Source organism: Pinus tabuliformis, chromosome 7 (genome assembly GCF_031772625.1).
Source record: "Pinus tabuliformis cultivar Carrire ecotype Pingquan chromosome 7, CPIR1, whole genome shotgun sequence".
Taxonomy (NCBI): domain Eukaryota; kingdom Viridiplantae; phylum Streptophyta; class Pinopsida; order Pinales; family Pinaceae; genus Pinus; species Pinus tabuliformis.
The window spans coordinates 917,840,732-917,912,820 of NC_142293.1; the positions used below are offsets into that span (position 1 = coordinate 917,840,732).

At 37.3% G+C, this 72,089-nt stretch overlaps 1 protein-coding gene across 1 annotated transcript; it reads right to left on the reverse strand.

The window, feature by feature from the left end:
* Window positions 1-14,739: 14,739 nt before the first annotated feature.
* Window positions 14,740-48,245, reverse strand: LOC149250652 (protein OBERON 4-like). The gene is made up of 2 exons (XM_089459165.1): window positions 45,872-48,245; window positions 14,740-15,864 (listed from the first exon to the last, which is right to left on the reverse strand). Exons 1-2 carry the CDS (start codon window positions 48,243-48,245, stop codon window positions 15,296-15,298), a joined length of 2,943 nt encoding a protein of 980 aa, XP_089315291.1. The 3' UTR covers window positions 14,740-15,295.
* Between the last annotated feature and the right edge of the window lie 23,844 nt (window positions 48,246-72,089).

Sequence of the window (72,089 nt, forward strand, 5' to 3'; positions counted from 1 at the left end):
TTAGCACCAGTGAACAATGTAACAGATGAAGCATGTGTATTCATGGTAACTCCTGCAAATAAAAATTGAAATATCTATAAGCTCATAACTAACGCGATTCAGATGTAGACATAATAGTATAATATAGCACTCCTTTGGGTAGATACTATCTTATACTTAACATAATTAAATACCAAAACATAAGCAGGTAATAAATATATTCAATCAAATAGAACTGACATCTTTGGATGATCAATATTTATTTAATCAAAATATCTATTAAACCTCATCATGTCAACTAGTTATAGAACAAGACTTTCCTTTGGGTAAGTTCTCAGGTTCTATCATTAGTGACGCCAGTTTTAATTGGTATTTTTATAACTGGCAATTTCTATCAATAATCATTATGTCACTTATGCACTAAATGATTATTCTGATTTTGACCACTTTGGTGATCAACAAAATCATAAATCTCATGTGCATAAATTATTTATAACACATACTTGATGCGAAACAATCAGTCACAGAACAATTACTATAGAGATCCATCATTATATGGATCCATCATTATATGGCAAAACAATCAAACGTCAATAATTTCTATTATCAACGCAATTACTTTGTGAAAAAATAAATTTCCAACACATTATTCTATAGAGCATGTTCTTGTACAAAATATATAATGGATTATATCAAGATATTTATATGCTGTTATTGATTTCATTATGGGCCAAAATCTTACGCCTCAAGCTAGCAGCAACCAAAACCTTGATTTTTACCACTCAACCACCACGGAACAACTTAGAGTTTCGCAGATTCTATTACAGCAAATACAAAATGATGAAAAATCACAATACGGGAAATTGGAGACAATTGAGCACGGTTGAAACAGGACGGCAAGTAATAACGATGGTCACGATGAATTTATGTGACATGCAATAGGATTGTGACGACCGAACAATAATACAGTTCCAAGGATGAGTTTTCCTTCGAGGCGATGATTGCCTAATCCAATCGAAACTGTAACTTTCCATAATGTGATATTAAACTTTTCGACTCACATGCAGCCCAACAATCTTTTGTAATTCTTCGCATCATATTGACGTTTACAGATTCTCAAGATAACTTATATTCATTGCTTTTTAATACATTCATTCCAACATACACAGCTTCCCAATTTAACAGCAAAACGTAAACTAGAAAAACGTAAAAACATATTTCTTCACAACATATATCATATCATTGAGTATTTATTCTACGAGTTCCTTTCATATGTATGTAAAACTAAGCCTATGACTCTACGACAATATCTCTCGCAAGAGACATTCCACAAAAGCTTTAATGCAAATTAGTTTTACCTCATTATATGAATAGTTTTAATCAATAAACGCCAAAACAATTACTGGGTCTGAACATATGGAGGCCTAAACATAAACTAAAGAACCTCCTGAACCTTTAGCGAGAAGCTATATTTTCCAAAACGTTTAATAAATGGACTATGAAATCAAAGCTAGCACGAAAGGGTTACAGAAAACAAGAAAACTCGTCCTCTTAGCAGAGGAAAAGGATAAAACCTATGGTTCCACCATGTTAATTTAGAATACTTGCGTGCTTTGAAGAAAGAGTTTACCCACAATCTACCGTCTTCGTAACACAGAGTAACCACCCGGTTTTATCCCTTTAAATGCCTGAAAGAAATTACTTACGAGAGGCCGAAATCACCCTTTAAATGCCTGAAAGAAATTACTTATGAGAGGCCGAAATCTCCCAAATGTTTAAATGCACCCTTAAAACGAAAACCCATGAATAATAAGCATAGAATGCTCGGCGTGCAGATTGCCAGGGATTGAGATTGAGCGATTGATTTACATGCAATCATAGGAAATATTCAGTTATTGATTGTGGCTCTGATACCAAATGTAAAATCTTAACTGACAGCCCAAAGATCATCAATACCAAATATTTCACATACAGAACATGATTTTAAGATGACATACGTTGATTAACAGCGGAAGATGTAATGGCTGCCATCTTATGTCTTCTGTCTCCTGACAGCTGCTACTCTTCTTCTCAGAATTCGGTTTCTCTCCTCTTGCCCACACTTCCTTTATGTGTTTCTTGATGGAGAAGAATACAACTCTTGTGTGTGGGAGAGAGAGGACCCAATCCTTTATATATTATTTAACTCTAATCTGGTACGTCCATCATATACCAATTCAACGCTTAAGATCTAATGTTTTAGATTAGAAACTGCTTTAGGATAAAATCTAAATGCTTTAAGATTAGATCGGGTCACATTAAGATTAGAAACTGCTTTAACGTTAAAAAGCAATGAGCCTTTTGCTGTTTCTAATAGCAGTTTCTAACATAAAGCGCAGAAATATTTTGGAATTCTGCAAATAAGGATGTGGGTAAATGTATGGCCGATAGATTCATGATTAATTCTGGTAACCACATGATTTGAAGCAAAAAACAAGATTTAAGACTCAAGACAAGGACACGGAATGTATTTCATTCAAGATTAAACATTTTGCACGTACAAGCGCTATCGATCGTACCTAATACACCTGCACAGCAATGCCATCCCGACAACATAAACTGCATGAAGTTTAAGGAGATAAGTTATCCCAGAGGCGCATTCCGCAAAACCACCCATCAAAGGGATTGACGGTCCATATCAGTTCCGGCATCACCCTTCATCGTTTCCAGAAACCACCAGGGGTGGTACCGTAGATGGTTTTTACGATTTCCAAAAACCGTGTGGTTTTCCATGGCGCCGGCACCCATCTGGTCTGGTTTTAAGTTAAGAGCTCGAATTTTTAATATTTGTATTGTAATTTAAAAGGTAGGAAGTTTTGTTTGAAAAGAAGATTCCATTTAATATTATATATATAATATTAAAATGATATTTTTATTTATTTCAAAACCTTTTAAAAGGAAGAAACAATTTTCTGAACGGTTCTCAAATCAGTTTTGAAATTAAGTCTGAGCAAAAATAAAAGACTAGAAATTAGACGTGTTTGGGGTTTAGAGGTTCGGAGTGTTGGGGAATCTCAAGATTTTTTTTTACGAAAACACTATAATGGAAATTCTCTCATGAAATCAGTCATAGAACTTAGGTTGATTCCAGCAGTGGGTATGGTTGCAAGCTTTGTTTATTTTTCAATCTGTGTGATTTCATATTTGTTTTTCCTCTTTGGAATAATGGGATGGTTGTAAGCATTGTTTACTTTTCAATCTGTGTGATTTCATGTTTGTGCAAGTTGCTTCAATTTAAACTCATGAATTTACTTTTGTACTCATGTGCATTAAGTTTGAAGCCCTTAATGAGCACTCCATGTTCCAAAAATTCATTCACAATTTCCTTCTTTGTTCAGTATTCTCTCTACAACATTGAGGCCCACATTCTTTATTGCTTGTGCTGAAATCGTGTCTCATTTGCTTTCTTCTACACCACATATTTTATCGAAGGCCTCTGCAACACTCATTGTCTCTAGCCATTATGGTTTTAAGGCTAGGTTTCTTGAATTAGGTATTCATTGCAGAATTCATGCATGTCCCTCCGACCACAATTTCTAAAAGGGACTGGTTCCCCACAACCAAGAACTGTCTCTGAGAGTTACAACAGTTCTCATTAAGTCAGTAACTTTGTTTATTGACAATTGTGAATGTGTTTTCTAATGCTAAATGAATTTGTCCTCCATATGAATGATGATCAAAATTGTACGAGGACTGGGAAGCCAGAGATCTAGATTGCAATGAAGTCTGAAAGGTAGGAGTCTAATCAAAAGGGTCTGATGTACGACTTGCTTTGGCTCCCCTTGAAATTACTCAAGGGATTGTAAAATATATTTTAAGGACAATGATAACAATTGAAGAAGTCCCTGAGTACGGCATTATAATCTATGTTTATAACTAACCTATTTGTGAGATGTTACATTATGTTTAGACACAGGTCCTAAGTTTGGCTCACTGTGTATTAAAGACAACTAGGTTTTTGCAAAAATGTGTGAATGGTCATATGAAATAACATTAAGGGATCTTGGACAGTATGAGATTCTAGGAAGTTCATGATAACTCGTCTACGATCTTAAATAGCTAAATAACAATGGATATTGATGATATATGTGTACTAGTGTGTTGAATAGTTCACGAGCCAACTTATTATGGTGACAAACAATGAATTGTTGACAAAAATTCTAGGGTTTTAAAGGATCTAAGCTTTGTAAATCTTAGTGAGGATTTGAACAAGAAAATTCTAGCGTTTGTAGGCAAAACCCTAGGGGTAATCATTTTCACTAAAAGGAGAATCTCAAGCCTATATGGCATCATGTTGACGCTTAAGATGAGGATGGTGAATTTGCAAGAAGTATTGATTAAGAATGAGTTGAATCTTCTTATAAAGATAAGTATTTTATATCTCTTTGTCACTATTGTTGTTGATTGTACTAGTAGTTAGTCTCTTGTCCTTAAATTCTTTGTTTGGTTGTGATTGTTCTTCCTTGACTTCCTAATGAGGATTGACGGTACATAATGGAGGTTTCCAAAGCCTGGGAGCAGATGGAAGAACAAAGAAAAGTGGTGATAAAGAGACATTTTGTGTTGAGGGATATTGTAATGGACGAGATCTAGACTTAGAGGGAGTAGGATGCCTTTGATTTTTGTCAAAACAAAGAATGATTGGTTGGCATAAAGTACAAAGCTAAGGATTATCTCAATAAGAGGGAAAAGACTATGAAGGAACGTCTTGTCAAGTAAAATTTTGTTGAAAGTTTGTTGTATTTATGATTTTTGATCTAATGGATGCAAAGATCGTCTTCTTTGATGAGAGAAGAAGTGTACATAAAAAATACCTCAATATGGTGAAGTACATGAAGAAGTCTTATACTTGTAAGTAGAAAGAAGGCTTTGTACAGGCTCCTCTGAGTTGATGCACTTGGATTGGTGATTGATCCTACATGATTTGTTGATGGAAGCAAAACATCTCATATGTCAAAGGGAGTTGCATTGATTGGAAGATTTGCTCTAGAGGAAGAGGTCTCTCCAGGAACCCTTGCTCAACTTAAGAGGGAGTTGACCTCAAATGAAGGATCTTGACTAGGTAGCTGATAGTACCTATGACAAAAGAGAGCAAATCGAAACTGCTATGGCAGGATTTGTTTCAGTAATAATACTAAGTCAAGATAATGGATCAAGAAAATGAAGCATATCATTTTATGGTTAAGCCAAGGAATATAGCTCAACATGTTGAAGTACCAGCGCATTGAGAAATACAGCTGCAGAAATTCAAATAAGGATTAGAGTGTTGAAAATAGAGAGAGTTTGTATAACACTTTTGATTGGGCTCTGATCTCGTGGATGAGCAGGATGCAGACATTTATTGCACTCAAAGGTCAAGTATTTTGCATCTTGAAAGGCGAGCTTTGAATTAGTATGATTGCATCTTGCAGGATTGGTTAATCAGGTGCAGGTGATAGCATGATCACGAATCAAGACACCTTGAGATCTAGTATCACTACATTTGTGACATGGTTCAGAGGAGATCAATAAGGTTTGAGTATATATCCACCGATGAGCAGACAACTGATGTTCTGACAAATTCGTTGCTCAGTGACAAGTTCGTGTACTTTAGAGACAATCTGGGGCTCATGGAAATTACCCCTCTCGTTGAGAGGGAGTGTTGATATGTTTGCAGCACAGATGGACATTATCCTAGTAGGGAGAATGAGTCCAATATACCCAGAGTGCTCAACAAGAAGGGTTGAGCAAGTGTCTCTTGGAGGACGACCTTGATCTCACACCAAAGATGGTGAAGTGAGGTCTTAGACCCTGATGATACACCAAGAATGGTGGAGTAAAATCCTTCAACATCTGGACCCTGATCACACACCAGGAAGGGTGGAGTGAGGCCTTGAACCCTGATCATAAACCAAGTAGGGTGGATTGAGGTCCTTTAAGCATCTAGACCAAATCACCAACCAGGAAGGGTTTAAGTGAGGTCTTTTCCCAGAGTGCTCACCAAGAAGGGTGAGTGAGTGCTTGCTATTTGAGGATCTCAGCGTTTTGGCCAAGGAAGAGGCCATGGGATTCAAGGATCGATCACTCTAGAGGAGTGAGTCCTAATGCATTGATGACATCGCCATGGGTTTGGTACCACCCCAGATATGGCCACTAGTAGATGTTGATGGTGATGATAATGTTGATGTCAGAAATGCATACTAGTTGATGATGACAATATGTGAGATATTTCAACTAGTAGTTGATGATGTCAGACATGTTGACAAGGCTAATGATGATTTGCTATAACCTTTTCATAGAGAAATTTTGTCAACATGAGAACATCTGGATAGTCATTATGAATACCTCCCTAGTTAAGAGGGAGTGTTGATTTTTGTAACTATGGTTGATCTTCATAATGTATGTTTGAGCCACTGTGAATTTGTAAAGCATATTTAAATGCTTGGAGTTAAAAGAAAAAGTATTTTGAGTCAAAGTCACATTGTAACTTTCAAAGGAAGAAATTTGAATTTTTGAAAATTAAAATTTTGGCCCAAAATGTAAATTCAGCCTCCTCCTAGTCAAGTCAGCACATCAAAGAATTCAAGTCAACTCCATTAAAAGACACATCCGTTCAACCTAAGGAAAAACTATTTAAAGGGTCAATTTGTTCCTCCATTGTGGCCAAGAATTAGCTTGCATCTTTTGAGATAACTTTGGATGGTCTAAGGCAACAAATTTATGGTCTGTGAGCTGCAAAAAGCTTGTGATCTATGAGCTATATAGATTTTGTGATCTGTGAGCTACATAAAGTCGTTGTTATGTGGTATGCAAGCTACAAAAAGTTTGTGATTTGCGACCTATAGAAACTCTGTGATTTGCGACCTAAAGAAAGTCTATGATCTGTGAGCTACATAAATTCCTCGTTCTATGGTATGTGAGCTACAGAAAGTCATTCTTTCTTTAAGGTTTGCAAGCTATAGAAAGTCACCATTTTAGGATTTGTGAGCTATATAAAGTTGCTCTTTCTTTAAGGTCTACAAGGTACAAAAAGTCATCGTTTTGCGGTCTGTGAGCTACAAAAAATCATTTTTCTCAAAGGTTTGAAAAGAAAAGAAGGATAACTTCTAAGGCTATGAGGATGGACCAGGGACTAGGTTTGAACTAATTTTTGAATTAAATGTGTCTGTTGAATTGAAGAATTCTCTATTGAAAAAGGTTGTTGGGCTTTTCCCCATGAGGGTTTTCCCAAGGTAAATCTATGTGTTCTTTCTTCTAAGGCTATGAGGATGGACCAAGGACTAGGTTTGAACTAATTTTTGAATTAAATGTGTCTGTTGAATTGAAGAATTCTCTATTGAAAGAGATTGTTGGGTTTTCCCCATGAAGGTTTTCCCAAGGTAAATCTATGTGTTCTTTCTATGGACTGTCTCTTTATGATTTTACTATCTCATATGCTTTATGGTTGATATCTTTTGTGTAATTATTGAATGATGGAACTAATGGATAAGAATGCAAAAGATCATACTCATCAAAGATAATTATTAGTATAGAATACCATGTAAAAATCAACACATATGGGTTCTTTGGGAAGATACCCAACATTATTACCATCTTTCTAAACTCTATGATGTACTCATGTACACTCTGTCCTACTTCTACCTAAAGTAGTGCCACCAGATCCACTAGTCCTTTATATATCCAATAAAGAAAAATGGTGACTTTATGAGGGTTTTAAAGTCCTCCCACTTAATCACTGCAGGAGTTCCCTTGAAACTTAAGGTTATCGTGTGGCTTTCCCACCAGGTCAAGGCATGGCCCTCTAATTTCTACTACAAAATGAAATCTTATGTTCTTCCTCTATATGATGAACACTAAAACAAATTATAATTGTTGCAACCAGTGATTTAGCTTTAGAGCATCGCTATCACCTTGGTACGGCTTGATATCGACCTTCCTTTCCATTTTGAATAGGAATAGAGAATAGTTCACAGCACTTGAATTGGGTTGATCTTTTTTGGATCCTTTCTTTAGCTCATTCTCTATTTCTTCCCAATCTCTTGATCTCCCCTCTTACTGAACCTCTGTGTTAGAATCCATATCTTCTCTAAATAACCCAAGCTTATTGATATGGGCCTCCATGAGGAGATTCACATTATGGCTTATATCTGCAACTTGTGCTTCTAGCTACGAAAACCTCTTCTCTGCAAGATGGTTATTCACAGATTCATCTACCATGACTAAGGTTTTATGAATTTTGGCTTAGTTGATCTAGATCCCCTACAAATCTCCACAATATACCCAAAGAAACCTACTTTGATACCATTATGGATATTCCAATGGACAGTTCATTTATTTTCTCTTTAGATCTTTGGATCTATAAATTATTGTTTATTGTGTATACATGTAAATTATAATTATGCAAAAAAATTAAAAATAGCAAAATAAAAACCCACAAACCATGATGACACTAGACATATCCTAGGAAACCCTTTTGGGAAAAAACCCCAGTTGGAAGGTGAGCACGATCTCCCCTCTTTTTCTAAATAGAAAATGGTTGAGTACATGGCGATTTTATATGGCTCGGTTATAACACTACCCAATATCCTACTAGTGTTAGGTTTGACTCCTTCAACTCTTAACTAGAGTTACAATTATGGACTTTTCTAGAGTCTCCATCATGATCACGTGGCTAGCCCTCTTTTCCATGAGTAATGGGGTTGACATGGCGTCCTCTCAAATTATGGTGGAGAAAATAGGAAGGTCAATTTCCGAGGTACATCACTTTGGCATACATACTCTAATTGAGGTGATTCTCATTTCGTTGGAAAGGTCTTTGCGTATATAATGGGAGAAAAAGGTGTCACGCATCAGTGCCGATTTTACTTATGAATTAGGACTTACCCCCAAAAAACGTTGTTTGATGCCTCAAAATGATCCCGAAAGGTTTCAGGACCCAATTTGCCAAATTAGGTCTCGCTGGTAAAAATGATCATGTGAAATGATTGCTCCATTTTTTCCACTCTGAAAGCATCGAGATGGATGACAAATGATACAATGATCTAATTCGAATTAGGTTCGATCAACTTGATCATTTCTAGGTTTATCGTTGCATTTGTATTTTTCCTCGGAGGGCCATTATCCCAAGAAAAGAACCCTTGTATGTTGTAGATTTTAGTTAATGAAACAGTAGATTTGAAGGGTAGAAATCTTATGTGTGCTTGTAATTGAGATTGGTTTTTTTTTTTTTGCTTCCTTGTTATATTTTGAGTGTTAGAATCTCAGTCGTGTTTTTTAATTCACTAGATATAATTAAGTAATTAACCAGGGAGTTGGAGATAGAAGTTAACATGTTATTAGAGCATTTTCTATGAAGACCAATCTCTAAGCATTGCACACAACCAGAATCCATACAGGTTCAAAATGTACAGGAGTGGAGAATATAGGGAACATACACAATTTATATCAAAATTGGTTGTATGGCATTAATCGTGCAGTACGGTAAACTGTAAAATCATGAGGCGAAGTTGTATGTTGCAGAGATAAGGACCAAACAAATAAAAAGGGTCGAAGGTATGGTTGATTAGTGGCAAATAATAGAAACAAAGACAAAAAAAAAGGGTGGCCAATAATCCTTGCAGCATTGACGGCAATTGAGTAAAAAGTGTAGACTATTAGCTGAAACTACCAACCCAACTGTCAGCAAGGAGAACACTGCAATAGCAGTTAGCCACTACAACCAACTATCGTGGAGAAAAGCCTGCAAGAGCAACCAAAAAGAAAATGGAGTTATTGCTTCCAAGTAGTCATAGCCCCCAACACAGACAATGCACAAAGACACACTTAGACAACTCAAAGGCGAGACACCATAAGGGATTCATGACACACAACCACAAAGACAGTGTTGGTGTCCCACAAAGAAAAATATGTTTGGGTCGAGCAACTGCAGGTAGCCTAACCATTAGGTTGAGTTGCGGTCATACGAGAGTCGTAGGGCCGTATAGGCTATAACAAAGTGAACCACCAAGGACTATACAAGTGCTAAGGTGACAAGTGAGTCAGACAATGGTAGAGTTGGCAAGGTACAGAGGTAGCTTGTTAGCTTGTTACAACAGCCATATTGCAACCAAGATATACAAAGATTTCCTTTAGAGGGAGAGAGGGAGGTTGTACCAATGAAGGATCTGGTAGAAAATTATTTGTTGATATTTCAAAGGATCGAAACATGGATCCACAAGGAAATCTTTGCAAATCTATAAACCAACAACATTTATTTTTGTGACTGTTAGAAGGACTTAGCACAAGGCAAAGAAACTATCAAATCTAGATGTTAACAACTAGTTTAAGATTTGAGGATAGGTTAAATAGAACATCTAACTTCCTATCCTGAAAGGTAAGGGATACCTTATTGTTGAAAGATAATGACCTTTGGGAGATTGTTGACAAGGAAATTTAATCACCCACAGATCCAACATAGTTGGCAGCCCACGAAAAAAATGACATTAAGGCTTAACGTGTCATCATGGATGCCATGAAGAATCATTTGATCCCTTGCTTGGTAGAGAAGAAGACAGTGAAGGAGATGTTCAAAGCTCTAGTGGATCTATTCCAAAGTGACAACATGAAGAAGAAAATGATCTTGAGAAAGAAGCTCATATCCATTTATCAAGGTCTGATAACGTTACCAATTTCTTCATGAAGATCACCCAAACATGAGATCAGCTTGCAGCCATTAGGGAGAAAGTGGAAGATGTAAAGCTCATAAATGTGACACTAAATGGTTTTCCCAAGTCATGGAACTATTTTTCAAGGGGACCTACACTCAAGAGAAACTTCTCAATTGGGAGAGGCTTTGGGATGATTGCATCCAAGAAGATACTCAACCGGAGTCTAAAGCTAGCAGGTAGGGAGATGAAGAGGAGAACCTAGTCCTAGTTAGTATTGTTGAGAAGCACAAAGGGAATGGTTCCAAGGGTAACAGTGAGGATCTGTTGCACAGGGCTAAGTGTCTAGGCATGTGGAAGTCACCTAATTCACCCTTCAACTTAGGAATCACTTTAATAATTAAAAAAAAAAAAAATATATATATATATATATATATATTTTATAAGATAAAGTGAGTTAATCTAATAAAATGCAAAGGCTATTTGCACTAGTGAATGAGATTAATCTCAATCGTTGATCTAAAGTAACATTGATATTTAATTTCAACCATCAATCACTTTGGAGATTAAGGTTGTGGATTTGATTATTAACTAAAACTTGTAAAAGGAAGGCTAGGATAAGGGAGATGACACATCTTGAGCACAAGACACAGAGAATAATGATCTTGGTGATTGGGTGACGGAATTTCATCATGTGCAAGGTTCAAGGGAGTGCAAGGCATAGCAAGGAAAGGATCCAGATCAACCAGCTCATCGAGGGACAGATCAAGGGTTTGATCAACGAGATCATTTTCAGGTTTATTGTTGTATTTTTGTTTTTCCTCAGAGGCCCAATATCCCACAAAGGGAGCACTTGCATGTTCTAGACTTTAATAAATGAAACAACATATTTGAAGGGCAAAAATCTTATGTGTGCATGTGTTTGAGATTTGTGTATTGAGATCAGTTGTGTTTTCTTATTCAACAGATCTGACTTACTATGAAATAATTGACCATCTTGTTGGGATTAGAAATTGACAAGCCTTATTTCTCATCACAAATTTGTACCATCATTCAAGTTGACTTTCATATGTATATAGTGGAATGATGTTTTTAGCATGTGTATGGTGAAATGGTGTCCTTAATTGTTTTTGTTGACTTCGTATGTATATGGTGGAATAATGCTTTTAACTGTTTTTCTTAATTATAAATCAAATTAGAGCATCAAAAATTGGATCAGATTTCCAGATCAATAGAACTCTGATTTCATGTATTTCCAGATTCTAACAATAAAATAGAAGTTTTCTACAAGATTACACAGCTCCTAGACTGCAATATCTCACAGTATAGGAAATTATAACTAAAAATATCGTCTCAACAATAGTTTTTGCAAGAGTACTAATAAGATCGTAGCTATGCCTCAAGCACATTTAACAAGCTGAATGTCTTCTTCTAACACTTAACCAAGGATAAGATAGCAGCAGCAATCACACAGTATGGGTGATTGTTTATGTTGTCATTTTATTCCAGTGATATACATATATATATATATATATATATATATATATAAACAATCCACAAACCAACACAAATAGGAACTTGTAACTGGCCAGGTTTGAGATGTCATGGAGACCATCCCATCAATGATTTTTTGAGGGTCCCACTCAAGGGAGGTGCCTACCCCTCCAAACTCATCACAACAGGTCAAACACAAGCTCTAACCCCCACTGGTCTTGATCCCCTAACCTCTTAGGAGGAAACACATTTTCTTAACCTGAGGCCTACTTGAGTTGTTTTATCAAATTGGAGTCACAAGACTCTTCAATATAATCTCTCTAGGTGCAACAACGCATTCGACTACTACCTCAAGATGCCCCATGGCTTCAAGCTAGCCACCAAACTTCCAATTCATCCTGTTTCACATCTTTAGAAAATAAAATTTCAATAACTAGTCTTCAAAGGATTTCATTTTTCTCTTATGTTGAATTTGAAATAAACATTTCAAGTCTCTTTCCCTTCATAGTTGATCAATTTCATTCCAGGTATGTTGGTTGATTTTATTTTGCTTGCACTTATTATACTTGCACTGTCAGTCAACATATCAACATAGACTGCCTAGATTTGAGGTTGATTATTGAAAGTCTTCTTATACTGTATTTCATAGCTATATTTTTTATTTTATTTTTGCACTAACTCCCCCTTTTCATGAAGAGACCGTTGTGTACAGGTTTTACGAGGAATCATTCACAATATTCAATTTAGTTATCTTCAGCTAAGTAGCAATGAGTGGGGGGTATCTATTCCACAAAAGTCACCTGGAATTTGCCCGACCCCAATTGCTATTTGCTTGTATGGGATGCATTCACAAGCATGAGCACAAGCACTAGCATGTCAATTGGTAGGACAAAAACACCAGTTCAGAGTATATTAGCTAGCTGGTTTCACTATACTAGCATGTCAATTGGTGAGACTCAAACCCTAATTCAGAGTATATTTGCTACCCGGTTTCACTAAGCCAGAAAGCGACCACTGACATGATCATTGTTCTAATTAATTCTAGCAAGCTTTCATAGCTTCAAAGATACTGAACAAGGCCTTTTGAGACTCATTACTGCAAACCTCAAGTCACAAGAATATATTTGTACATTTATTTGTATCTTCCTGCCTTGATTCTGTTTGATTTACCAGGTTTTCTACCCAATTTGCCACTGTACAGTTACAGGTTGGTTAAATTGTGCTTTTCCACAAAAACACCAAAATACAAGGCTCTCCACAACATAATAGTTTTAGATTATATTTACTTTTACAGTTTGGTCTAGATTTCTAGTTTTTGCAAATACATTTTTCTCTCATATGCTATCTATTCCCTCATTCTTGAGTTTTAATGCCGACTTACCTTCGTAATTTCCTTTCCCAGACTTCAAATTGAATTTGAATTTTGCATGGGTAAATAATAAGAAATTCAGCAATGAAATGAAGTCAATTTTTCATGGCTTAATTTTTGTTATACAATATCCAATTTTTTGGATGATTTCTTACGTTAAAATTGACTTTAAAGTATAAACTCAACTTATATCCTTGCAACAATCAGGAACTACAACAAGACGTTCATTTATTCCTAAGAAACTGGGATTGTTGTATTGCAAGTAAATATCTCCATTCTTCCTATCTTTGAATTTTAAATCAATTTTAATTCATTGATAATGAGAATGTCATGATCCTGCAAGACATTTTTTTGTTTTTTTCAGCACAAGACATCATTCATTCATTCACTCCGTTGATTGTATTACTGTGATGGTGGGACATTTCACCCTTTCTAAATTTTTATTCTCAAAGCCATTTTCAAGTTTCATTTTTTTCAATAGCGTTTGTCCTAAAACAATTACTGCTGTCTCCCTCAATGTGAGACCTGGGCATAGTTCCATTATCAGGCTGTAGTCAATAATGTTTTTATACTAAAACATGTTCAATTTGTTTTGTTGTCATAATTTCAAGGCCCTGGGCATATCAAATATTTTACCCATTATGAAACTCCTTCATATATTGTTTAGTCACTGCTCATCTCGATTCCCCTGCAAACCATCCTGCTGGTCTTACTCCAACTTCACTTCAATATGTCAACTTACATTGAGTGATAATGTAATCGTTCCAATCTTATCTTCTTCTGTTTCCTGTTTTATATGCAACTCTAACTTCAACTGCCTTCGACTTGAGAATTGTTTGAACTTTATGTGAAGAATGTGATATGGTAACAAGTATACACCCGTTGTGTCCAGGATAAAGTTTTCCCATGCGTCTGATTTAATTGTGAATGCTCCAAGTGACCTGCTACATTTAATATCAACCTGTTTGAAATGCAGCCTAGCTACAAGGTCAAGGCAAAATTGTCCAACTGCCATCGCCAGAGGTTTGGGGAGTAATCAAAACCATAATTAATTCCTATAGAAAACAACAGTGTAAAAATTGTGATAAACAATAGTAAACATGAACTAGATGGATTTCATCATGAGCATCACATTCCCGTGAAAAGAAAATTCCTTGCTGCTCACATTGAGAAAGAATACAAGACCTTTCAAAATTGAGAGGAATAAGCACTTACTAGACAGTAGCAAATTGAAAATGAATGAATTGGAGCTATTTTGATTAAAGCGTAAATGTAACAGAATCAGCGCAAACTTGCACAAAACTTTATGTCCTGAATAATAATATTCAAAATGAAATGTGTTGTGTTCACCTTGGATAAGGCTGTCATGAAAGGTAAAAGCAACTGCCAATTTGACCTAGAGGATAGACCGTCTGATCGGGTTAAATACCTCTAATTAATCAATTGTAATTGCTCACTGTGAAGTCTCGGAACCCTGGAGAAATATGATTTACTAATATTTCTCAAATGTACAATTCTATACAAATATGTGGTGATGCTCCAAATAACTTCATTTGATAATAAGGCAAGAAGTGCTTACTCCTGGACTTCATTGAGCTATCTATGTTATCACAGAGAGAGAGAGGGAGAGGGAGTTCATTTTATCAAAGTTGTTTCTCCAAAGTAGTCCTACAGTAACCGTACAAGGGGTAGCATATTTCAGCCATACCTCTGTACACTAAAAGGAACAAAGAATGTGCTGTGTTTCTCATACCACAGCCAGATATGTAGCGCAACTCTGTTAATGTTTTCCCTACAAGAATTGCCGCCTTGTCATTTCCATCTTTCTTATCAACTCTTTAATGTCTGTCTCCATCCTTATTTTCATATTATAGTAGTCACGCTGGGCATTTTCTATAATCTTCAACTCGTCAAGCTTTTGTCTCCTCCGCTCTTCTGCTTCAGTCAGACATAGCATTGCAAGTTTGCCTGTATATTCTTCTTCTATTTTATCGTTTTTTGCAAGTGCAATACGTTTAAGCCCATCTGCCTCTCTGCGAGCATCATCTGCACGGGCTTGAAACATCTTAGCCTCAGCTTGCTTGATTCTCACAATACTTTCCAGATCATCTATCTCTACATTGTTTCTTCCCATGCCATAGTGTGATTCCATGGCCTCTGCCTTCTTCCCTGCATGTACATCGCTGGTTTGAGGAACTGTTGGAGTCTTAGTGGCAACTCTTTCACTGGAGATAGGGTTTATCTTATATATAGACTCTCGAACTGCAACAGCAAATTGATCACAAGCATCTTCTTTTCTATCATGTTGAACGGGCTCCTTTCCAGAAAAGGAATTTGTTCCATGGAAATTAAAATCACATTCTGCATATAAGAAAGCACATCAGTTCCATATAAACACAATGGCAGATATAATAGAATGTTATAAGAGGTAAATAAGAAAGTACAGTTTACAGTGCATATCTACATGACAGATTGAACAAACAATAAACATAAGCAATAAGAATGCATACGCATTTACCTACTATCTAAACCCCAAATCCATTAACCACTGAGAAGGATAAAAAAACCTAGATGCAAACCTTTGGACACTTGAAAAAGATCCAGGGTCAAAATGGATCTATGTTACTTTTGCTTTCATTTAATGCCAGCTCTTTATTTCTCTCTCTTTTATTCTGTTAAACATCAGACGCCAATTTTTTCATTTTAGTTTACTAGCATTACTCACATCATCACATGTTCATGAGACAAATCTCATCCATCCCAGGATGTTGAGTGCAACTCGCTTCTCTCAGTGCAAAGATGGATACATGATCACAAGGGCCTCATTTTCATATTTAAAAATATTCCAAACTTAATGTGTCCTTTTTCGATGTACAGTTGGCCAATAGGAGAAAAATGGAGAATGTTACATGCACATATCTCCAAAATTAAAAATTAAGGGGGAAAAGGCTATGCAAGTTCTTCATTTAAAACAGAGTTCATAGTACAGGCCCCGGCTATATTTATGATTCTAGGAAATGTAAGGATGGATTATTTTTTCTCTGGATAGATGTCCTTGTTCTGGAAAATGACATTAACGAAGATCACCAAAACTTTTGGATTTGGAAATATATTGTATACGAATGAGATGGAGTTTGCAAAGGAGCAGCACTAGCTGTTCAAACAGGATTGTGCAGTCTTTCCTAATTGATTGGAAGATCAAGACCAGGGAAATTTTTACCCTTATCTGTCACCCTTTGGCAAAGGGTATTCAAGTTCGCTAAATTAAGTTCTGCGAGAAGAGGATTTTCAAGAAGACCTGGGCACTAATCACCTTGCTAAAGTCTTGCTTTCAGCCCTTTGGCGCCCAGAAAACTTTTTCTCTAAGATGAGAAGAAAGGTAAATCTTTGGCTCAGTTATCATCTGAAAAGGTTCTAGAAAAACAGAAAGCTTCATTGATTTTCAGATTAATGGCTATTGCCTAAGTAGGCTGGTCCTCTCTGATTGGACAGCATGTTGACTATATTGTTAAAAGGTCTATTACTGCGTACCTATATCAAGAGGTTTTTTATTAATTACTATAATGATTTGAACGATAGAAGAGTGTTTGAAGATCCATGGTTCTGGAGTGAGCTGGATTATTTTAACTTAAGGCACCAAATTATTCTGATACAACATTATGTCCTGGATCCAAATGACTGGAGCTCTGTTAGCAAATACCTTGGGTATTAGATTTACCTGCACTCTTCGGACGTGCATATCAGAGTTAATGAGCAAGATATCAGAATTAATGCTGAACGTAAATAGAGATATAATGCACATGCAGGATTCTTGAGTATAAAAGTAAGATGAGAGACATACTCGTAAAATATATCATTTTATTATGATGGAGTCATTTAATACAATGGGAGTTCTTTCCTTTTATATCATTCTTGGGCTGTTGCCCTACCCACACATCTAACTTCCTCTTATTAACAAATTTATTAAAGGCCATCATAATAATACAACAAAAAGACTCCATGTTATTGTGTGTTATTCTAAAATCTCCCTCAACGCAAAATACATTTTCTTTAAAATTTCTCATGAATATAAGATCAAAAAACTTAATAACAAGAAAATAAAAAGCAATGTCTTCTTAAACAGGATCTCTCTTCCAGTGTGTCAGAAATTAGAATCTTACAGGTACTCCATCTAGTTGTCTCATCACCATCAAGAAGGTAGAAATCCAGAGTTCCCAAATTCCTTGAACTGCCAGACTCCTGCATTTTCTGCATTCCCAAATTTCCAAATTCCTCAGACTTCTAAATTCCCAAATTACTGAAATCCCCAAATTCCCAAACTACTTGGACAACTATTCATGCTGAGTGAAACCTTCACCAAATCCTTCCTGCCTGGGAAATCAAACCACTCAGAATAACAAATCACCCTTAGTTTTTCTCACCATCATCTCCTTTGTTTCATTGGGATAAATATTTTGTTCAGTCTGCATGAGTAAATGGTTTATCCTGTCTTATCTGAAAATGTTCGAAATATCTAAACATATCCTCAGATTTTAAAATATGTTTTACTTCTCCGAGTTGGCTATAAAATTTATATTATGTACAAGTAGACAACCTGGAGATTTCATAACTCATGACCAATAACAGAGACTTTCCTACTTGCCTTCCATAAAAAACTGTACAATTAATACTAACTCTGTATTCACAAAAATATATTTACATCAATGAAATATATTTACATCCTCTGTTGATCAGCCCACTATCTGGAGATGTGAAAATATAACTTTTGGTATTTATGCTTCTTCTTTTTTTAAAAGAAGTATAATATGCACCCTCTGCTTACAGGGAAACACAAAAGCACTGTATATATTCACCTCAAGAAACCACACAGAATTACATTAATAAAAACACCTTTCTATGTACAATCATGTTTTCTGCATTTAAGGCACCTCTGTCTGCTCAAAGCCCGAGCGTTTGTGGCTGTGTGCTTCAACAGGGTTGAATACAGGCTTTAATTTCTTTGCAATGGAGTTCGTCCTCAGTTTTGGGCATCAGATTTCTGCTTTTTGTCTTTTTCAAAAAGGGATTCATCTTCCATTTCTGAGTATCATAACTATGTGCCTCTTGCCTTCCTACATTCAGGATTTCCTCTCTCGAATAATCATTTCTCTGAGAAAGCCATGGGTTTACCTGGTTTCCATCCATCCTACATCTTCAGTCCCTCCGAAATCCTTACGATGGAGTTCAAAAACTTGCCCATCTGTCTCTGAATGAAATGCCATGCATGTCGGTCTCTAAGTTTTTTACTTCATCCTCACAAGACCATCATGGAAATGACACCATTCCAGACATGGCTTGGTCACCTTATGGTTTTTTTTTGCCCACTTACATCTTTTGGGCGGGAGACAGTACAGCCTAGAGTTTATTCCTTTGGGACTGCTATGGGCATTGATCTAGTATGGGCTCTTTTTTGGCGGATGGGTCTTCCTTCCTCTTTAAAGCATTGAGAAAGCCCTTTTCCTCAAAACATTATTAAACTTTTGTCATTTCATTTATGCTTCTCACCAAAAAATCTAAAACATACTTATATTTTCAGCACACAATCTCTAATACCTCTTCAAATAAAAGTACGTTCTTTTTAGGAAAAAAAAAGAATCACTCTTTTCAAGAATAAATATCATCTTCCCCTTGCCTCACAATCTTGAATTGCAGATTCAATTGTGCTGAAATTTAACCAATTTAAGCTCTAGATCTTTCCACTTGCATATCCAGTATCATTATGGCTCTAATACCATGTTGGATTTTTTACTATGCCAGAAAGATGAGAAACAATTAAAAATGGGCTTACACAAAATATATCATTTTATTAACATTGGGTCATTGAATACAATGGCAGTGCTTCTCTTTTATATCATTTGTTGGGTAGATGCATTACCCACATGCCTAACTTCCTTGTATTGACTAATTTATTGAAGTCATCATTACACTATAATAAAAGGGCTCCTGTGTTATTGAGTGTTATTCTAACAGCAGATACTCAGAACATTACCTGAAGGGTTTGCAAGTAAGACTTTTATTATAAGTTTATTTTAGAAAGTACCATAGCCTTTACACATACCTTATGCAGCTAGATTCTCCTAACTAGCTTCTAACTACTCCCTTACTGGTTTCTATCTAACCTCCCACTAGCCAGACTTTAACTCCCTCGCATTACAAAATTTGCCTATTTTATAAGAGTATTCCAATGTGGAATCTCAACAGATAGGGAAGTCAAAAGACCAAACATCTTGGTTACTACCTGTTGACCAATGGAGTGGCACCTGAAGAATATCTGAAGACTCCATGCCCAAAGATGTACCAAAGGATGTGTACCATCAGAGATCATCATATTACCAGAGATTTTTAACTCTACTTCTTCTTCTTATCATTTTCTGTTGTACCCAAATTCCACAAGACCTACGGGGATAATGTAAAGTGATGCTAGTATGATGAGTTTGAGTCATGTAACAGAACTAGGTAGCTTGGGACCTTGTCATCAAGTGAGTATTACTCCGGGAGATTTTTTTTACTTGGTTAATTTCATCTTCTTACGAGGACTTAATAATTAATTGAGTTTTTCCTCCAAGCATAACCCCAATGCCGGAGTATGGCTTGATGGTAAGGCTTGGAGTGAGTCCTAGTGTCTAGAGTCATTGTATATTACCATACTAGATCGTGCAATATGGTCAGGTCTAGGGGGTCATTTTTTTAAATTTTTTAATTTCCCACAAGGTGGAAATTAGAATAAAATTTGTATCTGAAATGTAATAAGTGATGTCTAGAGAAGTTATATAGGGTATGAGTAATAAAAATTGCACCTCTCACACTCAACTTTCTACTAAGACACACTTTGAGGGGTTAAAAATGTGCTTTGGACGCTCAAAACCCACTTTTCCCAAGTTTAGTGGAAAATGTGACAATATATTAAGCCAACAATTAAATAAATGGAGAAAAATAAATATCCACACATGCCAAACGATATGGAAATGAAGTGGAAAATCATGGAAGAGTTAAAGTAAAGTCCCAATGTGATGTGGACTCCTAAAATCAAGGAAAAAAACATGTGTTCCAAGAAAATCGAATTTTTGGAGGGGGCCACAAGATTCCCAAGGAAAAACACATTTATTAAGGAGAGGAATTCGAATTGCTTGGATGAGTCATCTTTTTGGTGGGCTTTGACTTGGATTTTGACTGAAGATAAGTGGGGAGTGACCTCCTACCACTCCACTCCCATATACACTTGTCCCTCCTCAACAACGTGTTAGCTCCTCTCAAGGATTGCGTGGGCCTCTCTAGGGAATTCAAATTGCATGATAGAGCTTTGGGATTGTCATCATCACACTTGGCATTTTGTTCTTCATTGGGATCTCCACCCATTCTCCTATATAATTGAGCCTTGGGCTCTCCTTTTGTATCTTTTGCAACGAGCTATTGTGCTTGGGAAAGCTCTGTTTCTATGTACTTTTGTTCTTCATTTGAATAAAAATACTTTGGGGTTCATTCATAATTGTTATTCCATTGGAGCATGTGCTTGGTTCATTGATGGTATAATCCTTTCGATTCTTCACTTATGCCTTTGAATTATATTTCATTTGCTCATATGCTTTTATAGAATTGTAGATGTATAGCTATCTTACATTTACAATTGGTTTATCAATATGCTCTAGGTGTAGACTACCTCTAGTTGTTTTCAATATAAATTTTTAAAATTATCTCACCATTGTTTATCGATTTAATCCATATGAGCTAATGTGTGTTGGAAGTTTTGTAGAGGACCATTGTTGAATCAGCTAGCAAGTGTGAGGGGAAGTCTTCAAGAGATCATCCCACTCTTGGCATTGTTTTCAAGGAGTTCTCATTGTTATTTGAATTTCGTAAGTCTAATCTTTAGAAGTACTTGTTCTTGCAGAGTTCTTTTTTCTACATAGTTTATGCATAATTTCATAAGTCTAACCTTTAGAAGTACTTGTTCTTGCAGGGTTCTTTTTTCTACATAGTTTATGCATAAGTTCAAAATCTCAAAAAAAAAAAGTATATCTTTTGATCTTGTGCTTTCATCTCTTTATCTAACTAATCAAGAGCATTTTATAAGCTAAACAAGTGATGGAGTCTTTTCTCATCACTTGATTTAGTTTTTGTATAGTATTTTGTAGCATTATCACCCACTTATATGCTCTCTTTTTCACACTAACTTTGGTTTTAGTTTTGCAGCCCTAGCATTCTTTCTTGTAGGTCCTCTCAAGCTTCAAGACGCATTCGAAGGAGATCGTGGGCATTAGGAGAGTTTGTGAAAGAAGCTAGGTCGTGTATCATTTTGGAGCTTGTATTCTCTAATTGTAGAAACTCTTCATCTCTTTTTGAGGCTCTCATTCTTAAAGAGATTTCCTTCTTGTTTCAAGATCTCACATTGTATCTTTCCATTATTCCTTGGGCAGCCCTCTAAGAGGCTCTAACCTCATTGTAACAACATAATAATAAAAATTTATGTTTTTGTTGTGGGAGCATAGGTTTTGCCCATAGCATCCTATTCTCCATTTAGGGAAAAAAGATTGTGGGTGGATTGATTTGTTAACAGTTCTATTTCCTTCCTTTTATTTTTTACATATATGCATGCTCTAATTGGGAAGTAACACAAATCCCATTTTTTTTTCAAGTTTGCTGCATGCCTTAAGCTTGCATCACTTATCATTGTTGCTACAAGTTTCACGTTTACATTTCCATTTGCAAGTCAATTTATTCTTACTTTATGCAAGCATATCTATTATTTTAGCAAACTTTGATATATTTAGCTTGGCACTTGCCTAATAATTCATGTTTTATCGCTATGCCACATCTCTATTTTTTGTATATTGAAGCATTGTGTATAGGACAAGTTTATTTCCCAAAGCAACTATTTACTTTCATGTGAAGCTAATATTTTTTTCTCAAATTTAAAGTTCTTTTTGCAAAGCTATTGTGAACATCAATTTTATCTCAATTCATTTTCAAGGCATTGATATTTATATTGAGAAGTTTTATTTGTTCATTTTGCAGGCACATACATCTCAAGCTTCATTTGCTTTAGTTTGTTATTGGTTGATCATTTATCTTTAGCAACTCACAATTTTAATTGTTCATGAAGCTTATGCATGTTGTGTTTACTTGAACATCTATACCACTGATCTTGTGGAGCATATTTAATTGAAGCAATTTCTATATTTTACATAGCACTTGCAATCTCACTTGCATATCATATTAGGCATCCTAACTTAGTTGCATTTTAAACAAATTAACCTCCAAGCATAAACTTGGTTGATAGAAATCATAGGAAAATGACTTTCTTGGAAAGTTCTTCCAATTGATACGAAGTAAGGTAAAGGCATGTGACCCTGCAGTTATGAAGGTGGCTTATCTCCTTGTAGGAACAAAGATACACAATGGCTAGTAAAACTCAGGGGAAGGGTGTCGTTAATGACACCACCGTGTCCTCGACCACTCTTTCTTACAGTCACCCCAATTTTTACCCTTTGGTAAGAGTTCAAGAGGAAGATCTCCTACCTAGATTAAGCATTTAAAATTAAAAGTAACAAAGATAATTGCATCCAATTTTAGTTTAAGTGCATTTCATATTTAACACATCTTATTGTTTTACTTGCAAATAGTCATTACACTTGTCATTTATGAATATGTGTTAAATTGGATACTTTGAACAAGCATTTTCTCATTATGCAAATAGAATTCTAGTTGGTTTTCCTTTGCAAGATATTTTTTCCTTGTATGCTTTGGATTAATAAGTCATCATATATCTTGAAAGCATTTTAATATCTTGCATTGATTTCGCTAAATCTTTTGTTTCATTTTCAGGATTACTTGTGTTTCAATTTGAAGCACCTTATTTTATCTTGAGCAAATATCATTCATTTTGAGCAATATTTTGAAGGCACTAGTTTTACATGTGCTTATTATTATCTCATGTGTTGAAGGTTATTGAAGTTGATTTTAACTCATATTGCTCATATTATATTTGCTTGTAATCTAAAAAAGTAATCCATTTCACTCCAACATCCCCTGGAAACCTCACATTTTTTAACTTAGTTTTCCATTTAGGGACCAACCCCTTAGCTAACCTAGGAGATAAATTAAACGGAGAGAATAGGGTATAGGTAACCGCCCCTTCTCTTAGTTCTTGCCACCAACCACACCTCGTGGGGTTAAAGGCTTTTCTCATTAACTGGTAGGTGTCGGCGGCAAGCAATAACACTACCACTGTTGGCTTTGCATTCTCTTTGCCATTTTTGCTGCTGGAATGGAATCTCAACAGCCATGGGAGTTGGACAGCTAAACACATTAACTGTTACACTACTTTCTGCAACTGTTACTCTGTGACATGGCAGTTACTCAAGTGCAATCTTGCCATGTCCTTGGCTTCCTCTACACTTAGCAACCTCCAGGTTACAGTCTTCTCATGCTTGCCATTATTTCCCAAGTAAAGCTAGTTGGGCATCACACATTCAAGTAACATGACTGTTGCAATGCCTCACATTTTATCCAATAATTCATGGATACTCAATCTCAGAGAATGTTGAAAGCTTAGGGCACAATAGCCTATATCTGAAGGCATCAGGTCCTAACTCAACTAATCATATTTGACAAACACTCTCTCATAGAGAATGCTATAAGCTCAAGGACCAATAGTCTAAGGCGTTGAGTCTAAAAACTGATTGTATTTGATACGACATTACAAAGAAACTTATTATCAGCAAACACTTGAGTTTCCAACTAAATTATTTCAGAAACCAGCTGTTTGGGATTGAGATTGCAAGTGCAATTTTGCCATGTCCTTGGCTTTCTCTACACTTAGCAACCTCCAGGTTACAGTCTTCTCGTGCTTGCCATTATTTCCCAAGTAAAGCTAGTTGGGCATCACACACTCAAGTAACAAGACTGTTGCAATGCCTCACATTTTATCCAATAATTCATGGATACCCAATCTCAGAGAATGTTAAAATCTTAGGGCACAATAGCCTCTATCTGAAGGCATCAGGTCCTAACTCAACTAATCATATTTGATAAACAATCTCTCATAGAGTATGCTATAAGCTCAAGGCCCAATAGCCTAAGGTGTTGAGGCTAAAAACTGATTGTATTTGATATGACATTCCAAAGAATCTTATTATCAGCAAACACTTGAGTTTCCAACTAAATTATTTCAGAAACCAGCTGTTTGGGATTGAGATTCTCACAGGCCTTGCAAATCAGTCCATAATAATCACTTTGACCTCTTGTACCTGGTGTCCTGGCACTTGACAAAATAAGTCTTTGTTCATCAGAGATTGCAATTTTCTGAAGTTTTGCAAGTCAGTCAAGCAATAAACGCCCAAACCTTGTACTTGGCATCCCAATATGTGACAAACTAAATCTCGGTTCCCTCAGTGACGTCAGGGAGATTTTCACAAGCCTAGCAAAATCAACTAAGCAATAATAGCACAGAACTATTACACTTAGCATCACATGTTTCTGGAACATAGCCTTCTGGCCTTCCACAACTTCCCCTTGTTAGGTTCTGCAATTTTGCTTTGCTAAGCATCTGGCCTCCATAACCTTACTTTTGTGGGGCTAGTTTTTCTGACATCCTGCCTTGCAGAGCTTTCTCATCTGCGGCATTGCTCCTGCAAGCTTGCTCTTCTACAGCATCTAGCAGGACTTCCCCAAGCTTTGCAACTTTTTTTTTGGTAACTCCAGCAAGTTCGCAACCTGCCCCTACAAGTTAACATTTCACCATTTCTTTGCAGGCATTTACATGATCAATCAATGTTGCGAACATCTGCATTGGGATAGAATCGGCATGGGTCCAGAAAACCAAGAAATTGTAAAAATAGAGAAAATATCAGTAAAAATAAGTAAACATCAGCTAAATTAAGATACCACCAATATATCAGTAAAATTCGGCAAATATTAGCTAGGCCAAAAAATCATGATTTCGCGATTTTTTCGTGCTAAAATCAGGATGTTTGCAACACTGCTATCAACAACATTTCACATGCAACCTTTTACAACCTGCACTTTTCTGCATTCTACAGTTATCTTTGCACCACGGCATTACTATAGGACTTCTGAGACCTTCCTTGACCTGCTAAAACCTGACTTCCAGATCTAAAACATCACAAATTATGAAATTAAACCTCCCCTCTTTCAAGTCAACGGATCACCAACTTCCCATTGAGGAAAATTTTCTTCTATAGTTTTTGTTTAGTATAACATGTGCTTGACTAGAAATATGATGAAATTATATCGCATGGTTCCATGGCTCTATGGCTATGTCCTCCTTGAATATGCCCTTTTGTGGCCTTGAGCTCCATGGATCTATCTTCCATGGCTTTATTCTCCATGGATATGCCCTTTGAGGCCTTGTACTCCATAGATCCACCTTCTATAGTTTTGTCCTCCATGGATCTACCCTTTTGTGGTTTTGTCCTCTATGGGTCTACCATCTATGGCTTTGTTCTGTGTGGATCTAGGCCCCATGGACTTTGTGCTTCATGGATCTCTCCTCTGTGGACATGCTCTCTATGGCTTGTCCTTTATATCTATTCTTTCTGATTTTGTCCTTCAAGGATCTACTTTTCAATGCTTATCCTATGTAGGTCTGCACCCACCATCTTTATCCTCCAATGATCTAACCTCTTTGGCCTTCTCCTCCTGAATTTTTTCACCATAATTGGTCCTTTGTGGCTCTACCTTCTATGGCTTTTAGCATGATAATTTTACTTATAGGGCTTATTTGTACTTCTATGGCGGACTCCGCCACTCTCTCCACAACTTGGCCTCAACAAGACATCACTCTTCCACAACTTCACCGCAACAAGATATCACTATTCCCACAAACTATCCCTCTAAGGGGCTTCATTGCAGCAACTTAGTGGGCCACTATAGTGCTCTTTCCACAACCTGTGTGTTAACTTACTTTGCCCTTGAAGTTCTTAGTCTTTTAGATGATTTGCTGCAACTAATAAGCCTTTGTAGTGATCCTTTCACAACCCCTGTGCAACTTATTCCACCTCTTTTTGCTCTTGGCTTTCTCATTTGTAATTTATTAGGCATCTGCAATTCTCTTTCCACAACTTTTGTGCAATTTACTTAGCCTTCACAACTCCTGGCTTGCATTTCCACAACTTATTAGGACACACCAGTTCTCTTTCAGCAACATTTGTTCAAATTACTTGGCCTCAATGTTTTAGAATTTGGAATTTGACTCGAAAGTGGCCGAGGCTCAGATCAAACTTGAAATCTACCAAGGATCCGACCATACTCAAATTGAACTTGGATCGAAATCAGACCAATTTATAGTTTATGAAACGGTTTACCAAAAAAAACATAAAATATGAAATTTTAATGAAAAAAATATATATTCATATGCATCAATGTAAATCCAAGATTCCAAACCATTAAACCATTAAAGAGTTGTTCAAATTGGACTATTTGTTTAAGTGAATTGATCTACCAGGATGGACTCCATAACTCATGTACAAGATTCTTATGTTGGCTAACAATATTTTTCAATTATCTTCATGACTTTTCATTGATCCGATTATACATGCTATAAACAAAACAAATTATGACTTTATCCTCCCCATTTAAATGCTATTGATTCACAATGATATTCCAAGGGTTTTCGAATTCAAAGGTGTTGATGTGAGGGTCAAGTGAGGGACAACTCCCTTACAGCTTCGCTACGCCACTACAGGATGGGTCAACAGCAAAGCCCTCATTTTCTTTTTCTTTTCTTTCTTTGTAAATTCTAAGCTCATTTCATGCAATTTCCACTAATTCCCCATAGTATCAGTGAATGAACCCCCATTCCACAATAAATATACTAATGGAAATGGCAACACTTGATTTCCCCTTCTTAACTCAATGGAAGATGGTCAATTTTCAGTGAGCCAAAAAGTCAAAAGATCAATTTTTTAGGCAACCTATCCCAAACCATATGCAGGGACAATTTTTAAGCCCTAGGTGGCTGATCTCCTATGTTTCTCTTAATTAAATAAATCAGATTTGAATTTATGAAGCACAGAAATAAATATATCTGAACATGCAACAATCACATCAATAGCTGAAAAATGAACAGTGGAACCATAAACACAATACATCAGTAATTACACCTTCAAATCAGCTTTCCATTTAAATATTTCAAGCTTACAACAAAACCTCCACAAGCTGTCAAACTAACAGTTGTACAGTATAAACAAAAAATAAGATCTGCACTTATTGAGACCATTGTTATCAGAACCGAACCATTGATCATACCGGTAAAAAAAACAGCCAACCAAAAACACATAAATATTCAAAATTTAAAGCAAAACATATATATTCATGTGCATCCATATGAATCCAAACCATTCATACACAAATAAGAAAAAAATCTTATTTATATAGTAGCATGTAAGGGTGCACATAACCAAAATAGCAACGAGTGCAATCTATCTCTAAACCAAAAATACATCAACAAACAGGCCCTAGGTGGCCTCTAGCATGCAAAAAAAATCATGCTACAACAAATAACTACATATCATCCAAATCATTGCCTATATTGGGATCTTTGTCATCAATATTACCCTCTAAGCATTATAATAAGATAGAAAAAGCTTAGCATGTCAAGTCAAGATTTTGTTTGAATGATGGGTACAATTTTAGTAGGGTCATGATAGAGGACTTCAACAACCAATGCCACTAACATCAAGGTACATAGAGGGCTTGTGCTATTGATTAAATGCTAGTTCCATACCCTCATACATGGCAACATCCAATGGAAACGTTGCAATCCCCCAATCCTGAAATCCTAAAAAAACTGTCAAGTCTATTGGATTTTGAGTGAGATCTAAAATTCTACTTTCTCCATATGAAATCCAATGAGGTTGGAACCACTCTCAAACATCCTAAGTCAATTAATAGTTATGTTAAAAATTTCAGTAATGTCACTTTTAATTTGAGAATTTAACATTACCATTAATTGCATAGCATTAGTAGGGGCAATATGGTCAAATACCAGGCTTCCCCAGTCATAAACTATTGCTTTAAAAAAAATTGTGTTCAAAGGGTCCCTGGTAGTGTCGTACATAACCGATTGGTTCAGTATCAAACTGGTCAGTTCAATCTGTGACACTAGTTTGGATCGGTTTTCCCTTGAAAACAGTCAGACCAGCCAGTTCAATACGGTCCGGTCCAGTTCCGATAACACTGATTGAGACAAATCTGGCTGCTAGTTAACTGAGAATCTGTTAGCCTGAACTACTGTACAGTACTATATTGACCGTACTTTGCCCTGCTTTTCAACTTCGGCTCCTCTCCCGTGCTCTGAATCTACCCAACTGATCTCTCTTGAATCTTCTGGGTGTACAAAATGTGTATCTTCAACCTCGCCCATCTTTTTCTATTTTTGGTTTAAGAGAGATAACTAATCTCCTCAATCCTAGAAACTAATCTCCCAAATCTTAGCAACTAATCTCCTTAATCCTAGCAACCACCTTATCTCAACAATGACGTGTATGGATTAGATCAAATCTAACTCACTAATATTCTAGAATTTCTAGAATATTTCATTTAGATTTCTAAGACTAGGAGAATATAGGAAATTTGACTTTCACTTTTATTTATTTAAGTGAAATTACAAGATGGTATTATTTCCCACTTTTACTAAATGGTTGTTGTAAGTTGTCTCAAGTTACTTCTCACACATTCACATCTAACCTATGAAAGAAGCTCCTGCTCAAGCTATATTTCTCAACATACCGGTTCAAAATGAAACTAACCAAACCAGCCAGTTCTGAGTCTCTGACTGGTTTGAGGCCCAACTTGGTGCTTTTGGAGGTCTAGCTGACCAACTCAACCAATTCCATTTTAGCCGGTTTTCAAAACACTATTTGGACTCTGTAATGCTTCACTCTTAGCTTGCTTATATACAACTTGAACTCTGTGAGGCTTTTCTCTTTCCACAACCTCTATGGGGCTTGCTTTTCCACAACTTTGCTTCAAATGGCATCCCTCTTTCAGCCATTGTTACACTTTCTTTTCACAACTTTTCCTTTATGGCATTGTTCCTCTACAATACATGTGGGCTTGTTTTACTGAACTTCATCTTTACAGCATCACCCTTTACACAACCTCTATGTGACTTACTTATTCACAACATTACCTTTGAGCATCACTCTTTTCATAACCTCTTCAAGGCTTGCTTATCCATAATATTATGGACCTCTTTATTGCTTCATTCTTTCCACAACATTTGTGGGACTTACTTATCCACAAACTAGCATTTGTAGGCATCATACTTTTTGCGATCATTATGAGGTTTGCTTTACCACAACTTTGCCTCTTCTGCCACTGCTCTTTATACAACTTTCGCAGGCTTACTTTACTACAAAACTTTGTGTCTAAAAGTATTTCTCTTTCAACAAACTATGCTTCACTCCAACTTTGCAACCTTTGTGCATTTTTGCATATTTGAAATGTTATTGGCCTCTGCAAATCTTCTCTTATCTTGCTTGTTTACAACGTACTAGGTCCTTACAATGCCTCTATTGTGCTTGACTTCCACAGCCTCTAGCTTACTTAGCTGCTACTTTGCCTCTATGAGCATTTTTTTGCTATAACCTCTATGTGGCTTGCTTTACACAACTTACTAGGCCCTCAATTGTCCTATTTCCACCACCTCTACACAACATACTTGACCCTTCTCTTTGTAGCCTCTATGGAGCTTGCTTTCTTGCAATTACAAGTTAAGGTGGTTTAAATTCCAAAGATACTAGACTTGGAATCAAGGAAAATGTGGCAGGAAATGAGAGCCAAAAGTTTGACTCGGATCAAGGAAAAATCAGGAAAATCTCAACAACTACAAAAATATCAAGATATACACATATTTTGACAAGAAAAGAAAAACATTTTCATAGATATTCAAAAAACCCATGTCCATACAATGCACAATATCAATAGATGTCCAAAATTTCACATATCAATGGGTATTTCATGTATGATATGAGTCCAAAAATGATTAAAAATGAGAACTAGAAACATCTATTTATAACTTTATAACACCTATAGAGTTAACTAAATAGTGAAAAAAAAAGCTAATACGATTCTCCTATATCTTCGATGCTTGAACCTCTAAGTTCTTCTACTACTCAACATGAAAAAGAAGAGGCTCCTCCAACATAAACCACTCTAATGTAGGATCTACATCTTCTAGGGCAATCGCTGAATGACATAAACCAACCATCATCATGAAAAATTGGAATTCAAACTCAAACCTTCAGTTCAAAAGCTTAGATAAATTGATAAATATCTCGTGTTTATCATCTTGAATTTGCATGTTGTGAAGTGAAGATTGTAATGGACATTACAAGATCATTTATGTGCTTTTGTGTTAACCAATTGTGTTTTGAAACGTATTTTATCAAACATGCTCTAATTGCACTAACAACCAGAAGCACTAGGTCTAACAAATTAGAATGGAAAATCTCTCAAGTTCTAGCATATCACTACAATAGTTTTTGCACCAAAGGCCTAGCAAGTGGCAAGGGTTCAAGAGTCAAGACTGGGGACAATAAAAAGATGGTAAAATGTAAGAAAACAAACAAAGAGGGGTTCTTTGAATAAAATTGCAATTTTTCTTTGGAAAAAAAAAACAAAGAAAGAAAGAAAATATATTGAATAATGAATGGATCAAGGGCACTTGGCCACATATTCTTCCTTTCGCAAATAGCACTGGCACAGGCAAAACTTTTGTCAAGGCCCTATAATCTCGTAGTTCACCAATAGCATGACTTTGCCTTTCTTCATCAAGGAAGCACCTTTCAATACATGTCAGAAGCCCTCTGCTAAACTCCCCGTCCTCATTAAATCTAGTCTTATCATAAAATATACCAGGCTTAAAATATACCCCACAGCATGGAAAGGTGAATATAGCCTACCCCAATGCACATCAATGATATACCAAAGAAACATATATCTAGCCTCCCCATTCTAATAACTTCTATTGATGACCATTATGGCAAGATCCATTACCTCATAAAGGTAACCCATAGCAAGTTTGTCACCATCAACCATCCTAAAAGTTGCAAGTCAACTATCAAACAATCAAATTTTGAAATAAATGAAATTTAAAAATGAAATGAACATTTAAAAAGTTGATGTCCCTAGGTACTCTAACGAGTGATTCAGTCACAACAATAATCAATTCAACATCTATTCTAAAAAGCAACATTAAACACATAAGTATAGATTTCAATCACTTTGATAGTTCCACCATGTCTAAATGGCACCCACTCGAGTCCCAAAGACATCCTCCTAAGATTAATCTTTTGTTCAAAAAAGGGTTGCAAGGAGATGAAGTTCATTGTAAATCTAGTGACTTCATGACGAATAAGCTCGTTGCCTATGTATACTCTCATGACATTGACTTCATTTGTGTGATTGTAAACATATTTGGTTATCGATTTTGCCTTATCCAAAAAATCTAGTATCTAATCAACTTGATGAATGTCCTCAAGCATTAAATCCATTGAATGTGCAACACAAGAGGTCCAAGATATGGAAGGGTGCCTACACTCAAAAAGTGTACCAACAACCATACAATTAGTTGTTTATCAATAACAACTTGCATCATGTGATCTTCTCTCACCTCCTCAACGACTTCCTCCATCAAGGCACATAACATTTGGGCACTCATAATTTTACCCTAGGCATCCACTGATTGAGATACATTGTACCTTTAGACAACATACAAGAAAATTTATTAAGGATTGTTATCATGCAAAACTGCACCAACAGACTTCCCTGATACTTATAGGCAATCTAGCCATGTCACTGCTAGATGCTTCCCCATATGCATTGGTGCTTTTCCAGTCTCAGGGGGGTATCCCTGGGGGTTGCATGCTGTTCTTAACCTAATAAATCTGTGTAAACTCCAATTTTATCAGCACACACAAGATACTCTTGAGATCCCATAAGAAGTCAAGAGCAAAGGTAAACTCTCAGTGAAAATCAAGGTGGTTGAAATCAGATTCCTAAGTCAATTACAACAGTTAAATAAAACAAAGGGAATGAAAATAGTATGCGGGACTTAACTGAATAATAATGTAAAGTGTGTGCATGAAAACCAACCAAAGCACTGCAATACTATCAAACTAGAGCCCAACCAATAGATTCTAGGAGCCACAGAGAAGGCATAATGTAATCAAATGAATGTATTAATCAAAAGACATGGATTACATCATAGTGACAACAGATCACAGGTTGTCATTGTTCCAGTCGCATGCACTACTGGAGGTGGTCTGTTAGATGGAATGTGAAAGGATGATGAGCACTCTACTGCTGTAATCTCCTCAGAAAAAACAGTTTAGCTCCTGCAAAGTCCCTCATCTCTATAAATATAGAAGCCCGAACTGTCTGTGGAAAGAGCAAGGAAAGCATATCAATCTTGTCTTACTCTGCATGATTTCCAAGTGCGGATTGGCTTACTTTAGATAAACGTTTCTGTGGAAAAGCTACTGGTTAACTAGGTCAACTTCATGAAAACAAGAAGTTTGCATCCCATGATCCTTAAGTAAAGGCAGGTGACATGCATGTGTGCTTTCCATAGACAATCAGCGGCCAATCACACCGTCCAAAGAAAGCAAACAAGGGGAACTCTCCAAACAAGGAAACCTCAAAATTCCGAATTGCATGGCACAGCTTTGAGGACAAAAACAGGAAAGAGCTTGGATGGGATATAATTAGTAAATGTCATGCTTAGACATGGCAAATCCCTCTTCATCAGATCATAAACTCAACCAGCAGGCTAGCATAACCAGTTTCTCACTCCTGTGTTGCCTGACTAAGCCTTTCCTTGAGCACATCTCCTATTTACTATATGTTTGAACACATACTCAAACCTCTCCTTTGCCTTGAGGAACTCTCCACTGTCTCACATTGTCAACATAAATATCCTATAGAAGAGAGAAGGATTCTTATATGTGATGGATTTTTCAATTGGCTGTGGAAAGGAATTTTTGTCAACACAAGCCTGAAAACTATGACCACCCAATCACTCGATTGGTGGTTTCAATGGGGAAGCTCTAGTCAATTAAATATTTCTGTTAGGCTCTCACGAAGCCAAGCATAACATAAACCATCTCCTGCTTCTATAGAATATTCCTGCATTCGTTTATTCATTTAAAGAAGATTTCTTAACATTTTGTCATATGTTTGGCCTCAGGAACCTCTTAAAACATCACTCAATTCCAATCCATGACTATTCTTGCTCACTTTTCCTGGCCTTTCATTTATTAATCATCCAAAACCAGTATTTTAGGTTGGTTCTATAGCAAATCTAAACTGTAAATAAAGGCTTCTCTCCAACAAAGCTAACTGCAAAAATGATAAACAGCTGCTAAACTCAGTCCAATCATCAGCCATTGAAGGATACATGGTAATTTATTAGTTGTGATCTCTCAAACCAATGGATTCTGCCTTCAAACTGTTAATTTTCTTAAGGCAGTATTGTTCTTTGCTTTAGATAATTGCATTTTTAACCTTTCATCATACACATATGAAATTCACCCCGTAACATTATTATGTCATTAGCAATTATACAGAAAGAACAATAACATCATATCAGCGGAACAGAAAGGAACATAAGAAGAAAAGCATGCGCAAAGAGGACACCGAGATTTGGTCAAAGACCAGGGCAAAATCCGACAAGGGGGAAAACCCTTCCAGATTCTTCTTCTTCTATTAGATTTGTCATTGAATAGTTCTACTCAGCTGACAACCCAGTTTTCCTCCACTGGATATATCGATAAGTTAATGACATCAATTCCAAATGATGGATGATGAAATCAGCTCTCAGGAGTCAAGTTGAGGAACTGAAGCTCTCTAGTCAACATGGCACTAAGTCTCACTCATCCTCTGCAAATTTTGTATGCTGTCCCCCTCTTTCTCTCCCTGGCTTAAATGAAGAAGCTCCTCCTTCGGAGCCTATTCCAGCTCCAGGTCTGGTCAACACCCCTGCTTCTCTATAGCAATCATGCATGTTAAAATATGTTTTATTGTAGGTATATTCTACAAAATACACACTAGGATAATAGTACATGCAGTAATTTCGTTGTTATGCTACACAAAATTTTCCCTATCAGGCATTCTCAACTTCTCATCCAGCATGCAACTCTTGATGTAATTTTGGATCTTTGCTGTGCCCCAGACACTTCTTTAAAACAAAATTCTTGGTTATCTTTGAAAACTTAAACTAAAAATAAAACAAAACCTAAGGTCTTAAAATATCAAATATATCAAGTATGACAAGGAGCACAAACTTAGGGAATAGGACTTGATAAAATTAGGACAATCTTCACACCAAAATGGGAAACCTCTGAATGACTGCGACATGGCACACAGACAATTCACCTCATCAATGCTCGACTCATCATCCTTCACCAACCACAATCCTATGAACCACTCCACCACTGCAAACCTGGAACCATGACATCACAACCTATACCTACCAGAACTAGAAACTACTAAATATATAAATGCCAAAAGAAGCAGTGTAGCTCTGAAAAAAGCAAAAGGTAGGAAAGACTAAAAATGAAGTAACATTTGGGAGACTACTGCCAAAGATAGCAACTCTAAAACTAGGCTCAGCTAAAATAATAACATCTCACATGTGGATGAAACAGTCTTATTCGCCTTGCTTTTTCCACAAGGATCCAAATGTGTGCTTAGAAACAAGCCTCCAAAAGCAAGCTGCTAAAAATAGTAGTTGTGAACTGCTTTCATGTCACCCAAAACAGGCTCATCTGAGGACCAAGAATATGTAAAGATCTTTGTCATGTGGGAAAAAGATCTCCTGCTCTTAGAAAAAAGCAAACTACCCTCTCAAAAACAAGTGAAACTGACTTTAAAATAAGCCCAATCAATGTAAAGGTCAAGATGCATCTAAAATGCAACCAGCATGATGAAATCTAGCTGGATCTTAACCCTCCAGTTGTGCAAGCAAATATGGGTGTTAACAAGGTTTTATACATGGTATTTATACATCCATCTGTTATGCACCCAACTCACAAAATAGAAGAAAAGATAGATCAACGACTTCAAAATCAGCCTCTTCGAGGGGGCAACCTCCTTTACATTACACAAATGAACAATTCTTGGATGATACAAATGACAACACCTTCTTTCTATATATAGGAGTCTAAGGGGTCACAATATAATCAGAGCCGACATAACAATAATATTCTAACAATAGTGGGCTTCTATCGGGCACAATAGTAACAATATGGGGACTACATGGGCACAACAATACAATAAAGGGGTTGCACTAATAACAATAAAGGGATACAATAGTAGTATAGGGACCTAACATGCCCCTCTCCTTCATAAAAGTGTTGTCCTCAACGCTTGAGTAGTTTTGGATGCTTTTGTATAAAATTCTCGTCTTCCACTGGGTGACAGCTACGTCCACGGAAATATCTAAGCTTGATCAAGGGTATCAAGCCCCGCGGCCAATAGCTAAGCCTAACCCCAAGGGCTTCGAGGAGAATTGACCCTGTGACCTCCCGAATGGCGAGGCACTTATTTGACCAATTGAGCTAACCCTTGGGGCTTTATATATATAATAAAATTAAAATTAAAATTAATATATATAAATATAAATTCAAAAAAAAGTAATCAATAAATAATAAAAATAAAAATTTAAAAATAAATAAACAAACAAACAAATATATATATATATATATATATATATATATATATATATATTCAAAGAAAAGTAATCAATAAATAAAACAGGGTCAACAATAAAATACGGGGTTGAGGCCCATTAAACAAATAACAAAAATACTAAAAGGAGTTAAGAACGAATAGGATGATAAAATACTTAAGAAAACACGAAGGATCAAGAATATAAACTCTAATGAAGAATAAACCAACAACAAATACTATAAAAAAGACACCAATACCTACACAAATAAATAAACAAACAAAATAAATCCCAAAAAGAAACCTAAAAAACTAGGAGGACAGGACAGGGACCCAACTTCTACTAATAATCCAACCATCGTCTCTATTCAAATTATTGGGTCTTTTTTTATTTCTAGGGCCTCCCTCAATTTACGATGATGGAAATGACTAACCCTAGCAATGACTTGGGCCTCCTCAATGCAGATGTGATGCTTAGATTTATCTGCATGTTCTGCCAAAGCAAAGGAGCAGGTCCTGCCATGCTTGATGTCAGCAGCATGCTCACGAATCCTTTGATTAATCGAGCAACCAGTCTCACAAATGTAGGGAGTCCCACAAGAACATGGGATAATGTAAACACCCTTCATATTTTTGAGGTCCACTAGGTCTTTTACAGATCTAAGGAAGCTCCATATGGTATTTAAAGGCCTAAAGGTTGAAGCCACCTTATGCTTCCTTAGGATCTTTGCAATCTTGTCAGTGGTTCCTTAGATAAAAGGAAAATGAACACCAAAAAATCGATCCTTGGTATCTTTCTTAGCACTAGGACCCTTCTCAGCTGTGAGGAAAGCCTTAGTACATTGGTGTCTACTATACCCATTATTAAAGAAAACACTTAGGAGATGTGCTTTCTTTTCATTGAGATGGTTGTCATCATAAACTCTTAAAGCTCTAGTCGCTAAGGTATTGAGAACACCAAGTTTTTGAGCTGAGAAATGATGAGAATTAGCATGAAGATATTGTTATGTATGAGTTTTCTTACGAAATATCTTATGAGAAAAAGAGCCATCATCATTCCTTGAGAGGAGTACATCAAGGAAGGGAAGACTACCATTATTTTCAAATTCCATCGTGAACTTTATGGAACTAGATTGATTGTTAAGATGGAGGAAAATATGTTCCAACTCTTCCTTACCATGGGACCAAATGACACAACTGTCATCCACAAACCTCTTCCACGTCTTAGGCAAAAGACGAGAAGAAGCTAAGGCCTTTGATTCAAAATCCTCCATGAATAGATTAGCTACCACGGGGGGGGGGAACCCATGGCGACACCGCAAGTTTTCTCATAGAATTCCCCATTTAATGAAAAGAAAGTAGAAGTAAGACAAATACCAACTAAATTAGTTGTATCAAGATCCGTAATGCACTTGGTGACTTTGATGGCCTCGTTGATAGGAATATTAGTGTAGAGGGAGACCACATCGAAGCTCACAAGCTTGTCATCTGGATCAAGCTTGAAGCTCTATAACTCATTGACAAACGATGCAGAGTCCTTGACAAAGGATTATGTATGCCCAACAAGGGGCTTAAGCTTTTGGGCTAAATACTTAACAAGAAGATAAGTTGGCCCTCCTATCGTGTTGACAATGGGTCTCAGAGAAGCCTCTTCCTTATGAATCTTTGGCAAGCCATAGATTCTGGGGTAAGAGGGCAAATTTCAGTAAGCTTATGACTGAACGAGTTGATCGAGCTACTGGCCTTTATAGCAAGAGATAGATTTTAATCTAAGGGACAACTGACAAGATTCCAAAGATCCTAAGGAAGCATAAGGTGGCTTTAACCTTTAGACCTTTAAATACCATATGGAGCTCCCTTAGGTCTGTAAAAGACCTAGTGGACCCCAAAAATATGAAGGGTGTTTACGTTATCCCATGCTCTTGTGGGACTCACTACATTGGTGAGACTAGTCGCTCGATTAACCAAAGGATTCGTGAGCATGCCGCTGACATCAAGCATGGCGGGACCCGTTCCTCTGCTTTGGCAGAGCATGCAAATAAATCGAAGCATCACATATACATTGAGGAGGACCAAGTCATTGCTAGGGTTAGTCATTTCCATCATCGTAAATTGAGGGAGGCCCTAGAAATCGAAAAAAGACCCAATAATTTGAATAGAGATGACGGTTGGATTATTAGTATAAGTTAGGTCCCTGTAGTGTCCTCCTAGTTTTTTAGATTTCTTTTTGGGATTTATTTTGTTTGTTTATTTATCTATGTAGGTATTGGTGTCCTTTTTATAGTATTTGTTGTTGGTTTATTCTTCATTAGAGATTATATTCTTGATCCTTCGTGTTTTCTTAGGTATTTTATCATCCTATTCGTTCTTAAGTCCTTTTAGTATTTTTTATATTTGTTTAATGGGCCTCAGCCCCGTATTTTATGGTTGACCTTGTTTTATTTATTGATTACTTTTCTTTTGACTTGTATATATTTTTGTTTTATTTTATTAATTAATTTTTTATTTTAGTTTATTTTATTTCCATTAATTATTTTTATTTATTAAATGATCTTGTCTCGATTAGGGTCTTGACTCCTTTTTATAATAATTTTTTACTTCCCTCCTTGTTTGGAGTTTGACTTTGATTTTTTGATTCTTGTTAGTTATTTTTTTCGATTATTTTCCATTAATAGAATTTTTTAATAATATTTGATTTTAATAAATTAATTTAAATATTATTTTTCAAAAACTAGCTGTTTAATATAGTCATTACTTAAATTTTTTTTAATAATTAATATCATAATTTAAATATTATTTTTCAAAAACTAGTTGTTTAATATAGTCTTTATTTAATAATATTTGTTTTTAATAAATTAATATCATAATTTAAATATTATTGTTCAAAAATAGTTGTTACTTGAAATTATGGTCTCTACATTGCTCTCTATTTAAGCTTTTGCCATGGTCTACCTCTTCATCTGGTCTTGATGATGAACCACACTTGTTGGTTTAAACGCGTCAGCCAAAAATTTCTCTGATGTGATTTCCACCGAAAGACTTTTCTTAATTCATTATGAATCTCAGAAGCCTGAATTCAGAAATTGGAACATTGTTTGACTTTTTCCATGACAAAAATTCCTCTATAGAAAGCTTTGTCAATTGGAGGGCATGAAACAATCTTCTCTCTTTGAACACAACATCCTTGAAGGATCAAAATTTTTAAAGAAGCCCCATTCTCCCTAGAGATCACAACAAACTAGGGAGAGAGCAGATGAGATTACTGTTCAAAGATCTATGCTTTTCCACTTGTAGTCACACCACTTATGAGGGAAAGCAACCACCATTTGTGCCCAATGATCTCATGGATCCATACAATAGTTGTAACCTAACAAGGTGTAGAAAAGTTCTAATCTTTCATTTGCTCATTGATGACCGCAATTAAATGTGTCTATTTGTTGTGTAAACCAAATGAATGAGTTACTTTACTATTAGCTTTTCACGTGTGGCAATAACAAGCTTATCTGCAAATGTTGTATAGGTACATGACGATACCTTAGCTAGAGTTGTAATGTCACTACAACCTCATCTATCTTGTCTACCAACCTTTCTTCATGTTTATCCAATATTATAAATTTATTAATTTTCATAATGACCAAAACCCTTTTACCAAATACTTTGTGGATTAGACATGCACGTTGCCTTTAGACTCGTCGCTAACCTAGAACTAGTGCATTTAGCCTATAAATTAAGGGTGTTGTGTAATTCATTTTGAAACTAAGATTCACTGTGAAAAATCAGAGTTAATACAAAATATAAACAAAGATAATGAACATACTAATGTTGCAGGAAGTACCCCCCCAAGGGCACTCCCTCCCCCGTGGAACCACGCTCCAAGAGGGAGTGCCCTTGGGAGCATGCTTCCAAATTCACAAGCACACTCCAAACAAATATAAGATGCTCTCTGCCCTTTTGGGAGCATGGCACTCCCTAGGATGCTCCTGGAGCTAGGGAGTGCACTCTCGAGGCCCTCCCTAATGGTAATGTTAAATTCTCCTTTTTCACTAATTTATATGTCCGCTGTCATAGGTGATATTCATAGTATTTAGCAACTAGCTCATTTTATTGCTTTGGACATTTCAGTCTTCATACTTAATGTGTAGATGGCCTATTTTGTAAACATAACTATTTGATCATGTTATCGTTGACAATTGTTGGATAACAGATTTCATTCCATAAGTTAATGGTCTACTTTCTATTATATGGCTTAAGAATTTGTATGTTTGTTTGTAACTACTAGAATCTAGACCCTAAATGATAGATGCCCAAATGATTAATAAATTAATGTAATATGGATGTCATTTCTACTTTCGTTAATGTATAAATATGAATGTTTACATTAATAATTAATGTAATATGGATGTCATTTCTACTTTCATTAATGTATAAATATGAATGTTTACATATATTTTGCAACTAATTTGGCATTTTGCATGTTTTCTTTAACATATAAATCCCAATATATATAAATATATATATATATATACTCTCTGCTATTGAGGTTTTTTGGGAAATGACTCTCCTGACACTCTCGCTTTGTGCAACTATGGAACATACACAAAATTTTACACATATGAGGACTTGTAAACAATACTTTTATTAAAAGTCCAATTGACAAAGTAACACAGTTTTTAACCTTGTGCCTCTCAAGCAAACAACTAGATTCCCCTAGCCAGCTTCTAACTACCCCTTATTAGTTTCTATCTAGCCTCCCACTAGATAAATTTTAAGTACTAGACATATCTATACAAATATTCTACTATTGGACTAGAATCTCAATAAATGGAGATTTTGGAAGAGCAAACAACTTTAGAGTTGTTCCTAACAATATCAATTTTTTTTGTTTATAGCTAATAACCTGAGTCATATGACACCAGGACACAAAACACAAAAGACACACAGATACGAGCAACCAACACAAGAAACATCGAACCCCAAAATGTAACATGTGGGATGTGTTTTATACATATAATGATATATACATAGACAAAAAGATTCAAATTTTTTAGAACATTTACAATGATATAACTAGTTACTACATCGATGATGACCAAACACATAAGAAATTAGAATATTCAATACACATAAAATAGAGGTTTAGAAATTAGAACCATCAACAGTGATTTTCTCATTTACTCATTTGATCTCATCAAAGTCAAAATGTAATATCAAATCATTAATACTATAGGTCAGAATGCAATGGCAACTACAAAACAGGGTAGATACTAGAATTCTAGAACCATAGATGGAGGAATCTCATAGCTCATTAGTCATACCCCTCCATGTCAAAATCATCAAGATCGCCTCTGCTGCCACAGCTCTCTCCTCCATTTACCTCTATATCCAATCCAAGATATGCATCTGTCGGTCTGATAAATAACACCTCAAGTGGATCATCATCATTACAAGTGACGGCCTCTAGCACTAGTTCATTAAGGCCCAAGTTTGCTAATGCCAACTCAACATTGTTGTCCAAACTCATATCATCAAGAAATGCATCACATATCTTTTTCTTTCCCTTCAACCACTCATCCCACATCCTGTAAATAATTACAAGTGACTACCTCTAGCACTAGTTCATTAAGGCCCAAGTTTGCTAATGCCAACTCAACATTGTTGTCCAAACTCATATCATCAAGAAATACATCACATATCTTTTTCTTTCCCTTCAACCACTCATCCCACATCCTGTAAATCAGAAAGAGGTTGGAGTGCACATATACCATTGTCTCTACTCTAGACTACTCATTCTTGCTTTTCTTCAAAGTGTGCAAACTCCCATATGTGCTCCAATTCCTCTCGCAACAAGAGGATAAAGTAGCCCAAGAAAGGAGACTTGGATAGTTGTAGAATAGTACATACTGCCCCATGAGTTCCCTGCCAAGTATAGGACTTCTTAATCCCCCTATCTCCAAGCACATCATACCCTCCAAATCTCCAAATATCCTAGTGACCCTTGGAGCACTGCTAGGGCACATGTCAGACACACATTTGGCTATGTTTTTTTTCAGGAGACGTATCAAACACATGTCCTAGCATGTCACGTGCCCAACACATAGACATAGGCCCTAGAAGGCATGTCGTTTCCTAGCTAATAACCAATTCTTTGCGGAAGTGCACCCTAGATAAACATTGATGATTGGAGTATGCAGCAATGTACAAGATAAATAGAATAATTCATGACTGTGATTGTTAATCCTAATCAGTTATCAGCTTAAACTGAATTCAAAGAACTATCATTCGCTCAATGTAAAAACATCTATTAGTACTCTGGACCGTTAATAACAAGTTCCAGCAGTTGATAACATAACTGATATTCCATTTTAAACCAAAAGTTCAGAACCTCATCCACATTAGACAGCGAGCTTTTTGAAACTAGTATGCAACAATGGCAGTAATTCCAGACAATATCAAATATTTTCAACTATAGCTAATAACAAATTTTTACAGAGGTACAAGCTCAGTTAAAAAACAGAGACCTCTCTTCCACATACTTGTCATTTTATAATACTATAGATCCATTTTAGCCCCACATCTATTAAGTTCCAATAGGGGTCAAAAGCTCAAAGACTATTTATGGATCCTGTTTCGATCCCTCTCGGTGCTTAAGAGATCCAGGGTTACACTGAGGAGTTGTTTGCTTGAACTTAAAATAGATCTATGCTAGTTTTTATAATTATTGTTTAAATACAGTAGGTAAAAGAAACAAGAGGTTGCCTTCTTCGTTTCTTTTCTTTTATTTAGTGTTACATACACAGAAGAAGACGCATCTGCCCCACCTGAGATGTAGAGCACGTCACTTTTTCAGTGCAAGTTGCAACTAACAACCCCAGCATTTGCCAGGATATGATGAAGTCAAATCCAAATTTATGACCTCATTTTAGTTTCTAACAATGTATTATTCTGTTTGCCCGTTTCTGAAATAGTTCAGACTTGAATTCAACCTTCACTTAAATAAATCAAAATCGAATGCAAACCAAGAAAGTTTTGGACTTGCATGTTTCTGTGAATTAAAGTTCTGCAGCTAGAGCCCATACAACTGAAATTATCTGATGAGTAGTCTAGAACAATGTTGCAAACATTGGCATTGGGATAAAATCGGAAAGGGTCCAAAAAGCCAAAAAATCATAAAAATATCAGTAAAAATCGGCAAACATTGGCAAAATTAACATACCACCAAAATATCAGTAAAATCGACAGACATCGGCTAGGCAAAAAAATCGCAATTTCGTGATTTTTTCGAAATAAAATCAAGATGTTTGCAACATTGGTCAAGAATTAATTTTGAACTAACTTGACTTGTGAACTCTGATGAGTAGTCTAGAATTAATTTTTATAAATGACACAAGATGTGAATAAAATCGATGAGTAGTCAAGCATTAATTTTTGAAAAAAAATCAGTTATGCTCTAGCTGCATTAACTACAATTCACAGATTAAAGGTCACATACAGAAAGGTGCCCACATAGGACTTGCTACGACATTGCCAATCACAAGATCAAGGTACAATGTCAGCAGATAGAGGTAGTCTAACAACAGGAAAGCAGTAAACTCCACCTAATTGCAGGAAAGTCTGATCTGCTGTAGAACAGGAAAATATAAGCAAAATGACAGGAACTGTGGTGTCCTCTGATCTTCATCCATGCCTTTAAGACCTTTATTGCCTTTCATACAACATTTTATTGTCGTATCTATTCCTTCCTTTTTTGATTTAGCATATCCACAACATATGGAAACAGGTGAGGAGACTAACCGCAGAGTAGGAAATAAACATCGTAATTTCAAAAGACAAGAAAAAAAGTGCTAAAACAACTCAGGCTTATAAAGTTAAAGAAAAAATTTAGCCTTCGATGCCCTCGAGTCTTATTTGTGCATTACTGTGTCTGTCTAAGAAATAGAAATATTGATCTTGATTCTTATGTAAGTGTTCTTTTGTTTGGCTCATATCTGTCTAAACTCAGCCTTTCCCATACTTACACTTCCTTTCTTTCCCTTTTTCTAGCACACCTTGTAACAAACCCTTGTCTTCCCCTCCCCACCCAACTACCAGCAAGCACTACAAAATAACACAAGACAGATGAACCCAACAAGTTGACAGCCAACTTAGAAACTGCCAGAAATCGAGCAAAAGGAAAACTTGGAATATGTAGTTGGTGATAGTCCAATTCTCATAGCACCTTCGTAAAATTAAATTAGCCGTTACTTAAAAGAAGTTAGTGTTTGACAATCATACAGTATCTCTTCTAAAAAGTTTCAGTTGTTTCCAGAGTCCAGGAAGAAAAAAGGCTGGTTCTTTTAATAAAATCTCCAGTACTCGTTACTCCTTTCAGTATTTAAATAATACTGTTTGGAAAACTGTTTGTAAGAATCTTTACTCAAAAATATCCTTGGCAATTAATTGAGATGCAAATAACTGAAATGTTCATCATAGTTCCTGGCAACAAAAAGAGGATCAACCTAAAATCGTTTCCAACATTTTCCATGAGAAAGGACGGTAGCATGGTTCAGCTATATGGAAATAGTTGAACAAGCTTCAGAAAAAGTATCACTTTTTTTAGTGACAAGATCACTAAAGGCTAATCTAGGTAAAGTACCAAATTTTTCACTAAGAAGGGAATGAAAGATATTGCTTGCTATCCTTCAAAACACTACTGCAAATTATCCATATTCATAGCAGGATATTGAATACTACCTTCAGGTTCACTGATTGTATTTTTAGGCAGTTCATGTTTTTGACTGTCCTTGAGGCTATATTGAGTTTTTGCAACGACTTCACATGTCACATTAAAGCTGATGCTGGAATCAATGTATCAAGATTGGAAAATCATTTTTTATTGTTAACTGTACAATAAACAAAGCACAAATACCTATAATCAATGTTATTACCACTCATGCAGGTACTTGGATGAAAGGCCATTACCATTTGTATTACATGGAAGACAATTTAGTGTGATATCGATGCCTACTCTTATATAGTGTATAGTCTTGTTCTATTCTGTAAAAGATATTTCATTTCCAAAAACATTTGCATGGAACAGGAACAAGCATGAGGAAATAAACATGTCTTTAAGACTACAAATTGGCAGAAGGGATAGCAGTAATTGCTAGATTCAAATTTTCCATGCGAGCAGGAAGCAAACAAAAAAGTTAACTATATAAACCAAAGTACCATGTACATGCTTCCACAAAAATATAACTCCTGGTTGTTACATTAGATCCATCTGATAATCCTCCAGTATTCACGTCAATCCAGATTTTGCATTTTCAAGAACTTTTGTTTTATCATTCATATTTCTATTCCTTCAATATTAGAAATGGAATCAATATTATACATGTATGAAGTTTAAAATTAAATGCTTTTATTTTCTCAATCTTATCTTTCATACATTTTAGCCTTTTATTTTAGAACAATGTTTCCATGGCTATCATTTAACTTGTGTTTGACTTCTGGTTAACCATGTAAATAAATATTTCAAGAAATAATAAATAAGTAACCTCTTTTTCCTTCTGAACCCAAATTCCTTTCCCAGTACTTTTACTCGCTTTTAAATTAAATTTGAAGAACTAATTCAAAAACTCAGCAGCAAGCTCACAATGCTTACCAGTCAAAAATAACAAAATACTGTCGCAGACCTCTACAGGGACACAGTTTTTGCTGTCAAGTTTAGCCCGCAGCTCCTCAGCCTTGTTTCGCAATTTTTTCCCTCTAGAGTCCTCGCTTTCTTGAAAAATTCTCCTGACACAATCAAGCTCTTTGGCAAGAGTCTCCGCACTCCAGTCTTTGGCACATGTTTTAAACACCTCCTTCACAAACCCAAACATCTCAGAAGAATGATCACATGCAACGCAGTGGAACTGCATCTCCATGGTCCCCGGTGCTCCTCTAATGCTCGGACCAGGCTTGATATATGACCTTCGAATCCCACAATCCGTATGACACCAATGTAAACAGAAGTCACAGCCAACCCAGCTACATGTATTGTTGGCACAATCGAACTTCGAACAAATAAGACACATGCATGCACTGCAAAACCCACTCTTTTGAGAACAAATTTTACATTCACAGTCATCCACTGGTAACTGACTCTTACATGCCAAGTTCCTGCACTTGGCATCTAAGAAAATGTCAGCTAGCTCAGTTATTGGGAGATTGTTTCGACATAAAAACGTTTGAATTCCTGTTTTCAAGGCAACTAAGATCTCCAACTGCTTCATGTGAGACTTTAGTAGTGTATCTGAAGTTAAATCACTCCTTTGAAGGGCTTTTTGAAAATTAGCAAGTTGATCTCTATTTTCATTATTTCCAATTAGATCCCATAAGTACTCCCTCACATCCTCGAGGATGTTGTCTGGCAGTTCTTGAAACTTTTGAGCCATTGTAGTAATTGGTTCTGAAACAATCTCAAGGAGAATCCTGCCAGCCATCATAATGTCTCTTGGCATGGATTGTTCTCCATCTCTTCCATGCTTATCCCTTTGAAACAAAATAGCTCCATCTGCCTTTGGTTTTGACATGTTCTTGTCATTTTGCTTATGCTGTACCGATCTCGTTTCCCGTGAACTCGCACTCTGTGATGGTGAAGACCACGCCTCTTGTCTAGTTCTCTCTGGTAACTCTCTTGGAAAACTAAACTGCCTTTCACTGCCATTACTTCTTCCCTGGCTTTCATCCAAACTCCTTGTCCGTGGTGCCAATGTCGTTGGATAACTAAATTGAGAATGAGAGTCTCCGGCACCTCTTTCATTGCCAAAGGGATTCCTATCTAGGTTATTTCCACCCAAAATACCCTGAGAAGATGGATTCCCTTGCATGTTCCCATTCTGCAGAACTCTCTGGTACAGAGAAATGTCCCTTCCTGGTTTGCACCTCTCCTGTGTTGATCCACTGTTAACAGGGGAAGCCTGCTCGATTGCATTGGGAACCTGCCAATTACCATGAGATGACTGATCATTCCCTTGAGAAACAGGGTGACTACCAACAGAATATTCATAATTTTCCATGGAGTTTGGATTGAGGGAACAGCTGGGATTGTGAACAAAAGTATGTGACTCGGAAAAGTCAAGAGATGTAGTAAACCCGTGTGAGCTTGTCCTTGTATGATTTGTGTGACCTAACGACTGGACACTTCTTGCCCGGCCAGAAGAAGCTGGATGCATGTTTGGGTTCTGTGATGCTAAGGTCAATGAAACATCTGGTAAACCCAGAGAAAGTTGAAGAGGCTCAGTTTTAAGCTTCTTCTGTCTCTGCTTTCCTCCATATAGCTCCATCTCTACTATTTCCTCACTAGGGAGATATCTGCTGCTCGCACCTCTTTCCATTCTAAAAGATCTTTCTTCTTCTCCGTGATTTTCCTTCAACTGTAAAAAATCTCTTTCAAGTAACCTTCCACTGTGGTCTGTGGGCTCCGTGTCATTGGACAGAGAAAGTGCCAATTGCTTACCTTTATCTTTCGCATTCACCCCTCTGTTGGGAACTGACTTCTCCCACAACATACTTGTTCCAGCTTCAACCTCTGGTTCTGCCTTGGACGGAGCTATAATCGGGGGCTTTGATCTGTAACACATGTAACTCAAGGTAAGCTCTTGGAACCCATGACCCCCCATCTCCTTGGAAGCTTCTACATCATCTCCTTCCTCCATCTTCGCAACAGATTCGAGATCTATTTCATTCTTCTTGCCCATTCTCAAATCTGAATCAAGCTGATTCCTCAAGCCCTTGAGATTCCCTCCTGTCTCATTTCTTACATTAGCCATTCTCAAATCCGAATCAGGTTCATTCCTCAAGCCCCTGTGATCCTCTTCTGTGTCATTTCCTCCATTGCTCATTCTTTTGACCTTCCCTTCAACCGCACCATTATCATTCTGCATTCTCTCCTCCTGGAGATTACCATTGTCCATTTCAGCATTTCGCTGCAAAGCACCATGACACAATTCCATTTCTTTCATCTTTTTAAAATCCTCGTAACCTAATCCCATCTTCTCTTCAAAACCACTTTTCCTCCTGCACTCAAATTCTGTACTGTTCACGTTAACAAAATCAACATCAACCCCAGTTTTCTTCTCACCATTTCGCCCCGATGCAGTCTCGTTCCCATCCTTCCTATCCACATTTTCTTCACTCCCCCTGTAATTTTCCTGTGGCCAGCCTTTCCAACAGAATTCCACTTCAAAGTTATCCCATCAACTTCCGCCTCTGGCTCAAGCTCTCCCTCTTCCATCTCGCTACTCTTAGAATGACCGCACGACCTCCCCCTTCCCTCCACGTCCTCCAATCCATGAACTCCCCCAAATCTATTTCCAATCTGATGTTTTAAAGCCCTTTCAGACTTCAATCCCCTAAACCCATCTCTACCTCTATCAACAAACTGCAATTTTGCACAAGACTCACCTGAAATTTTCTCGCTCTCTCTCACGTGGGCACCTTTGAATCCTTCTCCTCTATGGAACCCATCACGCGATCCTGTCCTCTCTGTCCCATCCTCGTCTTCCCGGGCACCCCCACAGTCTGCAGTCTCGTTCCGACCTATTCCAGAGGAACTTCGCTCATCTCTGTTTCTTAACGACTCATCTCGGGATCTCTTGAATAACAGATGGCCACTTGATTTTGTCATTGACTCCTCTCGATCCTGGGCCGATTCCCTCGGCAAGCTTGACCTGCTATTGTTACTGCTGGTGGTGGTGGTGCTCTCGCCCTTCAAAGGCCTCATTTTGAAGGCCTGTTTGGATAAATATACAGAGAATTAGATGGCCCAACTGTGTATATTGCAGGGGAGTGCTTAAACTCCGCCACTCTGAGACCAGAGAAAGCCAGCGGGATTTCAAGCTTAAATGTAATCCAAATTAAAGTGAAATGAGGGAAGGGAAAAGTCCATGAAATGATATTCTCTTCTGTCCAGTCAACGCCGTGCCTTCAACACATCAGCTTTGAAAAAAAAAACACGGTTAGAGATTCTCCTCGTTCTCATGGGATTGCCATGCTCCAATGGGGATTGTTCATGGATTTGAATTGGTTGAATGATTTCCTCCTTTCGTGGCAGGCTTAAATTTTTATTTGTCTTTTCATGTTGTTTTTAGTACTTGTTTTGTTTTGACAGACTGTGCGAAATGCATCGCGAAGACACTTAATTTAACAACAATTCCTACAAGTTGTTAGAATCGGTGAATCGGTCAATGGGAACGCAAAACCTCATTCTGATTGATTGATTTTTATTTTTATTTTATTTTTTTCCCATAAAAAAATATTATAATTTAAGATTTACTAATGTGTTTTATTGGTATTATTTAAAAGGAATTATATTAATTAAAATAATAATTAATATGTTTTATTAGTATTAATTAAAATAATAATTAATGTGTTTTATTAGTATTAATTAAAAGTATATTAATTAAAATAATTTGGAAATGATTTTTTGATTGGGATGTTTAAGGTTAGTGTGGAGATTTATGAATGTTGAACATGTGCAAACACCTTGCTAGACATTGCTAGAGGCTCCACAATTTTTTTCCTGTTTGCATGCAATCCATCCTTCAAACTCGGGGATATTAAATCCAACGAGACTCTTTCTCCCCACTCCCACCATGACCCGTCAACAAGCTCACAACTGCAGGGGAGGTGGAGGGTGAGGGGACATTGGTGGTTCGCAAGCTTGGTTTCGCGCAAAGACATTAGCTCGCCACTCTCAAAACCATACCCCTCTGAAAAATTTTGTGAGAGCCTAACGAAATAGAGATGGATGTAAGGGACAACCTTCAAAGGACTTCGAATCCAAAGATCTTAGATAACATTGTAGCGTGGATTCCCAACCTAAGGAATACCAAAGGAAAAATCATGACCTCTATATAGTGGATTTCTGTTGGTATCTAAAGACTCTATAGGGCAAGGTGTTGTTGGATCGTAGGGATGCAAGAAATCAAATTCTCAACAAACGAAAGAATTTGAAGTTGTCGCTCTTGGATATTGAAGGTCACCTCGCTCATCTCAAGCTTGGTCTACCTCTAAGCCCACGCAAAGCTCCTCCCTGCAAGGACGAAGCTCATCTCATTGAGGTGGATATATCTTTATCTTCCTAATGTTTATGTTCCACTTACTTTTTTTTCTAGTTAGGAGGCCCAGGACTATGTTTGCTCTTCTTGCTACTTTCCTAGTTTGTTTTTCCTTTATAAGGACAGTTTTCAAATTGTGTAAAAGTTTTTAAATTCTACAAACAATTAATTTTCCTCCCATTTTTCTTAATCATTAATAATGTGTATTGATAATGTGTTATTCTATGCTTGACCTCTAGTTTTTGTAATTTTAGTGAACAATCAAAGAAACCTTAACTTAAAAAATAAATAAAAAATAAAAAATAAATTAATAATGAGTAAATTTTACTTTTACACTGTATTTGGATTTTTAGCTCATAACATCTTTTTAGTATTTGAAAAAATAAGTTATTAATCTACTTAAAATCATTTTAAGTGTGGCTCCAAACTCAAAGGATAATTTCAACCAAAATGCTATCCAAATAAAAAACAATATCCATGACAATTCATTAAAAATACTTTTTAATAAACTATATATTTTTAATGAGATTTAAACTTAATATTATTAATTAAATTAAATATTGATGATGATGATGATCGTTAACGTCCGCTGAGACCAAATAATGATCTATCGGACCTAAAAAGACAAATTATTTATTTTGATTTAAGATTTTATTCCTATGCTCAAAAAGCTTGGAGAGAAGCCTCCCGAGCTCACTATAATTTTGGCATTGTAAAAGGCTAGGAAGGTCAGTATTGTAACAAAGGTTGTGAAATTGAGATCTAATGTGGTTGTATGCGGGGCACTCTAAATTTTAACTTTTATTAAAATAATTATTATAAATTTTAAAATCCAATTTTAAAAATAATAAAATTTTAATTAAACAAAATTATAAATTTGATGTAATTTTAATATATTTAATATTTATATATATTGGAACCATTTTTATTATATAATATTTTTTATAATTGAGTCTCAAGGGTTAGTTTAACTCGTCAATTTTTTGTTGCAAGTATCATAATGCTAGTTTGGCAAACAAAATGTGATTCTTGAGACAGGTTTTTGGTGATAATCACATCAAAATTTATTTGTGGACAAACTAATTTGATGTGATTATCGCGTCTCAAAAATTTAATATGGATCACAAAAGCCTCCCTTCAATAAAATGTGATTCTTTGATCTTCCCAAATTTTCAAGTAAATGGTCACTTACTAATCCATGAACCACCATTAAAAAATTATTTTATAAATATCAAAGTTCAATTTATCATTTTATAATAATGAAAAAAATGTATCCATGAACCACCATTAAAAAATTATTTTATATTTCAATTTTATAAATATCAAAATTCAATTTATCATTTTATAATAACGAGAAAAATTTTAAATATAAAAATCATTTTATAATTTTGTAAAATTAATTATATATATTTTATACAAATTTTATTGAGTATTGAAATTAAATATTTTATAAATTGATATTAAAAAGTGACATATATGGTAAAAAAATGAAAACATTTCATTTTTAATAATTTTGGTTATTATTTAATTAACAAAAAAATTGTAATTAAATCAATTTACTGTATAAATTATAATTCTAACATTTAGAACAACTCACAAGTTAAATACAAAACATCGCAATTACGCAATTACTATTTAATTGGCAAAATCCTTTCTAAAAACATTAAGAACATTGAAATGAGACAATTTAGTTGGAAATTAGTTACTAGCCAGGGAGATTAACATTTCTCTTCTTCGCACTTCTTCGCATTTAACTTATTTTGTATGTTTATTTCATTTTGTTTTAATATTGATTTCTATCCAGGTTTTACTAAAGAACAATATTATAATTTGATTTTTAATAATATTAAGTTTTTTCTAAATATTTGATATATTTTATTTTATTTTAATATTAATTTTTGCAAAGATCTTTTATAATTTGATTTTTTTTTAAGAATAGTATTAGATTTTTCTTAAAAAAAAAGAGTATTATAATTTGACTTCATTTTAAGAATAAAAATGTAATATGAGCTAGTTGTAAAAAATTTCAAAATGCAAAATAAATTTGTAATGTTTAAATAAAGTCAATCAATACATACTTTAGGTGCAATTAATTAAAAAACAATATATAAAAAAGTGTTGTTCGATAATGTAAGGGACTCCAACTCAATGAATATTGAAGTTAACCTAGATGCTTTTGAATTATTAGCGTAAAGACTGTTTTTTTCAAAGAGATTTTGTTTTTACAATTTTTTTTGGTTAAATGTAAAAATGAAAGAAGAGAATATTTGAAAAAAAAAAGGAAACACTACTTTTATATAGGTATGTTGGTGAATGATGAGTAAAATTATATAAAATTTTATCAATTTCAAAATAATAAAAACAAAATAAAAATAATAATTTCATTGATTATTGATTTTATTCATAAAATTAAAAAAAAAAATATTATCAAAAATATAATAATAATTTTATAAAAAGATTAAGTATAAATATAGTTTTTTCGTAATAAAACATTATCTAGATAAGATAGAACCATACTTTGATTTAAAGTTTATACAAGATAAACAATACTTTTAAATATTGTCAAATAATTAACTAAAGATTTAATTAAAATTATATGATAAACAATTAAATAAATATTATGTTAATTTGTTTTGTAAAAAAATAATAATTTAATATCAATATTATATATAGGGGTAGTCTAACTTATAGACAAAATAGTATTTTTCACCAAAATCGGTGATACAATTTCAAGTAAGATTGTGATTTTTTGTTGTTTAAAATATTTTTTTGAATGCATAAATAGATTCAACGCCTTAAAACTAGGAACTCGAATTTTACAAATTAAACAATTTAAACTCAAGTTCTAATATATATATATATATATATAAAAACTAACACTAATTGATAGATGAAATAGATTAAACAATTTAAACTTAAGTTTTTAAAATTTTCTATTCGATTTTGGTTAAAATTAACCACGAAAAAAAATCTTAAAAAAGAATATTTTGTCTATTAATTATACTCTATATATATATTAAACCAACCTAGATCTATCTTAATTCGGGATCTATTAAATGTTGGTGCAAACCCACCTTAAACTTTATACTTAAAAAAAAATTAAACATAAAAAATTTAATCATCTAAATTGATAAATTAGAAATTAACGTAAATCTAAATTAATCCATAAAAATTATAAAAATATATTTATTTAATTAATTTAAAATAAAAATAAACCATATATATAAAAAATTTAATGTAATAATAAGACACAATGGGCCATGTGAAAATGACCATGCAATGTTAGTCCCCGAATTCATTTTCAGCCCGAAAAAAAAGCCATATATGTATTACATTCTAGTCCCCGAATTCATGAATAAACTTTCTTACGTAACTTTCGACTGATTTGCTTCGAGATAAAAGTGTGGAAAGATAACTACTAAATCTGGTCAAGATAATTCAGTGAAGCTAGTCAACAAATAGGTAGGTGTTCCAATGCATGGAGTTAACTACATTCTGACAGCATATCACTACTGAAATGAACATCCAATCTGGTTGGCCAAACATATTGACCATAAACCAAATATTTTCCAAAGTTCCAATTTATATAAAAGATATGCCTCTTTGCTTTTGCTTCTTTATATGATGGTGGATAAAAAGTAAAGTTTACTTTTATTTGAGCATTATTATAATATAAGGATAATGAGATTATTATTATTTTAATAAATTAAAAATAATAATTTTAAAATTTAAATTTAACATATATATATATAAATTATAAAAAGATTGTTGATGAGGTATAGAGCAGATCGTAGTAGGGGTGCTTTGTTAACGTATTAAGTTTATTGATTTAAAATTTTGTGGGCAAAAAATGCAGCGATACTAAGGTTTGGTGTGGCCTAAGTCTAATGCTATTTGTGAGTGGTTTTAACAGCTTAAATACTCTTAAATCATGGCTACTAAAACCACAAGTTAAACATGTCAATTATCTCAAAAATCATATTACATAATATATATCTATATATACATAATCATTTTAATATTATAGTAAATGGAGTTGTCATTATAGTGCAACTTTTTGGACTCTCGGGTGCTTAAATCTGGCGGAAAAAATTGAGGTTAAATCTTGATTTGTGTTATTTAAACTGATTTTTTCACTGCATATATGGATTAAACACCCTGAAAACCCTTAGGGCACTTCGATTGTATAGGGATTACCCATCAAGCTTGTGATTTCAATAAATTCCTGCTAATTTTAAAGAAATTAGACCAAAAAACCAAAAAAAAACTTCTAAAAAATCTCACTATAAACAATTTGATAGTAAATTTATATTTTTACTTTAATTATATTACTTATTAAATTAAATATATAAAATTTAATTATAAACCCATGTAGATGTACAATCTATAAAATGGAAACATTGTATTCATCAAACACCTTGGAATGGTTTTCTTATATGGGAAAATGTGTTAGGAATCTCTTTATGGAAAATATCATCAAAATAGGTTTCAACCTCACTTTGTTAAGTAGTGTCCTTATGGAAAATGTAATCATTAAACAAACAAGGCAAGATGGAACTTTGACATGATGTTATGGAAAATGTAATCATTAAACAAACAAGGCAAGATGGAACTTTGACATGATGTTATTTCAATGGTCTATGTCATCCTTTAAAAATTAGGACGAGGGAGACTTTATGTCTCATATTTAATTTTTGCACTTCCATAATAATAAAACGTGGGTCATTAGTTTATGTATAATACTTTGGTGTAATAGATTTATAGTGTTAACGTTTATAATTTTAAATAACAAAATGTTTTATTTTAATAATTTTCGAGGGTTATAATAAATAATAAGAAAGTACGTTTTTTAATTGAAAAAAGTTTTTTTTTTTTTTTAATTATATTTTCACCGAGAGATTTTCTTGTTTTTAGAGGACTTTATTTTCTAACAAGATTGTGACTTTTGTTTTGGAAAGAGATGAGGAAACTATTTGACCATCTTTGGGGCTCAATGGGATAAGGTGAGATAAGGTGATTAGTCAGATAGGTTAAAGGGATAGATTTATGAGACTTAGTCATTTGGCATTTTTTTAGTTTTTCCGTAATTTATGATATTTTTTTATTAGTTTGTCATAAAGCTTTTTCTGGTCCTTCTTCTAATTCCTTATGTGGTTCTTTAATCTTCTCTGTTAGACTTAAGGAAAGTTGTTTGACTCCCTTAGTCTTATCCTGCATTTGAGGCAGAGAGAGATGAAGGTTTTTAATACTAGAAGAGATGGTATTTATGTGGCTTGGGCATCTTATACATGTCCTCTACGAGCATAATCATTTGAAACAAAAATATGTACAACCATGCCCTTTAGTGCAATGTTGGTCCAGTTGATTTGTTCACTGATAGTTTGTAGTCTATGATTTGTACAAGTTATTGCAAATTCATCTTTAAGTACTAAAGGAACAACCTTAGCTTGTTGATTATTTTCTTCAAGCATGATACCTTTGGAAGGTGGAAATTTTGAAGGAGATTCAATCTTAGATTGACTCTTCCACTGATGTTTATATGTATATTTTCCACTCCCACTCATCATCTAAACATTGAGGAATTCTTGGACTTGTTTCCATTCATAGAATGAAATCCAACAATCATTTTTCCACATATAATCTTTCCATTTTTGCAAAAGATTTTGTTTTTTTGTAACTGAAGTAGTAATGTTGAATTCAGATGCATTAGGATGCGTGAAGAGATCCCAAATGATCATTTTCTTCATCCACTCTCGATTTACTTGGTATTTTTGCAGCCCTTCATTAATGAGAAAAATTTGTGCAATTCTGGTTTTCAAGGTTTCTTGTAATCATCTAGTACCTTTTTCTGGAATCTAGAAGATGGTATAACTTGGTTAGCTTGTTCGATGTAACCCAAGCCAATCGAGATGTGCCAAGTGCTCTCATTCAACTAAACATTTATGTTAGTTTGGGATCTTGATTTTCTAATGATGATAAGGAATGAATTATAAGCACATGGTCATGTGGGAATGAGATATTTGCACATTTAGGGTGAGGACATGATTCTACAAAGATAGTACTTGGAGCTTCTCCTGTGCGAGTATTATGATTATGGTGCTCTTGGAGAAACCTTAGAGAATCTGAATTCACAAGCTCTTTACAAGAAGGACATTCAACAGTTAAGGAAGTAAATTGCAATACTTGGGCCAATTCTCGTAGAGAAGTATGTACACATGCTAGAGATAGCTTTGGCATATTTTTTATCGTTGGTGCTTGAACCATTGATGAAGATTCAATAGAACTAGAAGTAGATGGGAAAGATAAGATGACAAAGGAATAGTTTTTTTAGATTTGTGTAGTAATAATGTTTTGAAACTTTGGTTGTTTTGGAGCTTCAACCACCCAGTGCTTAGGAAAAGTGAGATCTTCACATCATATAGTGTGGTGTTCAATCTTTTGGTTAGACGGATTTGTGATAATAGCCACATTTTATTGTGAATCCCTACTAGGAGTATGGAGGACCATAGGGTACAATGTATTTATGTGCCTAAAACAACCTCATGTATGTATAGAAATATTTGATCTTTGGCTTTTCAAATCAAACCTATGGTCTTAATTTGCAACTATAAGATATCCTTCAAATGTTCATCAAATGTATACATAGTGGGATAGCAGTCGAACCAGACTGGTTCTCCCGATAAGGGAGCTACAATCCAACTAATGAGTGAATCTATGGATCGGTTATGTGTTAGGTCTCTGACAGTGGTAAGAACAAAATTATTCAACCCTCTATGAGTAAGAGTCGACACTACTATTTTTATACATCCCAGATGGAGATAGTTGTTACCATATCGTTTTTCCTAAGCTTGAAGTTCTTTGGGATTTAACAAAGGTACAGTTTGAATTGTATCACAATTACGTTGGACTTTAGAAACACATTCTTTTGCTAAAATTATCGTTATTGCTTTCAAATGGAACATAGAAAGATCAACATAGACTTCACTAGGGGAAATGAACAGAAGTTTCCATGTTGCAGAAGGTTGAGTTTCAAGGATTTATATTTCAAAATGATTTAATGTGTTTGTACTACACACACTGAAAATACTTTGTAAATCATTTTGTTCTGCATTCTCTATTTCACAAGCTTCTCTGAAAGATACTGACTTTCTAGGTGCATCCATGATAAGAAAGAGAGATATGGCTATGTTACCCAGGAACCAAGATGATACTTGGCTCTGATACCAATTTGTAGCAAAGGCTTCCTTCGACAAAGACTAAAGCTTGCAAAGATGAATGCTTCTCCTACATAAACCTTATGATAGATTCAATGCCTTAAAGCTCTCAATACGGCCTCATGCCTTCATGAGCCGCAATGACACTCCAGAATCTAAGCAAACTTCCAGTGAACTTCAGAGCAAACATTCATACATTCATTCATAAGTTTGACAATGAAATAAAATGATGCACAAGATTTTATAACACAGATGTCTGCAATTATTTATATATTATATCATGGAGTGATTATAGAGAGCAAATAGACAAAACAAATATACTTGACTCCCATGAAAATCCAGCCACTTTAGGTTCACACCAGACTCTTAAGTTCTGATGTGCATGCTTCTCGGACTTTTAACTCCTAGAATTTTCCAAAATGAGGAAGAATTCCTCCTTCCCTCTCTTTTATAGCTGAGCTAAATCCATTTGTAGGAACCTAGTTATTATTTTCCTACAATGTACAAAGAGGATGCTTTTCATATCAAAGCCCGCAAGAAATATTTTGCAATACAAAATATCTTAACATTGTGGATGCTTTTTCGTAAAGCCCATGAGAACAAAAGCTTATTTAGATATTATTATTTACACAATGGAGGTTTTGAACCTAAAAACCCCACGGAAAAGCGGTATGGATTCATCTAATCATCAAACATTGTTAGTCCTAAAAAGTAGTGTTGGTAGGGTCCAATGTCCCATGCCTTGGTATATATTCTTTGTACAATCATTAACCGACCAAGGATGACCTGATGCATGACTTTCACTTGGACAAGCCACTGATCATGGCATCTGATGTACTTGTCCAAAATATGGTCATTTGTGCAGATTTTTGTGTCTTTGTATTCTTTGAACCTCGCATTTATGTAATTTCTCTGTAGATATATTGGATATATGGCATTGTAATTTATTCCAAAATGACCCCCCTAGTATTTTAACCCATGAGGTTTGTGTTCCATTTTATTAGCGTGCAGAGCTCTAAACTTTAGCATGATATAATATTCCCTTTGTTCATCACTTTGACAGAGAAAGTCCCACCATAACTTAGTGTACCCTTTGAAATTATAAACAGATCCAGGGAAAATAACCTCTGGATTTCTTTGAGGTCATTGTCTAGGCCAATTAAGATCTCTTGGCCTATTCATGTGAAAATATTTATGATAAGTATTTTCCCTGACATTCTCTTGTCTCCATATTTCACTGATATCTAAAAAGTGATTGGAGAGAGCATCTTCTGTTAAGTTAGCAAGGTGGCATGCATTCTAGTGGACCATAAGGGGTATCCATCTTCCTAGTTGTGGATGAATCCTCCACTTAGGGACAAAGTGTTGAATATCATTGTGAGGTTGTAGATTTGAGTCCAAAACTTGAGTATGGCGAAGTTGCCATGATGTCTCTGGTGAGCCCCAGTATTGTAGCAATAATGCTACAACTCCTGGAGCTTCCTTCTCTAATTTTATCAACCCGGTAGTTCGTAACAAACTTGGAAGCGACGGTGCTGTATGCACAAGTACTAGCTCTTGTCGCAGCTGTCACTTGGTCAGCTGGCACAAGTCCGCTAGGGCTCAAGCCAACTTCTATATGTTCTCAGAAGAAGCTTTTTAAGTGATGAACGAAAGCTATCTCAAAGGAATTTAACCTACTTTGCAAGAATGAACTGAAAGCCAACAAAACATGGAAACCCTAGTAAACCCTAATTCTACCAGCTTAATCCTTATGATGCAATGGTGGGAATGCAACTTCTAAAAGTGATGCCATTACTTCTATTGAGATGAGATGCATGTGTCTAAACTACTTTCATCTGAAGAGAACATGTTTTTGTATTTTTACTCAAGTTGTTGGAGTTATTATGACTGTGCTTCTTACTGGGTCTTGACTGTGCAGGGGTAGATCAAGGGGAGGAAGGCTTGGAAAAGGTCAGGAGGACTTTGAGAGGGTCCAAGGGGTCCCTAACATCATTCCACAGAAGTTCACAAAGTTCAGATGCCTGGCAACCGTGTTTGCAAGCTTCTACAGGATGTCTGCAGGGGGTTCTACAGGAAGTTCAGGATTTCTACAGGAAGTCCCGTAATTTCTACAGGATGTTCTGCAATCGGAGTTTTGGGTGATGGATGAGTGAATGAGCTGTATGGGTGGATAGGGAGGTAGGAGTGGAGCTTGTGATGGCTTATGGACAGAGAGATGAGATGGAGAGGGGGTGTGTAAAGCTGGTTGGTCTAGAGGAGGGTAGAGGCAATGGAAGGCCGAAAAGATAAAACAACGTGGATAATAGAAGAGTTGGGAGGCAAATGATCTAACTGGGAGATAAGTAGATGGCCTAGGCACGGCTTAGAAGGATAAGGAAATGATGGAGTGGTGCTGCGCAGTGTAAATGAAACAAATCACCCCCGTCTTGCGTATAACCGAAATGTCATCAACATACTCTAACTGTTTTATTAGAAACCAAAGAACATCAATGTCGTTTTTAAGGGAAAATCGTGCAGGGTGCTGAAACAAAGAGTTATTGCTCAAGATCTAAATGCATGGACACTTCTACAAACGAAAATATTACGTTAAAGCTTGCATGAACATGTAAAACTGTGTTTTTGGTAGTTGGCACGGTCTGCACTCCCAGTCCCCAAACAGAGGTGTAAGTGAGTGTGCATTCAACCCTTTTTGGAACTCAGATTAACTTCAATCTCCCTACTCTAATCTAAACTACTGAAGCAACTTTGTTCATAACACTAACCTATGTAACCACACCAAGAAATTCGAATCAGTAAACTGTGTTTCCAAGTGCATGTAAAGGAAAAGAAATATAATGCTGAAAGAAAGAAAGGTAACAATACAAAGGAAGGAAGCCTTAGGCTCTCAGGTTGGGCCCAACCCTGAGAGCTTAAGCTCCTTTAAGAACTCAGAGCTGCCTCAAATCTGCCTACTTATTCATTAAAAGATAATAGTCAAAAGTCTGATAACATGCCAAAAATGGCTTACAAAGAGCAAAACAGGGCTATAGCTCGTAATTCAGAATCTGCAACAAAGTTTCAAAAGTCTCCATCGAAGGCTACAGCCTCATCCTTTATACATTACAAGGGCCAAGCTGGCCTCCTAAATTAGTGGGGTTTGGCTGCCCAAACTAAGAGTAATCTGTTGTTTCCTTTCAATTCGTTTGGCTGCCTTCTAGCTCGGTGGTGGTTGGAGCTCGGAGTTGGGGTGGAGATCACGAGGAAGGCCATTCAATGCTGTGGACAACCTTCCTACAAAACCGCAATCCCATCTTGGCTGTCTCCTAGCCTTCATCTGCGTGGTTTTGCTCCATTTAATGTCAAAAAACCTGAAATAAACATGTATTAGCCACCTAGGAATAGTGACTGCCCTTCATTCGTACAAATAACATAAATATACTAAAAAATGATGCATAAGTCATGAAAAATGAAGGGTTGAGCAAGGGTAGTGAGGCCAAATGAGCCCAAAATGTTACCAAATTTGGGGCTCATCATCACCCCCCAGCTAAAATATTTGCTCATCCTTGAGCAACTAATCCAGCTCCTCATCCTTCATTGCCTTTACTGCCACCCTTACATCCCAAGCCTCTGTAGTAGTGTCCTCCTTGCTGATATGGAACCCAGCCTTTCTGTTCACCTCTTCCCACTGTTCATTATCATCTTTCTCTGTGCTGCCTTCCATCAATCATAGCAGCAGTGGTGGGCTTAGCTTGAGGCCAATCCAGCTGGCTTGGAGGTTTTGCATGGATTTCTTATAGAGGGCCACCCGTACTAGAGCTTCCCTCATCCGAGTTGGGGTATGATACTCTCTGATTTTCAGACTGTGGGCCAATGTATTCCATCGGCGGGTGCAAGCTTGGACAGAGTTGTCTCCTAACAGTCTCTCCATGTCCTCAAAATGCGCTATGGCCTGGGCCTGCTGATCCATATATCTCAATGAAGCTTGAGGGTCGGTGGACAAGTGTTGGTGTGCCGAGATTAGTGCAACTGGATCCCCTGGTTCTGCTCTAATTAGCAATGGCTCATTCAGCTCTCGGTTCATGACCGCTTTGGCTTCTGCTGCTCTTTTGTCCTCATGGTTCAACCATGAGGCAAATGCCATTAATTGCATATCTCCTAAGGCCGTATTGGGATCCCATGAAATTACATTAGGCAGGGCCAAATTATGGAGGTAGAACTCCGCTAATTTGGCCTTATCCTCTGATGAGCTGGTACTGCATAATTCAGTGAATTGCTGCGGGTCTTGGAGCTGAGAGATACCCCTTTGCACCAAGGTATTGATTTGAAATTGCAGCCATTGGTCTTTCAGGTACAGGCCATAGGATTTGGCCGGCTGTCTGCATTGTATAGCATCCATGGCCCAACTGGCCATGCAGGCCAATTGTGCCTCTTTCTGCTGCAGCTGTTGTCTGAGAGCTTGCACCTCAATTTGTGCTTGCTGTTCTGCTTCCTGTAGATGCAAGGTTGGCTCCCCAAGACCGGTTTGCAGTTCCTTTTTGCCTTGTTGTTCTGCTGTGCTGTCCCCTGAGGGTGTGCCTGTTCCTCTCCTCAGCTCTTGTAGCTGCAGTCTAAGTTTTTCGTTTTCTTCCTGTAGGAACACCCGCTGGCAATTTGCCACGTGTTTAGCCATAGACAATTCCTTTCTAGCCTCCTTGAGTTGTTCCTCCAAAGGGCCTATGTCTGCCACACCTTTTGATTTGGCTATTTTCATCCACGTGTGTGATCGTACTCTCTCTTCCTCCAATGCAAAGAACAGTGGCACAGTGAATTTTTGTGGTATAATTTTACCAGCTTCCAAGAAGTTATAGTATGAGCTCAGACTTCGCTGAGGGCTAGGCTCCGGAATGTGCTCTTTTTCTTCTTCTCTTGGTGGCTCTACTTCGCCCTCCCTCGGTGGTGATGAGGGTGCTTCTCCTTCCATTCTCTCTGTTTCCTTAAGCCGGGCTAAGGTTTCCTGTAGAGCAGCTTCAGCATCCTGTAGCCGGGCTTTTGAAGCCAATTGGTCTAATCTTTCTTTCCAAGTAGTCGTTTTCGGGCTCCCCCTCTCATAGGTGACTGATATCTTTGAGGGGGACCTCTCCTTGGGCGAAGTAGGGGCATCATCTATAGTGATTGGGCTGCTGGACGGAGGCTGTGGCTTGCCCGTCTTTATTCTCACACTTCTCCTAGCTTTAAAATATAGAGGGGCCTCCCTCTTTCTCTTTTCCTTGGGCTTAGGAGGTGTACTGAGGGCGGCCAGCACAGCTGCTGCCTCCCTTGCAAGAACATCGGCTTTCTTTTCCCTTGGTTTTCTTTTCTCAGGGCTTCCTGTAGAAGGCCCTTTTTCAGCTGATTTCGGGCTTCCTGTAGAAGCCGGTTTCGGTTTTCCTGTAGGAACAGGTGGCACCACTTTAGGTTGCTTTGCTGAGGGTGTTTTACTTTTTGACTTGGTCGAGGCTGCTGTCGAGGTGCCTTTGCTGATGTGGACCTGCTCAGTCTTGTCCACCCTGCTTTGTAATCTCCTCTCTCGGGGTGTTAATATGGGTGTGTCCTCTTTCTCTTTGGCACCCTTTTTCTCTTGTTTCTTCTTTTGCTCTTTCTTCTGCTCCGTGGTCGTGGTCTTCTGGCCTTTTTCTTTCTTCCCTGCGGGCACTGACTCCTTCTCCTCACTGCTGGATGAACCGAGCTCTTCGGTCAACATCTTTATATCACCATCCTTGGTCAAATTTCTGAAGGCTTCCCATGAGAGAGGAACCTTGTATGTGTGGAGCGCATCCTCCACGAGGAGTTTAATGAGTCCATGGTGGGCTACCTGGTCTGGTGTGCCTTCTTTCAACTTGGTGGCACATTCAATCATAGACTGTAGTAGAAAGTAGGGGATACTTAGTTTGTTTTCTACAGGTAGGTCCATCTGATGCCTCAATTCTGTGAGTAACCGAAAATGGTACCCATACACAATGCTAAACCGACCTTCGCAGGTGATGTATTTCATGATTTGGAGGCTGACTTCGCTCCACAGTGGCAGTAAGCTAGTCCTGCGAACCCCGTTCTTATCTTCTGAGAACTGCTCCTCTGGTGGAAAGAATTCTTTCTTAGCCTTCTGGCCCAATTTCCTCTCTTCTTTATCCCATGGTAATCCCATTGGGAGCTCAGTAACTCGGCTGATGAATTGTGGGGTGAGTCTGAGACTCAAACCCCTGAAGTTGACGGTGGCCAATGTTTTGGATTTCGGCTTCAGAGCTTGCAAGAACTCCTCTGCCACCTCATCGTCATAGCCCTGCAATTTGTCGCAGAACGACATCCATTGCGCTTGCGTGAACAGCTCCACCACCTCAGGATTCTCTCTTAGCTTTGTTGAGTCGGTTGGTTCCCTTCTGATGAACCCACCCGGCATGGTGAAAAACTGTTGCGTTAGCTGGAGGTGGCGAGTGCGGAAGAAAATTGGCCTACCGGGACAGAGCGTAGAATTACGCCTCTGCCACGCATACAATTCACGAAAACTTATCTCCCGATGAGCCTTAACACGACTTAATTATAACTCACATCCTGTAGGTCGACAATTCATGAAAACGACAGACAATACTTGCAATTTTTTTTACGACCAGGCTGTAGAACATCGACTCTGCCACCCTCGAAACCAATTGCATGGAAGGTTCAGGCTTACCTTTTTAATCCGCCACCTTTTGACGTGAGGAACCCAATTTCCTGTAGAAGCAGCGCACGAATTCTGGAGGATACTGCAGTGGGTCTGCGCCTTCTGTGCTGCTATCAGACGTTCGAACGGCCGAAGGCTTGGAGTGTCGAGCTTCAGAGGAATGCGGATGCTCACTCGACTTCCAAACGGCTGATGATAAATGCGTGGGGTGGCGATCTAGCCGATAGATTTGAATCCGGCGGAATTCGTGGCGCGGGGGTGAGTTGTCCCTGCCGGACCGTTGGATGACGTCGTCTACTCATTCTACTGCAAGTTCCCTGACTGCCGCATCATTCCCCGCAGATCCGCCGCCGCCATTTCTGTTACAACTCGTTTCTCCCCGACTGGACGGTTCTCACGTGTCCACTACCCGTTCTTTTTCCACGGCCACCATTCTACACATCCGACTAGACCAGCTGACTGGTCGACGTGGCCAGTTGAATGGCCATGCAACTGCTCAACCCGTTCATTTCATGCTTGCAAACATTTCAAAGTAATATTCATGTAATTCGACGAAAGAAAGGGCGAGGCACTTACCTGTGCGGCCGCGACATGCTTTTCCAGGCTTCAGGACGACGATGACTAGATTTGCTTGCTGCTGTTATTTGCACAGGTCCGGATTTGCTTGCTGCTGCTGCTATTTGCACAGGTCCGGATTTGCTTGCTGCTGCTGATGATGAAGCGTATGACTCCGCTGCATGCGCCCGCTTTGTTATTGCATGTTGCAGGCGATCGAATGGTGTACACTCTAGTTGGCTAAACTGCTACGGGATTCCTGTAGGATGTCCTGTAGCAGTTTGTCCTCCTTGGGTGCATGCTGAACGATGAAGACAGTGGCATCACGATCACGCTCGCAGGGCCCTTGGATAGCTGGGTTGAGTATTGCATGGCATCTCAGCGTCTTCTTTCATTTCAGAATTGCTTCCTCTTGATAATTCACTGATCTGCTTTGATTGTGCAGGTATCTTCATTGCATGTCGACAGGGGTGGTAGAAGGAGGTGACAGCAGTGTGTGAGGGAGAAAATAGTAGCTTGCATGCGTCCATACCGGACCTTGGTCGTTAGATCTCCTCATACAATTAGTTCTGGGTCGTCCAAAACTTCTACAGGAAGTTTCCTGTAGAAATACAGAACTTCCTGTAGAAAGTCTGTAACTTCCTGTAGAAAGTCTGTAACTTCCTGTAGAAGACTAAGCTGTGATGAAATCGTGCCCATACCTTGGAGAAGATGAGTGTTCTCGGAGGAGGTGCTGGTAGGGTCTCCTGGCAGCATGATATGGACCCTTGTCTTCAAGTTGAGGGACCTCTTCTTCCTTCATAAACCTGCAACCTGCATGCATTACCACATTGTGAACTTGCTGTCCCTGTTTTTTTTTTTTTTTTTTTTTTTTTTTTTTTTTTTTTTGAAAGACAGCAGGGGTGCCTCAAGGAGGTTTTCACCCTTGCCATCTACCTCAAGCGCCTCGGAAAGGTTTTCACTCAAGGGTCTTTTTCATACTTTTTTTTCTTTTTTGAAAGACAGCAGGGGCGCCTCAATGAGGTTTTCACCCCTACCATCTGCCTTGGGAGCCTCAGAGAGGTTTTCACCCAAGGATCTTTATTTTTCTCTTTTTTTTTTTTTTTTTTTTTAAGATCTTCAGGGTATGCCCAAAACAGAGGCAGAACCCTTCTCTATGACCAGCACTGATTTCTCCACAGTTTTAATGAATTCTTGTCTTGAGAGAGGTTTCCTGTAGATTTTCAGTCGATGCCCATTGACAAGCATGGGGATGGCCTCCTCGTCAATGGTCCGAATGAGGACAGATCCATTGTCATGACATTTCTCTACTGCATATGGTCCCAGCCATCTGGTTCTCAGCTTCCCCTTGAAATCTTTATGCCTGGAATCATACAACAGTGCCCAATCTCCTGGCTGAAATTGCTTGTCATTGAGGTGTTGGTCATGCCACACCTTCCTCTGAAGTTGAACCACTTCTGTGTGAATAAGGGCCTACATTCGGTGCTCATCCAATCCATTCAGCTGCAATAACCTTTCTTGTTGGGCATGGCTGAGGTCTAGGTCCAGCTGAGCTGCCATCCTCAAAGTGTTGTATTCAAATTCGATAGACAGCAAAGCTTTCTTCCCATAGACCAGCTCATAAGGTGTGAAGCCGATTGTGGTCTTCCAAGTGGTGTTGTAAGCCCATGTGGCCTCAACCAGGCGATCTGCCCAATCTTTCCTACTGCTGCTCACCACCTTAGTCAAAATCCCTTCCAATGCTCTATTGGTGACTTCCACTTGCCCATTTGCCTGAGGATGATAGGGGGTGGAAGTCCTATGCTTGATTTTGTGATGAGCTAGTAGGTCTTCAATTAGGTTGGATGTGAACTGACTTCCTTGATCGGTGACTAGCTCTCTTGGGTAGCCAAATTTGTAGAAGATGTTTTCTCTTAAGAACTCAGCCACCTTTTCTTCTGTTGCTGCTTTGATTGCCTTAGTTTCTGCCCACTTTGTCAGGTAGTCAGTGCACACAATGATGTAAGACCTTTGCCTCGAAGGAGGGTTGATTGGACCCACAAAGTCCATACCCCACTTCTCAAATGGCTCCAGAGTCACTTGAGGTTGGAGAGGCATCTCATCCCTTTGAGTCGGTTTCCCCATCCTTTGGCATTGGTCACATTGGCTGATATACCTTCTGACATCTTGATGAAGGGTGGGCTAATAATAGTCTGCCTGCAAGATTTTGAAGGCGGTCCTCTTTGCTGCAAAATGTCCTCCATAAGGCCCATCATGACAGGTGAGGAGGATATCAAAGACTTCCTCCTCCCTTACACAACGCCTTAAGATCTGATCAGGGCCAAGCTTGAACAGGTTGCCCCCGATCCAAGTGAATGAGGCACTTTTTCTGATGATTCTGCTCTTCTCTCTTGAGGATAGGTGCGGAGGGAACTATGCTGAAACAAGGTAGTTTGCTATATCAACAAACCATGGAGAGAGTACTGAGATAGAAAACAGATGTTCATCGGGCATCTGGTCATCCACTGTTCCATCCTCATCTGCAGATAGATCCAATCTAGATAAAAAGTCAGCAACAACATTTTCTTTACCTTGTTTGTCAACGATAGTCAAATCAAACTGCTGCAACAAAAGTAACCATCTAATAATACGAGCATTCACATCTGGTTTATTCATTAAATATCTAATTGCAGCATGATCAGTATGTACAAATGTTTGATAGCCCGTGATATAATGTCGGAACTTGTTCAGTGCATGGACCACAGCCAAGAATTCCTTCTCGGTTACAGTGTAATTCAGTTCAGCTTTGGATAAGTTTTTGCTAACAAAGTAAATGGCATATGGAAGTTTTTGTTCAACTTGTCCTAAGGCTGCCCCTATGGCTTTGTTCGAGGCATCAGTGTGGATGTGGAAAGGTAGGGCCCAGTTTGGACCTCTCAAGATTGGGGCAGACACCAACTTGTCCTTTAATTCATTCAGAGCCCTCTGACAATCGTCAGTCCATTTAAACTCCACATCTTTTGCCAAGAGGCCAAACAATGGCGAGGCTAACTTGCTGAAGTCTTTAATGAATCTCCTGTGATACCCTGCTAATCCTAAGAAACTCTGAACATCCCTTACCTTTTGAGGAGGTGGAACCCTCTTGATGAGAGCAATTTTGTTAGGATCCACCTGTAACCCTTGGCAAGAAATGGTATGGCCTAGCACGGTCCCTTCAGTCATCAGGAATCCACATTTTTCAGGACTAAGGGACAGGTTCATCTCACTGCATTTGGTTAGGACTTTGCCCAGATTGGACAATGCTTCCTGGAAGTTGGACCCATAAGGAGTGAAGTCATCCATATAGATTTCCACCGCATCATGGACCAGCTCAGAAAAGATGCTCAAGACGGCTCTCTGGAAGGTAGCAGGAGCATTGCATAGCCCAAGGGAAGAACTCGGTAGGCAAAGGTACCCCAAGGACAAGTGAAGGTGGTCTTATCTTGGTCTTCCGGGCTAATTTGGATTTGGTTGTACCCGCTAAACCCATCTAGGAAAGAGAAAAACTTCTTTCCTGCCAGTCCATCCAACACTTGATCTATGAAAGGTAGAGGGAAATGGTCTTTCTTGGTAGCTTTGTTCAGTTCTCGGTAGTCCACACAGATTCTCCACTTCCCATTTTTCTTGGGAACCAACACCAGAGGGGACACCCATTCGCTATCTGAGATGGGGTAAATGAATCCGGCATCCAACAGTTTTTGCAGTTCTTCCTTGACAATGTCCTTAAGGGCTGGATTCATTCTCCTCTGGGGTTGCCTAACCGGTTTACAGTCCTCTTTGATGTATATGTGATGGGTACAGACCGAAGGATGGACTCCTTTCATCTCCTTATAGCTCCAAGCAAAAGCATCTAGATGACTGGCCAACAGGCTACACAGCTCCTTTTCCTGGGAAGGAGATAGGGAGGAGCTGATCTTTAACGTTCTCTCAGGGCCGAACTCCACATTTTTGATTCTGGGAGTGACAGGGTTGGTCGCACAAAGATCCACTAGGGCGCTGGCTTGGGCATCCTCCACCAATTTCTCTAAGGATAGTGCACTGGGAGGTGGATTCTGGATCAAGGTCTCAATCAAGTCATCCTCGGTTGGGGGGTCTCTTCTAGTGGTGTCTAGGGTGCACAAAGGTGCTGAGTACACCTCATCCTCTTCTCCTTCCTCCAACCAAAGTGGTAAGTCATGCTCTAAGGAGGGTTGGGCAGGAGGGTATAGGACTAGCTGCTTGGACATAGGACCATTTTTGATGGTCATGTTTCCTGCACGACAGCTTATGTAAGCATCTGCAGTGGCTAACCAAGGCCTTCCCAAAATGAGAGGGTATCTAGTAAGCTTTACCTTTGGTTGCAGAACCAAGAAATCTGCAGGGTATTCCCAAGAGTCAACAGAGACCAAGACATCCTCCACAATCCCTTCGGGAGTCACGGTGGAGCGATCTGCTAGTTGTAGGACTGTCGAGGTCTTCCTCAAGGAACCCTGAAGGTTGAGTTTGAGCATGGTATCCTTGGTCATCACATTAATGGCAGCCCCTAGATCAATCAAGGTGTGAGGTATGATGGTGCCATTGATGTGGACATCTACTACAGGACTCCCAGGATCTAGATACTTTGGGCAGATGACTTGTCCTAACATAAGGTCAGACAGTTGTCCTAAGACATTGATGGTTGAAGCATCTCTCTTTCGCCTGCCTGGGTGTCTGAAACACTTTTCCTTAACCAGTTTGTTGTATATCGGTACATCTTTGATGGCTTGGAGAAGTGGTATTTTCACACACAACTGCTTGAGCTCTCCCAGAAGCTCATCCTCCTCTGGGTTGGGTTGTGTGGTGGCTGTTAGTCTCTCAGGAAAGGGTGGAATAGCCTTTGGTTCACTTTCCTGTTTATCTTCCTCATCCTTTGGGGGAGGAGGTTGGCGATCCGGAAGAGTCTTTCCAGATCGAAGATTGATCTCCTGGATCTCCACAACATAGGTAGGGCATGATGTTTCCCCAGTGTATACCTGCTGGGCCTGTCTATTGTTGGGGTTCGGGTTCGGTTGAGCAGGCATTTGAGGTTGCCTTGGAGGAGCAGGAGGTAATGGTTGAGGTTGAACTGGTGGTGGAGGCAAAATGGCGGGAGGAGTGTTGTATTGGGGCCTCCACCCCGATGGAGGTGCATTCCACTGAGGCTGTGGCTGGGCCTGTGAGTGATACGAATGAGTAGTGGGTTGAGTATGGTACTGAGGTGGATAAGACCATGGAGGAGGCACAGACCAAGAAGGATGAGCAGGGGGACCCCAGGAAGGCATAGGAGTAGATTGGTTGGGGCTGTAATAAGCTTGGGGTGCCCCTTGCATCCCCTGTTGGTAAGGTCTAGGTCCTTGTGGCCTCCTTTGGTTGAGGAAATAGAGAGTTTCGGTGGGGGCTTCTGTCCCTTGATACATGGCTTTAAGCCCAGGTAAGGTTGGACATTGGTTTGTGGGGTGGTCCTCCTCACAAACAAAACATACTTCAACCGAATGTAATGGGCATTCGTTCTTAGGGTGTTTCCTTGTGCACCTAGGGCAGAAGATAGCCAAGGCCCTCTCAGCTTCTTCCTTCTTCTGTTGGATCCTGAATGTGTCAAGTTGCATGGCAATGGTCTGTCTCACCTCACTTTTGAGATCCTCTAATTGATTTGCAAACTCATGTTTGGAGAAAGGAATACCAGCTGAGAGGAGGTTTCCCCTACCTCGTTTCCGGGCTGCCCTAGAGTGGTTTCTAAACACAGTCTTTATGTCCTCATAAGGCAGTTGGTAAATATCTCCTCCAGCTAACATGTGAAGGGTATCTAAGAGGTCTTCAGGGACTCCTCGGAGCAGGACCAACTTGAGGGATTCAGGGTCAAGTGTGCACCTGGCCCGTTTATAGCTAAGTTGGAACCTTTCCTCATAATCCTCTAAGGACTCATCATTTCCCATGGTCATCCGAAAGATTTCTCCCTTGGTTTCCTTGGACCTACAGTAGTCCCGGTACTTGGTATTGAAAGCTTGCTGCATCTAAGCCCAAGTGGTGATACTGTTCCCAGGTAAGCCCATGAACCAACGTAATGCTGCATCCTTAAGGGTTGAGGGGAAGAGTTTCAGCTTCTGCTCATCTTCAGTATAGTCATAGGTTCGACAAAGGACAACAAACTCAAACAGGAAGGTATCAGGATCTTCAGTAGTCAGTCCATGGAAGTGAGGTAAAGCGGAGGGGCTAATGTTCTTCATTTTCATGTCCCCATTGGTCTCTCAGATGGGGAAGGCACCTTCTATTCTCTCATCTTCTCCTCTATTGTCAGCCATAGCTTCAGATGGAATGGTCTCTAATTCTTCTTCTGCTATAGGATCTTCGTATATCTCAGGAGGTTCACCTATAGGTTCTTCTGGATCACTGTCACCGAAGAAGAGAGAAGGGTGACTCAGTGATGTAGTGGGGGTGTTGGGTAAGAATTTGCCTGTTTTATCTCGATTCCTACGAGGCATGAAATGGAAAGACTTTTGATTGCTTTTATTTTTTCCTCTGGTACCTGCAAAAACTGAAACAGATTGATCTACAACTAACTATCTTGCTGAAATGAAAATGCAGAATTGAAATGAAAGCAGGAAAGAACTAATCTACTTTGCTCAAATGAAATTGCAAGAATGGAAATGCTAGTCTACGCTTGCAGAATTGAAATGCTAATCTATGCTTGCAAAAATGAAATTGCGGAATTGAAATGTTAATCTATGAAAGCAGGAAATGTCTATGCTACTTTTGCAGAATGGAAATGAAATAAACTACTTGGCAGAAAGCGAGAGTAGGAAAATAGAAGAAAAGCAACAATTACTAATACTCTGACGCTTCCCCGGCAACGGCGCCAAAAAGGATGGTGAGCCCCAGTATTGTAGCAATAATGATACAACTCCTGGAGCTTCCTTCTCTAATCTTATCAACCCGGTAGTTCGTAAAACACTTGGAAGCGACGGTGCTGTATGCACAAGTACTAGCTCTTGTCGCAGATGTCACTTGGTCAGCTGGCACAAGTTCGCTAGGGCTCAAGCCAACTTCTATATGTTCTCAGAAGAAGCTTTTTAAGTGATGAACGAAAGCTATCTCAAAGGAAATTAACCTACTTTGCAAGAATGAACTGAAAGCCAACAAAACATGGAAACCCTAGTAAACCCTAATTCTACCAGCTTAATCCTTATGATGCAATGGTGGGAATGCAACTTCTAAAAGTGATGCCATTACTTCTATTTAGATGAGATGCATGTGTCTAAACTACTTTCATCTGAAGAGAACATGTTTTTGTATTTTTGCTCAAGTTGTTGGAGTTATTATGACTGTGCTTCTTACTGGGTC

Excerpts from the sequence above, each read along its gene's own strand:
- LOC149250652 (XM_089459165.1), bottom strand. The coding sequence starts at position 48,245 with ATGGGATTAGGTTACGAGGATTTTAAAAAGATGAAAGAAATGGAATTG. Across the intron at positions 15,865-45,871 it reads TATTTTGTTATTTTTGACTG|AATGTGATTTTAATTTCCAT; the intron begins GTAAGCATTGTG and ends TCTTATATGCAG.